At 40.8% G+C, this 72,089-nt stretch overlaps 3 protein-coding genes across 3 annotated transcripts; 2 read left to right on the forward strand and 1 right to left on the reverse strand.

The window, feature by feature from the left end:
• Positions 1 to 9,733: 9,733 nt before the first annotated feature.
• On the forward strand, positions 9,734 to 38,895 carry gad3 (glutamate decarboxylase 3; the record flags this gene model as incomplete). The annotated part of the gene is made up of 16 exons (XM_039602375.1): positions 9,734 to 9,781; positions 13,553 to 13,583; positions 14,237 to 14,343; positions 17,353 to 17,488; positions 20,772 to 20,862; positions 24,505 to 24,617; positions 25,299 to 25,414; positions 26,481 to 26,560; positions 26,916 to 26,970; positions 27,047 to 27,163; positions 30,412 to 30,476; positions 32,557 to 32,635; positions 35,711 to 35,860; positions 36,187 to 36,294; positions 38,216 to 38,305; positions 38,633 to 38,895. Coding segments are annotated over 16 exons (1,560 nt in total), but the record flags the coding sequence as incomplete, so codon positions are not given.
• Positions 38,896 to 45,812: 6,917 nt separating this feature from the next.
• LOC116322641 lies at positions 45,813 to 53,345 on the reverse strand. Its single transcript, XM_031742758.2, has 6 exons — positions 53,253 to 53,345; positions 52,240 to 52,518; positions 47,250 to 49,166; positions 47,080 to 47,169; positions 46,551 to 46,613; positions 45,813 to 45,945 (listed from the first exon to the last, which is right to left on the reverse strand). The coding sequence occupies exons 2-6, from the start codon at positions 52,505 to 52,507 to the stop codon at positions 45,917 to 45,919; spliced, it is 2,367 nt and encodes a 788-aa protein (XP_031598618.1). The 5' UTR covers positions 52,508 to 52,518; positions 53,253 to 53,345; the 3' UTR covers positions 45,813 to 45,916.
• Positions 53,346 to 69,632: 16,287 nt separating this feature from the next.
• LOC120434511 lies at positions 69,633 to 71,207 on the forward strand. Its single transcript, XM_039602698.1, has 3 exons — positions 69,633 to 70,588; positions 70,693 to 70,831; positions 70,963 to 71,207. Exons 1-3 carry the CDS (start codon positions 70,243 to 70,245, stop codon positions 71,189 to 71,191), a joined length of 714 nt encoding a protein of 237 aa, XP_039458632.1. The 5' UTR covers positions 69,633 to 70,242; the 3' UTR covers positions 71,192 to 71,207.
• Positions 71,208 to 72,089: the final 882 nt, after the last annotated feature.

Genomic DNA, 72,089 nt, shown 5'->3' on the forward strand with positions numbered 1-72,089 from the left:
GTCTCTTAGGACTGTTTGCATCATCTTTTGGAAGGCAGAAGGGGCTGAAGCAAGTCCAAATGGAACTCGGGTAAACTGGAAGAGTCCTTCATGGGTTATGAATGCTGTGAGGCTTCGGCTATCAGGGTGAAGAGGCAGTTGGTGATAAGCTGAAGTCAAATCAATCTGGCTAAAATGTGTAGCCCCAGCCAGCTGTGAGAACACATCCTCCATGTGAGGAAGAGGGTAACAGTCCATGATCACACTCTTGTTAGGTTCACACAGATCCACACAAAGTCTTAAGTCTCCCTTACTCTTTCTTCCAACCACTAGAGGACTCACCCATTCAGCTGCATCCACTGGTTCGATGATGCCTGCTTGGAGTAGACGTTTCAATTCAGCTGACACCTCCTCACGTATGCTGAGTGGTAGACGCCGCAGTTTTTGACGAACCGGCTGTACTGTCTTGTTCACTTGAACTTTGTGGACGAACCCTTTAACAGCTCCGAGATGATGAGAAGAAGAAGAATCAATGTTATTCACCATGCATGTTTGTTTACTGGCTGGTGATCCCCTTGCCAAATCCTCTCCTTTGTTGATGACTTTCCCAGCAATGATATCAATGTTCAGTGCTTTAATTAAGTCCAAGCCCAGCAAAGGTGATCCATCTTTAACTATGAAGAATGATCCTGGCACTTTTCTGTCATTGTTTGCAACCCTCACTGAAGCCTGTAGGCAGCCAATGACAGGCAAGTCACCTTTTGCATAAGTGACAAGCTTAACTTTCGGTTCAGTCAAAACACAGGGTGCAAAATGTTCTTTGTAGATGGCTTCTGGAAGGATAGATACTGAAGCTCCTGTATCCACGATTAACTCCAGCACCTGAGAGTGTCCCTGTGGTGTTTCAATGTTCATTTTGCATGTAATCTTATCACATGCTGCAGTCATAAGTTTGTGATCACCCACACATAAAACTGTAAACTCAGGGACGATTACTTCCCTGACCACTGCTACAGCTGATTTACAAACTCTGGCGAAGTGCCCTTTTTTGTTGCATTTATCACATTTCACTTTTACTGCTGGACAGTTTTTATCATTAGCCAGGTGTTTCTCAGATCCACATCTGAAGCAATGGCGCTGTTGCTCTTTATCACTTGCCTTTTTGTGCCATTCTTTAGATGTAGGTCCCCGAGCTTGAGCTGGTCGCGCTCCTCTTTTTCCCCGAAGACGTGCGTCCTTCACCTCCACAGCTTGTACTGCAGCAGTCTGGGCCGTGGGCGCAGCAGAGAGGAGTGTAGCATTCTTGACCGCAGCCTCCACCTGACACGCAATAGTAACTGCCTTGTCCAATGTAAGGTCCTCCTCCAGCAGCAATTTATCTCTAACAACGCTGAGATTAGCATTAGCAACAAGTTGATCCCGAATCATCTCACCCTCCATTATTCCAAAACCACATGGTGCAGCTAACGCTCTGAGGGTGGCAACATACTGGGTCACAGTTTCATCAGCCCGCTGAACTCGCTGTCTGAATGTGTGCCTGCATGCCACTACATTCACTTTAGGGACAAAGTGGTTTTCAAGCGCAGTCATGGCTTCAGCAAACGTTGTACCCTGATTCGGCAGTGTGTAGAACAGTCGTTGTCCCTCTGGTCCCAAGCAATGTAATAAGACGGCTCGTCGTCTCGCCTCCGGCCATGCATCTCCCGTAGCATTTATCACTAGCATGTAGTTTTCAAAGAATTTGCGCCACGTCATAAACGGTATCGGCAGCTCACCCGCATGTTGCAAAAAGGGCGGTGGGCTCGGTACTGAAGCGCTCATCTTCGTCGCCAATTTGTTGAATTTGTAATCAGGTAGCGGAGGCGACGTCTGGGTTCAACACTTTATTTTAGGCTTACGGTGTGTTCACACCGAACGCGATAAACGCGAGCGAAAACGCCCCAAACGCCCCATTTGACGCGTGCACATTCGCACCTCGAACGCGTGTCCAGAAAAATCCATCGCGCGTCAAAATTGCATATTTTGACGCCGTGAACCGGAAATGTGGGAGGGATGTGGGAGGAAGTTGTGCCAGACAGTATCTTTGCTGAGACGGCAGCTGTCGAGCTAGCGTTTCTATTTACTGTGGAGAGCAGAGCAGCGGCGTTAAGGGCGTCCTCGCCGTACCTGGGTCCATCAAGTCCTCCAGGCGGGTGAGCAGTTTGGTGAGTTTCACCACTTGCTCCAGGAGCTGCGCCTGGATGACAGCCGATTTCAGCGATATCGCCGTCTTTCCCTCGCCCAGTTTGAGGACCTGCTGTCCCGCGTTGGTCCAAGCATCGCCCGCCTAGACACCAACTACAGGCGCTCAATCCCACCTGCAGAGCGCCTGTCCATCTGCCTGCGGTTAGTAAAAGTGTTTAATCACGTAGTCCTTTATTGATACCTGTGCTAATATGCTAAACTATCGTTTATACACTGCTAACATGGATGTGCTATGCTATCAATGAATGCCGTCGGTGTTTACTGATAGCAAACTGTGGTATGGAGACGACTGTTTATAATATTTCTAGTGATGCTTGAAAGGTCTCATCAAGTCCCGATTTAATTCAATTTATGCTGTTATCAGTGTTTGCACTGATAGCATGGCTGTGGTGTCTATCAGTGTATGCTCTCTGTGTTTGCTGATATCAAACTGGTACAAGGGCCACTGTGGGTTAATCTTTGTAGTGATACTCACTCCTTATTTACACCTGGTTTAATTCTGGTATAGATGAATATTTGTATGTAATCCTCGCAGCTGTCAGACTCTATAACAGGGGTCACCAGCCTTTCTTTAAACTGAGAGGTAGATAAAATTGTGAACAGTTTGGTTCATCTTTAGTTATATGGTTCTATCTTGATAAGCTATGTCTTATCACAGATTAATTTTTCAAAAATATTAATGATTTAAGCAAGGAAAGGGCTACATGTCCAACATACAACTCTTTATTTCTATTAATGTCTTACTTCATTCCTGCCTGATTTACATGTTTAGGAATTATGAGTGATTGGCTCACTGTAGTGGTAAAAGTTGCTACCAATCAAATTATGATATGGTAAAGTTAAAACAAAACACAACTGACTGTTTTATATTATATCTAATATATATTATGTAATTATCCTTATAATTAGAAAATGTTTTATGTAAGATTTATGTTTTGTAATTTAAATCTGACATCACAAAAGTATTTTGGAATTTGAATAATGTATTTTGTAACTGCAGTACACATAATACTAATTTTGAACACTTTTGTCCAGGTTCCTTGCCACCGGGACTCCTTCAGGACCATCGCGTTCAGTTTCAGAGTCGGTGTGTCCACGGTGTGCCAGATCACCCCCAGGTAGCGACGGCCATCTGGGACTGTCTAGTGGGCGACTTCATGGCTGTGCCTTCACCTGGAGACTGGCGGTCCATCACAGAGGATTCCAGGCGCTGGAACTTCCCTCTCTGCTGTGGAGCTCTGGATGGGAAGCACGTCCAGACAAAGGCCCCCCATATATCACATAGGAGACACACACATTGATATACACTAAATATTTATTTCATTTCTTTTTGTGGTGCCCAAATTTATGCTCCTGCTTGATTTTGTTTAAACAATTATTGCACACTTTTTGTAAATCCAGTAAACTTCTTTTCACTTCTCAAATATCACTGTGTGTGTCTCCTGTATGATATATTTAACTGACATTTTTATTGTAACAACTAACCATTTATACAGGAAAATAATGGCTATTAACAAGGTTGCCCAAACCTTTGCATCCCACTGTATTAGTATATTCTGTCATTAGTGTAATATGAAATAAATTCTACATGTGTCAAGTCGTGTGCCAACATTTGCTGTGTAGTAGAACTGAGACATTAGTCATTATAAAATTTATTTGAAATAATATTAAAATTCTCACAGAGAAAAACATTAAACGTAAATATAAAATATAACTATTTACAGAGAGACAGGAATAAAAAAAAAAAGACCCAGCTGCTCTCCAGAGCAGGAACAAGGCTGAGGAGGAAATGCTCCATTGCAGACTGGCGTGGCCTCTTCAGGGACTCCAGGATGGCCAGCTCCACCGCCGATGGACCGTCCTGGGACCCGTCCCTCATCTGCCTCGGAGCTGTCCTCCTCTCTGGGCGTGTAAAACACAGCACAAAACACAAAGAAATGAGAAGGCTGCTACTAGATTTTAATTTCAACATTGAAAAAACAAAACAGGATATAATCAGATTAGTTGTAGATATTTAGTAAAGGTGATCACAAGGCAATCCCACACAGAGTAAAAGCTATCAGTGCTTGCTGTACATACCTGTGGGTGCAGCAGCAGGAGCTCAGGGACTGGGGAGCCAGGAGAAGCAACAGGGGATGCTCTGCAGCAGAATCAGTTGGTTCTATCAAGACAATATTAACTGTTAACAGGTTGAATACAATAATCATAGGAAAGTATATACAGTGGTCCCTGTTTTATTGCAGCAGGGGTTGTCAGAATAACTAGCCCCTCGCCACGCACTTTATACACTTTTTTCCCACACACATGAACATTAGTCACAGTTCTCACAAGTTGATTCTCAAAGTGCAAACCTTTGTAGATTGCAAAACGTAAAAAGTATTTTTTTATGCCGCGTTTTGTCTTCATCTGCCCGCCACTTTAGTGCGCCTTTTCCTTTTCCTCCCGGTGCAGGTGTCTATTTCCGAATGAGGGTCATAGTTATGAGTGTTTTTGTGCTGTTTTTTCTCTTGGACGTGATGGTTATCAAAACCAAACATGATCAATTTGGCAAGCGCAGGAGACACGACACGGAGGAGATTTGTCAATCAGGCTGCAGAATGCAATGCTGTGCGGTGCAATGAAAAATCAGCGAAAAAGCGAGGCAGTGACGGATGAGCGGGACCACTGTGTGCTGTTTATTAATAAACAATATATTCCTATATGACACATGCATAAAACCAGAACGGTATTTGTACATCAGTGGGAAAATAAGCGGGACAGTAGGCGGGCTTGCTAGCTTTAGCTTTAGCGCGCTTCATCGGGTCAGTCTGAAAATTAAAAAGAAGAACAAATGAACTTACCAGGTTGCCCGATCTCCTCACTTCTGTGCCTCAAGCTCGGTCCTTTTATTCCTGTCCCGGTAGAAGTAGCAGCTAGCATCGTATAGTTCTGGACGATTAGCCACTGCGTTGATGAGTTTTTCTCCATACTGAATGAAGAATGAAGGGCTTTGGTTTGATCTGCCCTTTGACCTGGTTACAGCCACGTCACCAGGCTCCTGATTGGTTGACGCGGCGCGACTTGACGCTGGAGTTCAAATTTTCCAACTCGGCGGTAGAGGCGAAAACGCGCGTATGCACAAAATGCAACACAAAAACTCACGCGCGTGGTTTTTCCGCGAGTCAAACGCGCCAGACGCGCTACACTGACGCGCGCGTTTCAGGCGTTTTGGCGTTTTCGCGACGCAAATCTGCTTCAGAATTTTTCGCCGGACGCGCAATCGCGTGTCATCAGCCTCTTTCCATTGACTTTACATGTAAACCTGACGCTCTGGCCGCCTCTATCGCGTTCGGTGTGAACGCACCGTTACAGCGGCACTCCATCTTCGTTACCTCTCTCTACCTTCTTCTTCTCTTCCCTCTCTTACCCAGCCTCATTAGCGGCACCCCTGGTCTGACAGGGTAACAGCATGTACCAATTTGCTTCTTTTATTATAGAACCTTTTAAACACAACACTCAACATGGCATTTAATCTATTACTACTCAACTGGCTCTCTTAAAATGTAAAAGAACCCACTTACTGCTTTAATCATACTCTGGATCTTATTCTCACATATGGCATAGAAAGTGAACATTTCACAGTATTTACTGAAACCCCATTTTGTTTGATGATTTCTTCGGTTTTCATCTACTAGTTGGAAGGTTGGTGGAGTCATCATGCCAAATATCCTTGGGCAAGATGGTAACCCAAGTTGCATCCACCAAAGTGTGAATGTGTGTTAATGTTAGATAGAAAGCACTTAAAAGCATAGAAAAAAAGTGTTTGTGTGAATAGGTGAATGAGGCCAGTTATGTAAAGCGAATTGTGTAAAGTAGGTAAAATACTCCATTTAATACAGTGCAGAGCAGCTACCTGAACACTGGTCGGACCGAGGCCAATTATCTTTTTTAACAGTATTACATCTTCACATCATACAACTCTGGATACTGTGGCTCCTCTGATAAAGAAAGCATCAAATCAGATGCTTTCTTCCCTGTTAAAACTCTCAAATGCACACGCAGTCTTTTAGTAAGATGGCACCAGTGGGGATGGCTGCCATCACTCGGTGTTCTCCTCAGTTTTGCATTTTTCTCGTGTAGCGCTATTTTCTACTTTTTTAGCAATATTTTTTTAGCATGCAATGCACTGGTCACCTATGACAGATAATCTTTTAGACGTCCTCAAATATTCACAATCTGGAACCACACCAATTGACTGTACGTGGGTATGGGAAAAACGCCGGAGGAACGGGTTGAAAAGACCTCGAGTCTTGGTCAAACTGAGGAACAGACAGCGCCGTTCCCCACTTCCCAGCATTCTTCTAGCTAACGCCAAGCTAGATGAACTACGTCCTGTTAAGGACTGTAATGTCTTTGATTTTACAGAGACATAGGTGGATCCCACAGTCCCTGACTTGGCTATCGTTCCCATGGACCTTTCTGTTCTTTCAATAACCGCTAGGACTGTACAAAGAAGTTGGGTAAGTGCAGGGGAGGTGATCTGTGCAGAAAACAGTGGTGTGTGGATGTACAAGTAGTTTCATAAGGGTTCTCTCCTGATCGTGAACACCTCGCCTCACCATTTTATCCACCCAGAGAGTTTACAGCGGTGTTCTGTACCACTGCTTGCATTGCCCCACATGGCGACACCATACAGCTGACGTACTGGCACATGTCTCCACAGACATGTTTAACCTCTCACTGCTGTTGTCTGTAGTCCCCTCATGCTTCAAGAATAACACTATCATCCCTGTTCTGAAGAAACCCAGTGTGAGCTCCCTCAATGATGACTGCCCAGTAGCACTCACCTCCATGGTTATAAGCATACAGTCAAAGCTCATATCACATCTTCACTGCCTGCTACACTTGACCCTTTTTAGGTTGCCTACAGGCCAGATAGATCCACAGATTATGCAACAGTGCTGGCTCTGCACACCACCATTTACTACCTGGACCATAAGAACACATATGTGTGGATGCCAGTGAAGCCATACACTCTTCATCCTCCTGTGGTCAGGCAGGCAGTACAGGAGCAGCAAGGCCCACAGCGGCAGATTCAGGAACAGTTTCTACCTGCAAGCCATCGGGCTACTGAACTGCTGATACTGGACAGTTTGGACATGATAGTTTTTTCATTGTACACACTGTTCATCTACACACCATTACCTCTATACTACAGCTGCTACAGTACTTTTTAGTACTTAAATAAAAATATTTTCTTTATTTACATTTACTTTATATTTTTTCTAGGTTTAGTTTATGTGCAATATTTTCTTTTTGCTTTTTACATGCAATATGGAGGGGTGCTGAGTCTAAGAATTTCATTGCCAGTGCCATTGATACCTGTATATGACAATCAGAAAACATAAACTTAAAGTTTTTTAGAAGACCTTAAATTTAGCCTGGAAAAATAGTTTGTGGCTCTATAAAAGCTAGAACTGTTGCTCTGTAAAGCTAGAACATCTTACTTTTCATCACTGATTGAAGAAAATAAGAACAACTCCTCAGTGCTAAAGCCAGGCTGACAAAAAGTCCAAACCTGTCTTTTAGACCCCATTCGTACAGCATTGCTGAAAGAAGTCCTACAATTAATTAATGCTTCAATCTTAAATATGATCAACCTATCTCTAATAATCAGCTATGTACCACAGGCCTTCAAGCTGGCTGTAGTTAAACCTTTACTTAAAAAGCATCTCTAGACCCAGCTGTCTTAGCTAATTATAGGCCAATCTCCAACCTTCCTTTCATATCAAACATCCTTGAAAGAGTAGTTGTCAAACAGCTAACAGATCATCTGCAGAGGAATGGCTTATTTGAAGAGTTTCAGTCAGGTTTCAGAGCTCATCACAGCACAGAAACAGCTTTAGTGAAGGTTATAAATGATCTTCTTATGGCCTCTGACAGTGGACTCATCTCTGTGCTTGTCCTGCTAGACCTCAGTGCTGCGCTCGATACTGTCGACCATAATATCCTATTAGAGCGATTAGAACATGCTGTAGGTATTACAGGTACTGCACTGCAGTGGTTTGTATCATATCTATCTAATAGACTCCAATTTGTACATGTAAATGGAGAGTCCTCTTCACACACTGAGGTCAATGGTTGGACCAGTTCTGTTTAAATTATACATGCTTGCCTTGCACTAGAGGTGTCAAACTAATTTTACATCACAGGCCACATACTGCCTTTTATCTGATTTAGTGCTCAGCTCAGATAAAATAATTATTGTGGGTGATTTTAACATCCATGTAGATGCTAAAAATGACAGCCTCAACATCGCATTTAATCTGTTATTAGACTCAATTGGCTTCTGTCAAAATGTAAAAGAACCCACCCACCACTTTAATCACACTCTAGATCTTGTTTTAACATATGGCAAAGAAACTGAACATTTAACAGTGTTTCCTGAAAACCCTCTGCTGTCTGATCATTTCCTGATAACATTTACATTTACAATAATTGATTACACAGCAGTGGAGAGTAGACTTTATCAAAGTAGATGTCTTTCTGAAAGCGCTGTAACTAAGTTTAAGAATATAATCCACCCACTGTTATCATCTTCAATGCCCTGTACCAACATAGAGCAGAGCAGCTATCTGAACGCTACTCCAACAGAGGTTGATTATCTTGTTAATAATTTTACCTCCTCACTACGTACGACTCTGGATACTGTAGCTCCTGTGAAAACTAAGGCCTCAAATCTGAAGTACCTGACTCCGTGGTATAATTCTCAAACACGTAGCCTAAAGCAGATAACTCGTAAGCTGGAGAGGAAATGGCGTGTCACAAACTTAGAGGATCATCATTTAGCCTGGAGAAATAGTTTGCTGCTTTATAAGAAAGCCCTCCGCAAAGCCAGAACATCTTACTATTCATCACTGATTGAAGAAAATAAGAACAACCCCAGGTTTCTCTTCAGCACTGTAGCCAGGCTGACAAACAGTCAGAGCTCTACTGAGCCAACAATCCCTTTAACGTTAACTAGTAATGACTTCATGAACTTCTTCACAAATAAAATTTTTATCATTAGAGAAAAATTACCAATAATCATCCCACAGATGTAATATTATCTACAGCTACTTTTAGTACCATCAATGTTAAGTTAGACTCTTTTTCTCCAATTGATCTTTCTGAGTTAACTTCAATAATTAATTCCTCCAAACCATCAACGTGTCTTTTAGACCCCATTCCTACAAAACTGCTCAAAGAAGTCCTGCCATTAATTAATTCTTCGATCTTAAATATGATCAACCTATCTCTAATAATCGGCTATGTACCACAGGCCTTCAAGCTGGCTGTAGTTAAACCTTTACTTAAAAAGCCATCTCTAGACCCAGCTGTCTTAGCTAATTATAGGCCAATCTCCAACCTTCCTTTCATATCAAACATCCTTGAAAGAGTAGTTGTCAAACAGCTAACAGATCATCTGCAGAGGAATGGCTTATTTGAAGAGTTTCAGTCAGGTTTCAGAGCTCATCACAGCACAGAAACAGCTTTAGTGAAGGTTACAAATGATCTTATGGCCTCTGACAGTGGACTCATCTCTGTGCTTGTCCTGCTAGACCTTAGTGCAGCGTTCGATACTGTTGACCATAATATCCTATTAGAGCGATTAGAACATGCTGTAGGTATTACAGGTACTGCACTGCAGTGGTTTGTATCATATCTATCTAATAGACTCCAATTTGTACATGTAAATGGAGAGTCCTCTTCACACACTAAGGTCAATTATGGAGTTCCACAGGGTTCAGTGCTAGGACCAATTCTATTTACATTATACATGCTTCCCTAGGCAGCATCATTAGAAGACATAGCATACATTTTCACTGCTATGCAGATGACACGCAGCTCTATCTATCCATGAAGCCAGGTAACACACACCAATTAGTTAAACTGCAGGAATGTCTTAAAGACATAAAGACCTGGATGGCCGCTAACTTTCTGCTTCTTAATTCAGATCAAACTGAGGTTATTGTACTCGGCCCTGAAAATCTTAGAAATATGGTATCTAAGCAGATTCTTACTCTGGATGGCATTACCTTGGCCTCCAGTAACACTGTGAGAAACCTTGGAGTCATTTTTGACCAGGACATGTCCTTCAACGCACATATTAAACAAATATGTAAGACTGCTTTCTTCCATTTGCGCAACATCTCTAAAATTAGAAATATCCTGTCTCAGAGTGATGCTGAAAAACTAGTTCATGCATTTATTACTTCCAGGCTGGACTACTGTAATTCACTATTATCAGGATGTCCTAAAAACTCGCTGAAAAGCCTTCAGCTGATCCAAAATGCTGCAGCAAGAGTCCTGACAGGGACTAGAAAGAGAGAGCATATTTCTCCTGTTTTGGCTTCCCTTCATTGGCTTCCTGTTAAATCCAGAATTGAATTCAAAATCCTGCTCCTCACATACAAGGTCTTAAATAATCAGGCCCCATCTTATCTTAATGACCTTGTAGTACCATATCACCCTATTAGAGCACTTCGCTCTCGCACTGCAGGCCTACTTGTTGTTCCTAGAGTATTTAAAAGTAGAATGGGAGGCAGAGCCTTCAGTTTTCAGGCCCCTCTTCTGTGGAACCAACTTCCAGTTTGGATTCGGGAGACAGACACTATCTCTACTTTCAAGATTAGGCTTCAAACTTTCCTTTTGCTAAAGCATATAGTTAGGGCTGGACCAGGTGACCCTGAATCCTCCCTTAGTTATGCTGCAATAGACGTAGGCTGCCGGGGATTCCCATGATGCATTGAGTTTTTCCCTTCCAGTCACCTTTCTCACTCACTATGTGTTAATAGACCTCTCTGCATCGAATCATATCTGTTATTAATCTCTGTCTCTCTTCCACAGCATGTCTTTCATCCTGTTTTCCTTCTTTCACCCCAACCAATCACAGCAGATGGCCCCGCCCCTCCCTGAGCCTGGTTCTGCCGGAGGTTTCTTCCTGTTAAAGGGAGTTTTTCCTTCCCACTGTCGCCAAAGTGCTTGCTCATAGGGGTCATATGATTGTTGGGTTTTTCTCTGTATTTATTATTGTGCTATCTACTGTACAATATAAAGCGCCTTGAGGCGACTTTTGTTGTGATTTGGCGCTATATAAATAAAATTGAATTGAATTGAATTGAATTTGATCTTTAGTGGTCCGAACCAGTGAAACACACCTTCTGTCAGTGTAAAGAAGTTACATTTGAACTGTTTTTCTGCATAATAAAAAAAGCTGCTGTGACAAAGAAAGAAATCTGTCAGCAAGACTTTGAACTTAAATAAATAAATCTGTAAAATTACAGAAAAGGTTCTGGTAGTTCATTGCCCAGATTGCCCTTTTTTAAACTGTAGTCATAAAAAAAGGAAATTTCTATAGTAGAAAGTGAAACATTTCTGCCATTTCATTGTTTATGGCTTAGTTAGTGTTTTATGATCGACCATAGGGGAGGTTTTTATCAGTAGGAAAAGCTGTAAAACTTGTGAAAATACAGTTAAAAGTTTCTGCTTGTGCTTATTTGCGGTGAGCAGCTGATCAAACAAGTTAACAATTATAAATGGCTTCAAACACACATTCAGGCCTGTGAGACTCATTTAGACACTCAGACACTGAGCCGTGGTTCTCTGGTACATGCAGACATTTCTGCATCTCTGTCATTATATATACTTTATTTTATGTAATATTCAATATGTACAATTTAGCGTTTTTCAAGAAAATAATTCTTTATTCAGTGTTTTCATAAAATCCTTATTTTTATGCATTTACTACTACTGGGGAGAATAAACACAGGGTTTATAGCCTGAACAAGTTTGAAACCTTTTGTCCTCCACGGTGGAAACACAGATATTTAGCCAGCTCCTAATTTTATAAATTCTGCACTTAGGTTTGCAGTCTCCAATGTCACTGAAATGCAGACAGATGCTGCTCATTTTACATTTTTGCTCGTTCCTTTACTTTTTCCCAACCCGCTTGCATTTAAATCTGGCTCCCCCGTCTCTCTGTGTAGCTGTCTTCTAAATGTCTGCCCCCCTTTCTTTCTCATAATGGTATGATCCCATCTATATTTGTATTGGCCACATGGTGTGCACATCAAACTAAAGTCCAGCTCCTGTCTGCATGAATATGGCTCCCAAATACCACAGGGCCATAATAACTGACGTTTGAAGTTATCATATAATAAAAATCATATTTTGCATGGTTGGATCTTAACAAGGTTACAAGTATAGAGCTTCAACATGCAACAACAAGAAATGGGAGTGAGACAAAACATTTTCTGAGCATGCAATTTATTTAAAAACAACATCTATATTTAAACTACAGCTTTTTGTTTATGATTTGTTGTACAGTTATTAATTAGAGTACTAACAGTCTACACTATCTTCTACTGCACCGACTGCAGGGCCTGGCTAGCTACAGATATTTCAAGGGCACGAAGCCGGGTCTCCAATCCAGTGATCCTGGCCTCCAGAGCTGCCAATAGGCTACATTTATTACAAGTATCATTACTGTCAAAGGAGGCCAAGGAGTAACTAAACATCTGATACAATGAGCAGGAAAGTGCAGGAGGGACAGGTGAAGAGGCCATGCTCCAAGTGAGTCGGCTACGAGCTAAGCTAAGGTAGCAAATCCCCAAAGACAGTGAGTGAATACTGTGACTATAATTAGCGAGTGACTAAACAGATGGTGCACGTGAAGATTACCCAATTAAATAAGTTATCTATAAGTTTGTAATTAAATTGGCTACGCAGATAAGCTACACAAAAACACCACTGTGTGTTGGAACAGGAAGTGGTACTCTGTCGCAGAGAGAGTGAACACCAAGTGACAGCAACATTATACATCAATGCTATGTGAAAGGTTCAGTACTGAAAAAATGTTGCAACTGTCTGTGAGAACTGCCAACACAGGAGTTGTTCCCAGGGAGCCCAAAGTATCTGTATGTGTGTGCACATGGATGCCTGCATGCATGCTTGGGTGTGTGCGTATGTCCATATGACAAAAGGGGATGTACCTGAACTTAGTTGTTTACACTAATGGTTGTCTCTCCAATTCATTTCTAACGATCGGTCATTTTTCATTGCATTCATTGCAGAATGAATAAGGCAACCCCCCCCCAAAAAACATTAAGCTTCTACAATGGCATTCCCGTAGCCCTGACCCCTTGTGCATCATATTTAAGAGCCAAGTCTGTACCAGAAAAACAACCAGTTTAGAATTAGAACATCTTGTCTCAGAGTGATGCTAAAAAAATATTTTGTGCATTTATTATGTCTAAGCTGGAAGATTGAAATTCATTATCAGCATGTCCTAGTAACTCCCTGAAATAAGCCTTTAATTTATTCAAACTGCTTCAGCAAGAGTACTGACAGGGACTAGAAGGAGAGAGCATATATTATTTCCATATTAACTTTACAAGGTAACTGAATAATCAAACCCCTTCTTATCTTAAAGGCCTCACAGTACCATATTACCCTAATAGAGCACTTACTTTTCAGACTGCAGGCTTACTTGTTGTTCTTAGGATATTTAAAAGTACAATGGGAGGCAGAGCCTTCAGCTTTCAAGCCCCACTTCTGTGGAATTAGTTCCTAATTTGGATTTGTGAGACAGACAGCCTCTCTACTTTAAGATTAGGATGAAAAACTTTCCTTTTTCAGGCGGCCCTGAGCCAGCCCTTAGTTATGCTGGGATAGGTGTAATTTCCTGGGGGCTTCCCACAACTTGTCCACAAAGATGGACTGTTGTTGTGATCGGGAGCTATATAAAAACGATTTAATTAAACTGAATTTAATTGATGTCTGACTATTTTCTATAGAATATTTAATCAATTTCTTTTTCTAATGACCCACATTCCATTAACCAATACTTTTCATACCTTTAGTGGTGCTCTTAATGCAAACACTGGCTTTGGTGCATGCTTCATCTTACAAGTAACAAATAGTATTTAGGCACCTGTCATTTATGAAAGGATTGTGTGTGTGTGTGTGTGTGTGTGTGTGTGTGTGTGTGCAGACCTGCTCCCAGCTTCATGCGGTGAGGAGATGACCAGAGGATTTCTGCAGGAACTGGTCGACATCTTGTTGGGTTTTATCTGCAAGTCTAATCAGAGGAGCTCTAAGGTACTGTTTCTATTATCACTTTAAACATTTGTACTTTAATCAAAGTAGCTTTCTCTGTACATGATTCAGAATACAGCGGTACCCTTATTCACAAGTGCTTGCCAGATCAGGCACATGGTTGATTTGCCAATTTTTTTTTTGTTTCTCTAGTCAAATACTCTTCCTGGTGCAACCCCAAAGGGATTGTGTCTTCTCCCGGGATACAACTAGTGATCTTTCACTTGATAGACTAATATGTAAACTAGGGCTGAATGGTTTTAGAAATGATCTAATTATGATTTCAATTCAATTCACGATATTCTTCAAATTAAACTTCAGCACTAAATTCACAATGTGCAGTAAGATTTACAAACATCACAGAAGATGACATCATACCATCAGAGCATTAAAAGCTATTGATCTGATGTAAGGATGAAAACTAAAGGCAAGAAGTGTTTTCAAATGTATTTATTAACAAGAAACATGCATGTCCATTCTTACTCTACATTTTTCAGCTCTGTTACCACTTTTTCTTTACACTCTGTGTACAGCTGTGGGATGGCAACCTAGTTGAAGTAGATGTGGGAGGGTATCACATATCTTCTGTCCAGTATGCGAAGGAGGTTTTTCAATCTGTGTTTAGTGACCGTGTTAACAAACACCATGTCCCTGGCAATGTAATATGTTATGGCATTTGTTATCGCCTGATATCTTTTGCTGCTCTTATCAAACAGAGTTCAGCTATCAAAAGATGCAGTAATTATAGACTGTTTGCTACAATGAACCTGAGCGCCACTTTCACTAGACTTTTCAGCAGACTTTTTTGTCGTGCAATCCTCGTGCAAATGCCTGTCGTGATTTTTCAAGTGCCAATATAAGTTGGTTATGTTTCTGCTACATGTTGCAACTTTAATGCGACAGGTTTTGCACAGTACCTGTTTCTGGTGCACGTCTGCAGCCTCAAACCCACAATACTCCCAAATGACCAACGTGCTGTTTTTCTTGAGGATGAAATCTACGGTGGCCCTGAGAGGCCAAACGAACTGCAACTTAAGAAAACACCAGCAATAAGAAAAACGCTGCAAAAGCACACAAAACACAACAGAAATAGGAAAAAACAGATTTCCAAAAGCACGAGGGAAGTGTTTCTGGGAGACAATAACCCGACGGACCAGTTCCAGGAACCCAAAACAGGGTAGGTGTGTTTTATCATAATTCATATAATACTGATTACCAAAATAATCAGTGCTGGGAGACACTTAAAAGAAATGGAGGATCTATCGGATTTGTGAGGAAAGAAAAGATGAGAGGTAAGTGTGTTAGCCTAACTATTAGCCTAAAAATCCATTATCAGTATTATATGAATCATGATAAAACACACATACCATGTTTTGGGTTCCTGCAACTGGTCCGTTGGGTTATTCTCTCCCCAGAAACACTTCCCTTGTGCTTTTGGAAATCTGTTTTTTCCTACTTCTATTTTTGTTTTTCCTGTTTCTGTTTTGTTTTTTCCTACTTCCGTTGTCGTTTTTCCTATTTCCATTGTGTTCTGTGTGCTTTTGCAGCGTTTTTCTTATTGCTGGTGTTTTCTTAAGTTGCAGTGCGTTTGGCCTCTCAGGGCCACCGTAGAAATTTCCTAATTGCGCTTCTGGTTCAGCTGAAGCCATCATAACATGTTCAGATTTCAAAGCACAAGGGGCTGGTTAGTTTTGATTGGTTAGCATGACCTGTCCAGTAGCATGCTGCCACTTCTGATTGGTGAGCCTGGCAGGATGGTAGAGATATGACATGTATGTGTTAAAAAAAAACCATCAAAAAACTAAAGATCCTGGGTCAGTTAGGAGTGCTACAAAAAAACGCAGCTTTGGCGATCACGTGATCACTTTGTCTGAAATTGCAATTTTGATCAGAAAACAATAAATCGTTCAGCCTCAGTGTAAACCATTAGTGTCCTAATATTCTTCTTAGTAGTGTAATACCAGTCTGGAGTCCACTGTGACATTTTTCCAGCAGTATGTTTGACTGTAAAACATGGACTTTCTGTTTTGCACACTCCTGTTGCCACCAAGTCTGTGAGGAGGTGGAGTCAGGAAGCCAGCAAGGCTCTGCATAACTCCTGACTGGGACACGCTCTGTGATCCAATTGGGGAAAACGTCAACAACATCACAGACTGCATAATTAACCTGTATGCATTTCTGTGGGGATCTTCCCAACTAGAACTGTACACTGTTTTCCCAGTAACAAGCACTGGATCAACATCACTTAATGCCTTTTTCTCACCATTTTTGTAGCAACACACTACTTTCTGCAGTACAATACTGTTCAACTGATGCTCACGAGGGTATGGTACCAGTGTGCTCCAACACTGCTTTTAGACAGACAGAGGGGGCTGTAAGTAATCCAGAAAAGTTGAAAAACCTGTATGAATTAGTAGAACCAGCTTTTAAGGCATAATCAACCTCCCTTACTGCAGAACAGCTTTAAATTATTAACTCATGTTGTGTCTCCTGAAAAAGACTTTTTTGTATAATTCTGAAATGTACATTCTTTTTCGGTTTTAGGTAACCTTACCTTTTTTTTTTTAAACCTCTGTTAGTTCATTACTTACCTTTGTACCATTTCAAGCTATTCATTGGACTTGAACAACTTGAATTGCAATAAATTACTGGAAAAAACTGGAAAAATTGAGGTGTTCTAAAAACTTTTGGCCAGTAGTGTATATACAGTAGTTTTACAGGTTATTCTGTGTTTATAGAATGACTTTAATATCTAAAAGACTAAAATAATTGTCATTAACGTCAAATCACTTTGTCTATTTGTAATTTACGTAAAGCACATGTATGATGTTAATCCAGTTTCTCACTTTTCACTTCTACCTACTGGCAAAAAATGTAATTCTTAATAAAATGATAGAAGAATGAGGCCCCATATTAAAGTGAAATTGACATGATTTGAAAATGTTTTTATGTATGTGTATGATTTAAAATGTGTATGATTTTAAAATGTAAAAAATAGTATCTACCATATAGGTGCTGGACTTCCATCATCCTCATCAGCTAAAGGAGGGACTGGAGGGCTTCAGTCTTGACCTGCCAGACCAACCAGAAACTCTGGAGCAGTTACTAGTGGACTGTAGAGACACCCTCAAATATGGTGTTAGTACAGGTATGGGGTACCTGTAGTACTAAAGGACTAAAGGTACTAAAGTACTAAAAACATGTTTATCGTGCCAGGTCTGAGTTCTCACCTACACACGTGTGTTTCTTTTGCAACTTGAAAAACAAAGAAGTTCTGTTCCACTTAACAATGGAGGATTTGTCTCTATGCAAATTACGTTACCTGGATCACTTGAGATTCGGATATGCTCAGCGTGCCATGCAATCTGCTGAAGAGAGTAATTTCCCCATGGGGATCAATAAGGTATACATTATTATATTTCACCACTGACGCTGCTTCTATGATAGTGACATTGAGTTTTTTAAGATCTCACCAGACCAGACTGAAAATGTTTTTCCTTGATTTAAACTCTCTTTATTAGCAAAGCGTTCCTGTCCAAGTTCTCCTGCATTTTTCGTATACAGCAGATAAAGTAATTATTAGGCACGTCACAAGTTTTCTAAGAAAATATATTGCTAAAGATGCTACTGACCTGAAATTCTGACCAGATGTGGGTAACAAGCCCGGGGGGCACAGCACTCCCGCCACTCTTTATGGACACGACTGAATGAGAGGGCCCTCCATCTCATAACCGAAACATTTCATGTTTTCAGATGTTACATATATGGTATAATCAAAGTCGTCAATCCTAAATTTGAAATCCAGATTCAATTTTTCTTCTAATGGAGACGATGTTTTAACTGAGGAGACTTGCAAGGAGACATGAGTGGAGAAGGCCCAGTAAAAGAGAATTGTGTCTTTAATCACTACACCACTCTAATCAACCTTATGCACTTTATCTATGCTGTCTAAAAAATTGCCACTGCATTATTCATCGGGAAACTGAATTTACTTTACCCAACACACTCACCAACAGCCAAACGGTTAAAAGTCAGAGGCAGCTTCGTGGCATGGTGGCAAGTCAGCCACTCCAAACCAAAGTCTTGCAGTCTTGTGCCACTGCCATGCTGGTAGCACTTATTCAAAGAAAATTTTAGTCCCCCAATGCACTCAAGCACACACACACACACACACACACACACACACACACACACACACACACACACACACACACACACACACACACACACACACACACACACACACAATCCTCTTTTAAATGGCAGCTGCGGAAATACTGTAAGATGATGCATGCACCAAAGTTAGTCTTTTTATGTCAGTGTTTCCAAACAAACAATCTGATGCCTTAAGAGCACCACTATAGGTATGAAAAGTATTGGTTAACGGAATGTGGGTTGTTAGAAAGAAATTGATTAAATATTCTTTAGACAATAGTCAGAGATGAGTTAAATTCAGTTTTATTTATATAGCCCCAAATCACAACAACACTTGCCTCAAGGTGCGTTATACTGTAAGGTAAAGAGCCTAAAAGAATACAGAAAAAACCCCAATAATCATGTGACCCCTCTGAGCAGGACCTTTGGTGACAGTGGGAAGGAAAAAACCCCTTTTAACAGGGACTGGTGGTAGAACCAGGCTTCCCTGTTACAGGGAATAATGAAGGACATTTCTGTTACTGTACATCTTTAATCATATTCTTTGTTGTCTTTATTTCATTGGAGATGCATAAATGCACAACAAAAAATTCTGGCACAACTTCAACTACTTCCAAGGTGCATGGAGAGGATGAAAGAATTCACAATGCAGGAAGTCCAGCAACACTTATGGGAAGATGAACAACTTTATTGACTGACCAACGCGTTTCGGCTTGTGGCCTTCATCAGGGTCATAGTAAAACATTGTAAAAGATTGCTTAAATACAAGACAGGAAACAGAAAAAAATCAAATTAACCAATCACATCTTCATAGATAGATCAGCTGACATATAACAGGTAGGTATTGGTTAATTGGTTAAGTCACGGTTAGTTAATGGTTGGTTAGTTTAATTGCTTTAATGCCTAAAAAAAAGATAATGGTGAATTTGGATGTTTATCATTGAAGTGTCTTGCAACATAGCTGGTTAGATCTATCAATATAAAGCGCCTTGAGGCGACTTTTGTTGTGATTTGGCACTATATAAATAAAATTGAATTGAATTGAATAGATCATTCCTCTTGGTTGAACTTCTGTGTTCATTAATTCGATCTTTTAAATAGAAATCCCTGCTTACTGAATTCACCTTCTCTTCTGCAGATCTTAACCAGTCCTCTTTGTACTTTCTTTCTTTAAATTTGTTCAACATCTCTTCTTTGCTCTCATTATATTCATCCAGAATTTCACAGATACGCTTGAGTCTAATCAGTTGGCTTACAGGGAGACTCTTTTTGAGGTGGTTCGGATGGGATTTCTATTTAGCAACTAAGAAATCTCCAAAACTTAAACTTAACCTTGTCTTCTGCACAACCTTTACACCAAAAACCAGAACAATTAAAGAAATAATTTTAAAACACTGGCATATCCTTCAAAATGACCCAAACTTATTAGGTACCTTTAAAGAACCACCAATGATAACCTACAGGAGAGGAAGGAATATTAAAGATAGGCCTGTTAGAGCTTGCCAGGACACTAATACTCCAGGTAAAACCCTGATAAGCCATAACCTGCAAGGTAATTTCATGTGTGGGTCATGCATTATTTGTCAATACACCAAAAATGTTAAATCATTCAAAGACCCTATAAGTGACAAAACCATTGACACTTTAGAGACATAAATAAGGACCTTTTAACAAATGTGTTCCCATGTGATGACATCCTCTTGTTTTTTAATTCAACTACTGCACCAACCTACTTTTTTAATTAAATGCTGTCCTTTGTAATCCTTTTAGCTTTTTCATTTTTGGTATATTCATAGTATTCTTCTTATGTATTTCACGCATGTGTTATTTTGAGACAGGTGGGGATTATGTCTTCCCCCCCCGTCCTCATCAGTAATGATCTAGTCCAGTATTTACATGGGTGTGACTTAACCAATTAACCAATACCTACCTGTTATATGTCAGCTGATCTATCTATGAAGATGTGATTGGTTAATTTGATTTTTTTCTGTTTCCTGTCTTGTATTTAAGCAATCTTTTACAATGTTTTACTATGACCCTGATGAAGGCCACAAGCTGAAACGCGTTGGTCAGTCAATAAAGTTGTTCATCTTCCCATAAGTGTTGCACACAAGATATGTCAAACCTTAGTAGTAAAGTATTATGCATTATTTTATAAAACACACACATACACATACGCAACATAAGCATAAACACATATATATAAACCCCAAACAGAAGCCCCCCCCACTATAAAACTATATATACACAAATTTTTCCTTTCCTACTTTTTTCAGGTCATCCACGTTTTTTCAATCAGCTCTCTTCAGGTTTGGATGTGATTGGTGTGGCCGGCGAGTGGTTGACCTCAACAGCCAACACGAACATGTAAGATCTCAAAAAAAGTCACGTTACACAAAAGTTATACATTGATTTGCATGTCATTGAGTAAAAATATTGAGTGAAATAAGTATGCGATCTCCATTCAAAACATGACTTAGTACTTGGTGGAGAAACCCAGAGAAGCACAGTAGAAATCATCTCAGGAGGGATTTTGGCCTCTTCACAGAAAATCCTTTAGGCTTCCTGGCTGCCTAATGGACAGATTTTCTATAGAACTAAGGTGTGTTATGCGCAGTGTTGGAAAGGTTACTTTTAAAATGTATTCCATTACAGAATACTAAATACATGCCCCAAAATGTATTCTGTAACGTATTCCGTTACGTTACTCAATGAGAGTAACGTATTCTGAATACTTTGGATTACTTAATATATTATCATGTTGTTTACAACTACGTGAATGTACTATTGCTGTGATTTATTACCAGTGTTGGGGAGTAACGGAATACATGTACCGCTGTTACGTATTTAGAATACAAAATATGAGTAACTGTATTCCGTTACAGTTACCGTTTTAAAAGGTGGTATTCAGAATACAGTTACTTTGTTGACATAAATGGATTACACGGCGGTACTTCCCTGTTTCATATTGTCGCGGGTCAGGACTGTTTGGGTTTGTTTGACAGCTACGTTCTGTTGTTCCAGGCGGCAGCGTTACGGTTGCCATGGTTACAGGGTGACGCTCTCTCTCTGCGTGTTTCCTGGGTGAGAGAGCGCTTTTTTGTTGTTGTGCTAAGCTAAAAGGCAGAATGCTACAGGCATGGCCCTAAAGAATGTAGCCTCATGGGCAGTGTACTCAGTGCTGCAGGGAGAATGGACTACCATTACACGTTATGTGTCTGTGAGCGAGGGAGGAGAGAAAGGAAAAGTCCGAGCTGTCACGGAGCAAAACGGGAGCTGGAAGCATGTAAATATAATAATAACCACTGCAGCCAAGAAGAGTGCCTGACAAGCCCAGCTGTAAGTAAGCTATTAAGACTCAACTGTACACTGTGTTCGTGTTTTCCTCCGGAAACAATAAGTTCCGTTGGAGCCTTTCAACGCCTCTCTCTGTTTCTGGCAAGCAAAGTTGATCCAGACAACAAAGTAAAGCTAGTTTTCGGCTACCAGCCCGACACGGAACCCACCGTATTAGCCAGAGGTCCCTTTACTACTGTTCGTAGCCGCGGACCTTCAGTATCAGTAATAAATCACAGCAATAGTACATTCACGTAGTTGTAAACAGCACGATAATATATTAAGTAATCCAAAGTATTCAGAATACGTTACTCTCATTGAGTAACGTAACGGAATACGTTACAGAATACATTTTGGGGCATGTATTCAGTATTCTGTAGTGGAATACATTTTAAAAGTAACCTTCCCAACACTGTTTATTACTGTTACTGAAGGTCCGCGGGTCCGAACAGTAGTAAAGGGACCTCTGGCTAATACGGTGGGTTCCGTGTCGGGCTGGTAGCCGAAAACTAGCTTTACTTTGTTGTCTGGATCAACTTTGCTTGCCAGAGACAGAGAGAGGCGTTGAAAGGCTGCTCCAACGGAACTTATTGTTTCCGGAGGAAAACACGAACACAGCGTACAGTCGAATCTTAATAGCTTACTTACAAATGGGCTCGTCAGGCACTCTTCTTGGCTGCAGTGGTTATTATTATATTTACATGCTTCCAGCTCCCGTTTTTGCTCCGTGACAGCTCGGACTTTTCCTTTCTCTCCCTCCCTCGCTCACAGACACATAACGGTACGGTAGTCCATTCTCGCTGCAGCACGGACTACACTGCCCATGATGCTACATGCTTTAGAGCTATGCCTGTAGCATTCTGCCTATTAGCTTAGCACAACAACAACAACAAAAAAGCGCTCTCTCACCCAGGAAACACGCAGAGAGAGAGCGTCACCCTGTAACCATGGCAACCGTAACGCTGCCGCCTGGTACAACAGAACGTAGCTGTCAAACAAACCCAAACAGTCCTGACCCACGACAATATGAAACAGGGAAGTACCGCCGTGTAATCAATTTATTTCAACAAAGTAACTGTATTCTGGATACCACCTTTTAAAACGGTAACTGTAACGGAATACAGTTACTCATATTTTGTATTCTAAATACGTAACGGCGGTACATGTATTCCGTTACTCCCCAACACTGGTTATGCGAGTGTTTTAGTGTGAGTGGGTTTATCTATTGCTTTGTTCTTGTACAGCGCTTTGGGCAAACTTTTTAAAGTTTTTAAATGTGCTATATAAATAAATTGGATTTGGATTTGGAAGTTGTTAAATGTAGAAAGCTGTCCACAAAATCTGTTTGTTCCATTCCAACTTGGCAATTCTAAAAAATTGTAAAGGAACATCAGTGACAAGCTTATAAACCTGCGGCAGGCTGGAATTTGTTATAAGACCTTCAGTGAAAAGCTTGGTGAGAAGGTGGAAATGGAAGAAATATAAAATGACCTTTGACCTCTGCTTGTTAATGATCTGAATGCAGCTGAGACCACACTCACCAAGGACACTATTGGTGACACACTAAGCTGTAATGGATTGAAATCTTGTTGCAACTGCAAGGTCCCCAAGCTCTTGAATAATCAAGACCCTTCTTATCTTAAAGACCTCATAGTACCATATCACCCTAATAGAGCCCAGAGCCCTGAGCTTTCAGGCCCCTCCTCTGTGATTTGAATTTATAATTCATTAAATAAATATGGACAATCATTTCAACCTGGAAAAAGAAGTGTTTGAAGAAACAATTGAAATTACCATTACACTGATGCCGATGAGTGTGTGTAAACTTACATACTAGTGTATGTATATACAAAAAAAATGGAGGAACACTTTGAAAACACACCAGGTGTTTTGAACAGAATGTTTTAAGAACAAAAGGATGCTGCGTCATGATGGATTTGATGGATCAAGCTACAGAGGGCTGAATTCAAAGGCACCCAAAAAAATCTAATCTATTTTTCCGGAAATAAATGAAAGCAACTCATAGTAGCAACAGGCCTGCTCCTAACGAGATGATGGACCTAGACCGGGGCATCACTGAGCCCTTGGACAGTCTAAGGTGCAATCTGGTGGCATCAGATGCATTGAAACATAATGTAATAAAGGGTTTTTTCTGGATTCATATCAGGTGAGTGTGTGGGCCAGTAAGTGATATTAATTCCTTCTTCCCCGGGAAAAGCATGCATACGCTTGCCACAGAAGGCATATGAGGCATTGTTGTGCACCATGAGGAACCCAGGACCCACTGCACCAGCGTAGGCTCTGACAATCCAAGGATTTCTTTCTAATACCTAATGGCAGTCAGGGTGCTGTTGTATTTGTGTATCCACCTTGAGGAATCACCAGTAAAACACTTCTTTCTTCAATTATTATTTATTAAAGCAGGCATTGAATGACTAAATATTATCATGTGCATGAATCTCTTTTGTTCAGAAAACCACAGGCTGTAAACCAGTTAGCGGCAATCAGTCTTCACAAGAGAGTAGCCCCCCTTGGAGTTCACAGAGTTTTATATGAGAATGTGCAGCTATCTAACTGGTTAAAACTGGCTGCGAGAAGCTGCTTATTTTACAGGCTTTATTTGTAATAGAATTACATTTCTATGTAATTCTAGAATGTACATTTCTTTACCAGGTTCACATATGAAGTTTCGCCTGTTTTCCTCCTCATTGAGGAGGTTCTGCTGAAAAAAATGCGAAGCATTGTGGGGTGGGCTGATGATGAGGGTGACGGACTCTTCTGTCCAGGTAAAAAAACAGATATGACAAAAATCTGCTTCAATAAGTTGAAAGTAAACACCTTTAGATATGGATAACTGACTAATTAAAGAAAAAACCTGAACCTTTGACCTCTATGAATGATAAAGCTAATTTTTTATATATTGTGGTTATTTTATGCACTAAGGGGAATTCTTCACACTCTTCACAAATCAATACAAAATTGATTTGATTGATTACTGTTATTGTATGATGAGATATTTCTGTTCTAATAAAGGGATGGAAATCCACAAAGAGCAAAGGAAATGGTTTGGGTTAAAATCTGGTTGAGATTATAGGACATATTCATTATGATTGTTAATTAGTACTAACCCTAAATTTGATTTAAACCTAAATAAAATGAAATTAGATTTTCTGTTATTAGAATAGTAATACGCATACATTGAAGGCTATAGAATGTTAATTCAAATTAACATTTTGATTAAAAGGAAGAAATAAATGACAAGCTGTCAAGGTCCAGTGGTTTTTTCTTGTTTTTTTGTTTTTTGTTTTTTTTTTACCACCCATCCATGTTTTTGAGTCTTCTTACTGTGCTGACTTTGTGACTCCAAAACTACATTGCCACAATGGTGGTACAATATATGCATTTTAGAGTGTCAGTAGTTAAAGAAAGGTATACAATAGACTAACTGTGCATTCTGTTTTCTATAGGAGGCACGATATCCAATCTGTATAGCATCCTCTTGGCCAGATATCACTTCTACCCAGAGGTGAAGACCAGAGGGATGGGAGCTCTGCCTCGGCTGGCCATGTTCACGTCAGAACATGTAATCATAACTCGCACACTCCTTCAATCTATGGGCGTAAGCCCTGCAGGGTCACATGAAAGTGGCATTATTTAGACTTCTTGCATTGTTTCTGGTCTAACATGACTGATGTTCATTTTTGCGTTTAATAAGACCTCCAAAAAAAGTTACAGTACTTCAGTCCAATTACAATCCAAGTTTCAAGCCACCCCCCATTTCTTTGTATTTTGCTAGGAAAGTTGGAAATAGGTTCAGTGAAGAATGTGCAAACATAAAGGGAAACATATAGGTAATATGATATAAGAAAAACCAGAGTTTCTACAATTCTAAAATAAAAAAATGAATATCACTATTTTGTAAGAGTACCTTAATTCTTCAGCACAGCCTGAACTCCCTCAGGAAGGCATTCTTCAGATTTCTTTAAGTAGTCTTCAGAAATCCATTCAAAGGTCTACTTTGAATGTTGTCTGTCTTTTGTTCTGTTCACTGTCAAGAGCTGCTTCAACAATAAGGTCACGGTTACTGGGAAGCCTGCTCATCACTGATAGTTTTCCCATTGTGTGTTTCCAGATATGCTGTTACTATTTAATATTATTGTTATGTTAAACATGCAGAGTGGCTGTCAAGAAGGTGGCTTCCTGGTTCATCTGCTGAACTAGGTGCCCTTTTTGGGCTTGAATGGTACATAGGCCAGCATCAAGTGGTGTGATGAACTAAACTTTAAAAGACTCTCAGAAAGCTGAGCTGCTCAAGATGAGCACTCATAAGAATTTCAGGAAAATTGGGTTCTTTGGAAGCAAAGTGAAAATACATAACTATGCCAATGAAAAAGAAACGAAGGGTGGCACTGGCTCAAAACCTTTGCATTGCACTGTTTATGGTTTAGTGTTTTTGTCAGTGCAATATCCTGCTTGTGTGCAGCACAAGTGAAACAGAATTACAGAATAATAAATATAAACAAGCACCTGCAAATGCCTTAATGGAATCACTATGAGCACTTCTTTCAGTTGAATCAAAGGGTTAAGTTTTTTTCTTGATATTGAAGTGAGACAAATAAAGATGAAAGGCTGTCTCTCCTTCTATTCAGAGTCATTATTCAGTAAAGAAATCTGCAGCTGTGCTGGGCATCGGCACCGAGAATGTGGTTGTGGTGAAATGTGATGAAAGGTGAGTAAGCTGCATGTTAACCACACCTGACATTAACCTGGCCTAATCAAACATGTTTGCTCACCTGTCCCAGTTTTTTCTGTATTCATTTATATGTTTTGCTAAAACATTTCCAATAGGAGAAGATATTTGATATTATGTTTCATAGATATTAAAAAACAAAAGACAATAATAATAATTTTATAGTGATGTGTGTCTTACATTATATTACATAATTTCCTCTGATTCTGATACACTATATTAAAATATATTGCATATATTTGGCATAAATAGATTTGATTTTCATGTGTTATAGATTAATGAAAGGGAATAGCACATTTCAATGTACTGAACATTTATCCACTTTTTGTTTAAGAGGGAAAATTATTCCTGCAGCACTTGAGACTTCCATTGCCACAGCTAAAGAAAAGGTATGAATGAAAGGTTTTTTAAAATATACATCAGTAAAAACAATCGTTGTCAGTACAAATCCCTGCCTCTCTCTAGGGTTTGGTTCCTTTCTATGTGAATGCCACAGCAGGAACTACTGTGTATGGAGCCTTTGATCCCCTTAATGCCATTGCAGACATCTGCCACTCACACACACTCTGGATGCACGTTGATGTAAGTGCTCTCTACACCTCTCCTTGCTTTCACACAGAGGACATTATTTACAGTGTAACCTTTGACCTACACCAAAATGTTTCCCTGAAATCAAATGCATTACATTGTGCATACTTGCTTTTTGTCTTCAGTATGATTTAGAGTCCATGGTTGGACTATGTAAATAGATTTATGCACCTACTTCAGGAGTAATACAATATACACTCAAACCAGTCTCTCTTTGTGCATAATTGTATATTATATATAAGTGTATTATGCATTTGAGTTGAGTCTTTCATGCACCAGTTTTATTTGCCCTTTTGTGTGTTTGAGAAAAGAGAATCTGAAATCTAAAATCAGGAAGTACAGATTTCCGAGTGTTGTGTGCAAACCACTAGCTTCATGCAAATAAATTTGATGTTGTGTAAGTTTTCAAATTACTGCTACTTATAACATTTAAAGTACTTTTTGAGACAGTGTAATTAAATTTTATTTACATAGCGCCAATTCACAAGAACATTTATCTGATAAAGCATTCAAATGTGACTTAGAGTCACATTTGACTCATATTCATCTTGCCATAACCAATTTTGTACTCTGTAAGGAAGACTGAATCAATATGTTGATCATTTACTAACAAGGACATCATATTATATATGATACTGTAGCTCCTGTGAAAACTAAGGCCTCAAATCAGAAGTACCTGACTCCGTGGTATAATTCTCAAACACGTAGCCTAAAGCAGATAACTCGTAAGCTGGAGAGGAAATGGCGTGTCACAAATTTAGAGGATCATCATTTAGCCTGGAGAAATAGTTTGCTGCTTTATAAGAAAGCCCTCCATAAAAGCCAGAACATCTTACTATTCGTCACTGATTGAAGAAAATAAGAACAACCCCAGGTTTCTCTTCAGCACTGTAGCCAGGCTGACAAACAGTCAGAGCTCTACTGAGCCAACAATCCCTTTAACGTTAACTAGTAATGACTTCATGAACTTCTTCACAAATAAAATTTTTATCATTAGAGAAAAATTACCAATAATCATCCCACAGATGTAATATTATCTACAGCTACTTTTAGTACCATCGATGTTAAGTTAGACTCTTTTTCTCCAATTGATCTTTCTGAGTTAACTTCAATAATTAATTCCTCCAAACCATCAACGTGTCTTTTAGACCCCATTCCTACAAAACTGCTCAAAGAAGTCCTGCCATTAATTAATGCTTCAATCTTAAATATGATCAACCTATCTCTAATAATCGGCTATGTACCACAGGCCTTCAAGCTGGCTGTAGTTAAACCTTTACTCAAAAGCATCTCTAGACCCAGCTGTCTTAGCTAATTATAGGCCAATCTCCAACCTTCCTTTCATATCAAACATCCTTGAAAGAGTAGTTGTCAAACAGCTAACAGATCATCTGCAGAGGAATGGCTTATTTGAAGAGTTTCAGTCAGGTTTCAGAGCTCATCACAGCACAGAAACAGCTTTAGTGAAGGTTACAAATGATCTTCTTATGGCCTCTGACAGTGGACTCATCTCTGTGCTTGTCCTGCTAGACCTCAGTGCTGCGTTCGATACTGTTGACCATAATATCCTATTAGAGCGATTAGAACATGCTGTAGGTATTACAGGTACTGCACTGCAGTGGTTTGTATCATATCTATCTAATAGACTCCAATTTGTACATGTAAATGGAGAGTCCTCTTCACCCACTAAGGTCAATTATGGTGTTCCACAGGGTTCAGTGCTAGGACCAATTCTATTTACATTATACATGCTTCCCTTAGGCAGCATCATTAGAAGACATGGCATAAATTTTCACTGCTATGCTGATGACACGCAGCTCTATCTATCCATGAAGCCAGGTAACACACACCAATTAGTTAAACTGCAGGAATGTCTTAAAGACATAAAGACCTGGATGGCCGCTAACTTTCTGCTTCTTAATTCAGATCAAACTGAGGTTATTGTACTCGGCCCTGAAAATCTTAGAAATATGGTATCTAAGCAGATTCTTACTCTGGATGGCATTACCTTGGCCTCCAGTAACACTGTGAGGAACCTTGAGTCATTTTTGACCAGGACATGTCCTTCAATGCACATATTAAACAAATATGTAAGACTGCTTTCTTCCATTTGTGCAACATCTCTAAAATTAGAAATATCCTGTCTCAGAGTGATGCTGAAAAACTAGTTCATGCATTCATTACTTCCAGGCTGGACTACTGTAATTCTTTATTATCAGGATGTCCTAAAAACTCCCTGAAAAGCCTTCAGCTGATCCAAAATGCTGCAGCAAGAGTCCTGACAGGGACTAGAAAGAGAGAGCATATTTCTCCTGTTTTGGCTTCCCTTCATTGGCTTCCTGTTAAATCCAGAATTGAATTCAAAATCCTGCTCCTCACATACAAGGTCTTAAATAATCAGGCCCCATCTTATCTTAATGACCTTGTAGTACCATATCACCCCATTAGAGCACTTCGCTCTCGCTCTGCAGGCCTACTTGTTGTTCCTAGAGTATTTAAAAGTAGAATGGGAGGCAGAGCCTTCAGTTTTCAGGCCCCTCTTCTGTGGAACCAGCTTCCAGTTTGGATTCAGGAGACAGACACTATCTCTACTTTCAAGATTAGGCTTCAAACTTTCCTTTTTGCTAAAGCATATAGTTAGGGCTGGACCAGGTGACCCTGAATCCTCCCTTAGTTATGCTGCAATAGACGTAGGGTGCCGGGGATTCCCATGATGCATACAGTGTTTCTTCTTTAGTCACCTTTCTCACTCACTATGTGTTAATAGACCTCTCTGCATCGAATCATATCTGTTATTAATCTCTGTCTCTCTTCCACAGCATGTCTTTATCCTGTCTTCCTTCTCTCACCCCAACCAATCACAGCAGATGGCCCCGCCCCTCCCTGAGCCTGGTTCTGCCGGAGGTTTCTTCCTGTTAAAGGGAGTTTTCCTTCCCACTGTCGCCAAAGTGCTTGCTCATAGGGGTCATATGATTGTTGGGTTTTTCTCTGTATGTATTATTGTGCGATCTACTGTACAATATAAAGCGCCTTGAGGCGACTTTTGTTGTGATTTGGCGCTATATAAATAAAATTGAATTGAATTGAATTGAATATTCGGTAGTACACAGTCCAATAATTTACACTTCCTGCTCCCAAATCTAAATAGTCAAGTTTTAAGGGGTGTGTAATAAATTCTAGAAACACATTTGTAGAAACATAGCTGGTCTGTCTATCTGTGTTCTTTGATTCTATCCCTCCAGGCAGCTTGGGGTGGAGGCCTGCTGATGTCAGACAGACACAGAATGAAACTGCAGGGCATTGAACGGTATCTATCCAAATATTCCCAGTCAGTTCACACAGCATATTTCCACTGGAACACCACTATTAAGAGCCAACAAGCAATTTGAGAGCCAGCTCAACAATAAAGCAAAGCAAGGTTTCAAATGACACTGAACATAATGATTAGTTGAACTGAAAAGAAAATAACATACTCACAATCCAGCTTAACCACAGGAAGCATTTATGTTTCTATATGATTGAATATTGCATCGTGTTAGTACAGAGTGGTTGAAGTGCGTCATTTTTTTTTATTATCTAGCACACAATGAAACCCTTCCTTTATTAACTGTCCTTCCATATGGAAAAGCCATCTGTGTTTATTACTGAGCCTCTCTTTGAGGCCTCCCAAAATTTCATAGAAGGTAAACTCAGTGTGTGCATTGCACAAACTGAGAAAAGACTTTACCGGTAAAGGTAATGTTGTGTATCTGATGTCAAACTTCAAAATGAAAAACAAAAATATTAGCAGATTCAACAAGATTGTGACAATTTACATCCTATTGCAAGATCTTCTTCATATGTTTTTCACATGTATCCACTGACACAACAGTGCAATCTCACCACAACATTAGAAGGTCAAATTTAAGCAAACACATCTTTTCCAATGCCTCCCTGTCCCGGGGGTGAAAGGGAGAACATCTGGTTTAATTGGCTGTACCGCCAAATCTGTTATTTAAATATAGACATGTGTGGTATCCATAGAAAGGTCAGAATCTCTGTGCAGGAAGTGTACTTCAATATCAGTTTACAAAAAATCTCTATTTTCTCTCTCTATTGTAAGGTACACCCACTATTCTGCCTTATTTGTTTGCTTATTACACACCAGTGTACCGCTGTGTATAGTGTTTTCGGCCACTGTTTTCTTTTTTTCCCCCAAAAATGACCTCTGCCAAGAAAGCCTAATTTTTGCTATTCAATACCAGATTGCTTCACCGCAGCAGCATTAATCTTTGCACAGGTAATGTCCATATGTTGATTCATTGTTTTCTTCAGTTTTTGATCTACTGTAGCATATTTTCAAGGGAGCTATATGCTATAAAAAGACCAGGCCAAGAAAAATTCCTATATATTTTTGTGTTTTATCCAGTGGCATCTGCTCTGATGCTTGCACATCTGGTTAAGTCTCACAAGTGTAAGCTTTATTTGGGTACAAGATGGTTTACACAGAGTTTGTAATTGCAGAGAAATAGTCAATTGTTTTTGGGCAGTTGCAGCTGTGGGGAAAAGATCTCAGAAGAAAAAACAACAACAAACAAACAAAAACAACATCAAATTACAGTAACAATAAACCTTGAGTAGAGGCCTATCCAAGAGACATTTGCAACACAAACACAAACTATAAGTTGATTAACTCCAAGGTCGGCAACTCTGAGTTTTCTGTTCCAGAAGACCTGATCAGAATTCAGTCAACCCATTGAATTAGTTCAATGAGTTTGTCCATGCAGAGTTAAGCACATGTGTGAGTACAGAAAGAAAGCCATCATCAGTGGCGCTCACATACCATGGGTTTGGGACAAATAAGCCATTCTAAATGGATCCAGAACAGATCTGGATTGGATGATGGAATGAAATGACAGAGTTGAATTAGAGTCAGCTTCGCCTCATCCACAATTGGTTTAAGATCTGTCCTGTTTTGCAAGTGGACTCCAACACAGACCCAGTTTGCTGATCCATTATGGAGTCTGATACCTTTGGGTAGATCTGGTTCTGAGTCACTGGTACCTGGGTAGATTCACTGAAACTGCTTTACGTTACCTCATTTACTGGTTAAGTTAACCCTTTTTCTGGAACAGAAAACCAGTTGTTAGTTTAACCTGCTTCTTGGAATACACCTCAGGTTGGTTGGGCCACTAAGTCCTGATCAACAATGCACACCTCCACCTGCTGCATAGTACAAGGGAACAGACTTGACGGAGAGGAAAAATAAAAACTACTAATATGAAACATACACATTGCAGTATAAATACTAAAAATTACTACCCTTGTGAGGTTTTTTTTTTTTTATGTCTACCACAACTATGTGCCACATATTTTTGTTTTCTGTTTATTTTTTGTTTCATTTTCAGAGCATGTTCAGTGACTTGGAATCCACACAAGATGATGGGTGTCCCTCTGCAGTGCTCTGCCATACTGGTCAAGAAAAGAGTAAGAGATTTGCTTTAATCTGGAGTCAAGACTGCTATTGTCAGTCTGTATTTTCCTCTGTTGACCACTTTAATGAAGCAGATGTGTGGGCTTCAGTTTTTCCAAGACTGTTTGGTTAATTGCTATAAAATGTTTTTAGAACATTAAGAAATAAGTATGTTTGTGATGTTTTATGTTATCAGGGTGTTTTGTTCAGCTCCAGCCTTGAGACCACAGCTGGCGCCGAAGTGGTAGCCGCATGAAATGATGTTGGTTTTTACTTTAGTGGGAACAACTCATGTGAGTTTCAAAGTTGTTCTAGCAGTCCGACACTGGTCGGACTGCTAGAACAACCGGACTGATAAGCTCCTGTTGGAGAGCCGTGAGCTTCTCCATGATGTTATCAGTCTTGCGCTCAAAGAGCAGATTCTGAGAACTCACTACTGCCGTGAGCTTCTCCAAGATATTATCCAATTTTCGCTCAGAGGTCTTATTCTGAGTGTTCACGGCAGCCTCAAGCTTCTCCAAGATCTTATCCGTGCTGCGTTCAATGAGCCTATTTTGAGAACTCGTGACTCGTCCCATCGTTTCAATCACAGCGGGCAGCCTTGTGGGGGTTTGAACAGCCGATTCCGCTTTCTTTAATCTTCGATAAGCCAGGGCCAGGCCAGCTCCGATCAGCAAGAACCCTGTTATCATGGTTCCGAATAGGTAGATGTCTTCAATGTCCTCAATCGACAGTCCCGCCAGGCACACGACCCTCCAGTTATGTCACCCGTCCATCGTGTATCCGGCAGCGAAAGTTCCTCCAGGACACTCAGGCTCACCCGAGCCCAGACTTCTCGTTGGGTGTCAATTGCATTCAGGGACCATTTGATCAAATCCATAATTCCTATTTTAGGTTTTAGAGAGCAGACTGTGAGAGAGTGTTCCAGGGAAAGAGTAAGAAAATACACAAGACAAGACAAGGACACAAGAAGCTAAGCAGGTAAGATAAGGGAAGGGAGAGGAGAAAAGTGCGACCGCCTGCGCCAAGAGCCAGAAGAGAAACATATGTCTTGAATTTCAGATTACTTGAAAGTAGCCACCCTTTGCTTTGTTGACAGTGGCTTGGCCTTTTCACAGTGAGCTTCATAATTTAGTCACCTAAAATGGTTTCACTTCACAGGTGTGCCTTTTCAGGGTTCATTGGTGGAATTTCCTTCTTTCTTAATGGGGTTGTGCAGCAGTCAGGTTGGTGCACAGCTGACAGTCCTATTTGACAACTGTTAGAATTCATATTATGGCAAGAACCAATCAGCTAAGTAAAGAGAAACCACAGTCCATCATTACTTTAAGAGCTGAAGATCAGTAAGTTTGTAAAGCGCTCTAACGAAACAGGCTGACATGAGGACCGCCCCACGAAAGGAAGACCAAGAGTCCCCTCTGCTGCTGAGGATAAATTCATCCAAGTCACCAGCCTCAGAAATCATAAGTTAACAAAACCTCAGATTAGAGCCCAGATAAATGCAACATAGAGTTCCAGTAGCAGAAACATCTCTACATCAACTGTTCAGAGGAGACTGTGTGAATCAGCGCAAGAAACCACGACTAAGGAAAAGCAACAAGCAGAAGAGATTTGTTTGGGCCAAGAAACACAAGGAGTGGACATGAGACCATCTGTGCTTTGGTGTGATGAGTCCAAATATGACTTCTTTGGTTCCACTCGCCGTGTCTTTGTGAACAGATGCATGGTTCCCGCTGTTAAGCATGGATGAGGTGGTGTGATGGTGTGTGATGGAGATTTATTGAAAATTGAGGGCACACTGAACCAGCATGGCTACCACAGCATCCTGCAGCCACATGCTATCCCATCCAGTTTGTAGTTAGTTGGACCATCATTTATTTTCCAACAGCACAATGACTCCAAACACACCTCCAGGCTGTGTCAGGGCTGTTTGACCAAGAAGGAGAGTGATGGAGTGCTGACCTGATGGCCTGGCCTCCACAGTCACCTGACCTAAACCCAGTGGAGATGGTTTGGGATGAGATGGAGTGCAGAGTGAAGGCAAAATGGCCAACAAGTGCTCAGCATCTCTGGGAACTCCTTCAAGACTGTTGGAAAACCATTTCAGGTGACGACCTCATGAAGCTCATGGAGAGAATGCCAAGAGTGTGCAAAGCAGTAATCAAAGCAAAGAGTGGCTATTTTGATGAATCTAAAATATAAAAGTTATCATTCATAGTTTTGATATCTTCAGTGAGAATCTACAATGTAAATAGTAATGAAAATATTGAAAAAACCATTAAATGAGTAGAATGTGAATGTGTGCCCAAACCTTTGACTGGTAGTGTAGCTTCAACAACTCTTTCTGTATCTTTGTGGAATGGGTCATCAACTTTACCCCACAGTCTGTAACTCACCCTTCTTATTGAAAATGTTTCCATTCTTCAAGCATCCTCTCACTCTCCAGGATTCTGTTAAACAATCTGTTTAGAAAGTCCACTTTCCATCTCCATATCTCCATATATGTTATTTTAGCCAGCTAGCTAATAATGGTCAGCTCCCAAAATTACAGTTTATTTATTAATTAAACTGTGTTTACAAACATACCCTTAAACTCTAAATAGAAAATGCAAACAAAAGCTATCACAAACTGTACATTTTTTTTATTTACACAAATACAATAACCTTAAATATTTAACAGTAATAACAATAATTTTATATCACACCTCAAATTGGTAGTCAGGATTCTCAATCACTGAGCAAAGGCCAGGAAATGTACCAATATATTTTGATTTCAAGGCCATCTAAAGAAATTAATAAGTAAATTCAAGCAAGCAATAACACCTCTGCAAAATAATTAGCCAGTGATAATTAGTGTTACTAGCCTCCTGGACAAATGACTAGTGCAGGCAAATGCCAGTTGCCTATGCAAACAAAAAATGTGATGAATGCAGTCTAACTGTATGTTAATGCAATTTATAGGAAACATAGCTCAGAGCTGAGACCTTAGCAAGCTTCTGGTAGGCAGGCAGGTAGTCACAATGTAGTGGCCCATCTGTGTAGTTTCCGCTTTACTTTGTATGAATGATTTCTGCCTCTTTCATCTTCAGGGTCTCCTACAGGAGTGTAATAAGTTGGGGGCCCAGTACCTTTTTCAGACGGACAAACCATACGATGTGAGCTATGACACTGGAGATAAAAGCATCCAGTGTGGCCGACACGTTGATGTGTTTAAGCTCTGGCTGATGTGGAAGGCAAAGGTATTTTTTAAAGTACAACTAAAACCCCAATGTTGGTGTGGGTGAGTGAGCGGTAGTGTTAGTAACATATTAAACCGCTCTGTATAAATGACGTTCTAACCTTTACCTAAGCCTAACCTTTCAGTATAAGCATATCAAACATTTAGCAAACAAAAGTAAAATTATTTAAATATAATGGAATATCATGAATTCTTTTTTATAGTAATTTGTTTTTTGCAAATGGTTTCAATTTCCTCCCTAAACAAAACCAGGTTATAAGATGTCTTTATGTCTTTTTAACAATAAGTATTTGTCTCTCTCACTATGTCCACTATTCAATATGTGAGGGCTCAGATGGCTTTGGATCTCAAGTCAACAAATGTCTGGAGAATGCTGAGTATCTCTATGATCAGCTGCAGAAAAGGACAGAATTTGAACTAGTCTTCAAAAACAAAGTGAGTGTGCTCTTTACAGATATTTTTCCAGAAATACTGATTCTTTGATAGTACTATATGCCAAACCAATTTTTTGTTCAGTTTGCACTGCAACATGACCTTATGTTGGAGACTGGGTGTACATGGTACATAGCCACTTAAAATGGTGATTTTTTCACCATCTTTCTATGTAAGTTGGGTTCAGATATTATATTAGAGGTAACACAGAAAGTTGGACTAAACCTCCATTTTATAACAGTATCTACTGTTACTTTAGCAAAATACCAATACTTTTTCTGTCCAGAACACATCATTCCAAAAGGCTGGAATGATCACGTATTCAACATCCAATTTAGAATAATCCTAATGCTGTGTTTGCACAGTGTCATGGTCGCCAAACCACTCCATGTCTACAGGTGTAAAGATTAATTTCACATCACTCAGAGATCAGAGATACCACACACCAGGTACCAGATGGTTCTGGAAAAGTTTTTGGAGGGGCTACCCGGGGGGAGCAAGGTGGATTCGCCGCCACCAGCCAGCGAGCTTGGAGGCAGCCATCACACTGATGGAGGACAACCTGGTCGGGCGGCCAGAGAAGGTGGAGGGTCACGGCCAACCGGTCCAGCTCTGAGGACAAGGTCACACCTCCTTGTGTCGTGGTTCTTGTGTCGTGGTTCCTCACCCCAAGGACAAAAGGAGGGAAGCGAGAAAACCCAGAGATGCGCGTCTTACACCTGCCCTGTCATTTCATTAAGGGAAATTTAGTACACCCGGAGGCCTTATTCCACACCCTTCCTTGAGTGGTCGGTATCATGACAACAACAGAGGTTTTTTATTAATTCACTGTGACACAATCAACAGTGGCAAGAGTTACACACAGATCTTAAAATAAAATGAATAATGTCATTTGGGAGACATCTTTGCCTCAAAAGGTCTTCTCCTGGGAAAGTCCTGGGTGGACTGGTTCTCAGAAGTGTACAGAATGTGATAGGTCAGCTGACATATCATAAGTAGGTATTGGTTAATTGGTTAGGTCACGCCCAAGTAGATGTTGGACTAGAACATTAATGATGAGGAAGAGAGGGGGGTGACATAACCTCCATATGTCTGAAAATAATACATGCATGAATAGCATAAGAAGGATACTATAAATATACACACAGGTCAAAAAAAACAAACAAAAAAACCCAACCAGGGGCAGTCTTTAATGGTAAAAGCACGTTTGAATTGGAAAACAAGATTACGTCAACACATGGGAACATATTTGTTAAAAAATCCTAATTTATGTCTCTAAAGTTTAGACTGAAGTGTAGACTAAAGATGAGATGTCTAGAACGCTACGCCTTCTTTGGCTGAAATAACAAGATTAATTGAATAAACATTACTCATGTGAGAGTAATTTAACTGATAAAATTAGGATAAAAAAATAAAAAATAAATAATAAATAAAATTTATTTATTTATTTATTTATTTTTTTTAAATAAATTTTATTTATTATTTATTTTTTATTTTTTATCCTAATTTTTTGTCCTCCTTTTTATCCTCCACTGTTGAAATATTAGTGACAAATTGTTGGCTGGTTAGCTGCATGGTGATAACAACAAAACATAAAAATTTAGCACACCTAGCACGCAGCAGCACAGATTGTTCGATCAAATGTGTGATATGGACAGAATTCCACAGTGCTCTGTGATGTGGCAGTAACAAGCAAAGTGACAACCCATATGGACCTGAACCAAGTCTAACTTACATGCAACCAGGAACTGTTGTGGGACATACATGTTTTGGTTTGTTTGTTTTAACTTTAACTAGTTTAACTAGTATCTAACTAGTTAGATTTTTTTTTTCTTCTCCTTTTCTCTTTACCTTATTTAGCTCTTTGGTTTCTCATGTATTGAAATGAACAAACATGGTTTGTCCCTTTTCCTCCCTCAAACAGCCAGAGCACAGTAATGTGTGTTTCTGGTACATCCCTCCCAGTCTGAGAAGCTTGCCACCTGGATCTGACAGAGATAGAAGACTCCATCAGGTCAGTGCACATCATCACAGTGGTTAAGTTCTGTGTTATTGTTGTAGCAGATATTTCTTGGTTTATTTCCTTGATTATTTTCTTATTTTTATCCTTGGGTTTCTTAGTTAGCTTTGGTACCTTTTAGAAGTAAAGCTATTATTATTAGTGACTGTTATGATTAGGCGGTTGTATCATCGTCTTTGTGTTAGCTATTTGTGTCATGTTACTTCCTGTGTCATTTTGATAACGATTTGATAACGATAGTCTGCATCTGGGACCTCTTCTGTCTCAGTTTCTTGACGAGTTTATAGTACTGATGATGATCTTTAACATATTTCTCTGCAGGTTGCTCCTCGGATCAAAGGCAGGATGATGGAAAAGGGCTCTGTTCTGATTGGCTATCAGCCGTTGGGAACCAAAGTCAATTTCTTTAGGTGTGTGTTTTCCAATCCTGCCACTCAACAAGAGGACATCGACTTTCTGCTGGATGAGATGTGCAAGCTGGGTGCTGACCTTTAAAATGTTTAAGTTAACAGGTTTTTGATGTTTATACAAGCAGAAAGTAATTTTAGTTTAATTTTAGCCTGCATAATATGCATTGAAGTAAAGCCTGACAATAGCGTACAATAGTGTAGAAGCTTTCTTGATTTACATTCCAACTTTCCACAGATTTAATAATTCAGCATTGACTGTTATTGTCATTTTCTACTCTGGATTTTTTTGTCTAATCAACAGGTCCTTTAACTTTCAGAAACCATCTGAAATAACCAAATGATTAGAACAATGACGCTGTATGTCTTCATTGTTCTCATCATTTTTTATGTATTGTTATGATGTGTAAGAAATAATTGTGGAAGATGTGTTCTGTTGAGAGAGGAAGTCCCCTGGCTTACCTCTCATTACATCTGAGACAGCGTAAAAGGACTTAACATTCAGGACTTGACATTTATATTAAAAATTATACAGAGTGCATAAGAATAGTCTATCTACATGTGGTTTTGTTAATAGTAAGTCATCTTTATTCTTAATCAAAGACATGAATTAAATATAGGTCTGATTAATGTTAAATGAGAAATGAGTTAAGTAATGAAAATGTTTCTAATTTGGGGATTTTGTATGCATACATGTGATCCGGTTTTGACATACAGATTAGTCTCTGTGTGTGTGTCTGTGTCGCCAACCCATCATTATACATAATTCTGAAAAAGAGAAAGGGTATCAAGTGTTGTAACCGTGTGTGTGTGTAGACAAGAGGGATGGGAGGAGGGAGTGAGTGAGAAGCACTGAGCAGCAAAAGAATGTCTGGCTATGAACGGCACGATTTAATAAAAGAAATTGCATTGAGTATATTGTGATTGACAAACACAGCATTTGAGGAGAAAAAGTTTTCCTGTATATGTGAATTAAAAAGCAGTTATGTTTAAATGAATGTTCATGTGAGAACGAGCTAACGATAAATTAAGTAAGACTGCATAATCAATGTAACATGAAGTGTATTCATATATGACTGAATGTTCATATGCAGTGCAGCTTTCTATGTTAAGAATAACACAGAAAAGAAGAAAATGTAATGAATTGATTTTAAAGTTTAAGATTTCAAACTTTAACTGTGTTAAATCAAGTATGTGTAAACGTTAGAGAGAGGATGACAAGGTGTGGCGGAGGAGAAAGGATGGCCGGGTATAAAAGTGTTGTGCAGAAGACATAAGTTGTTCTTCCCTTTGTCTTCTGTGAGACAAGCAGTACAGAAGATTGGATCTCAGAAATTCACAGTTGGAAAACCCAACAGAGATACCAGAGGGATAAACCACTGCCCAAACTTTTAAATTGGTTTTGTATTGTTAGGCTTTTTCTATGCTTATTTTTGTTGTGGTAGATTATAAAATCAAGAGGATTTGAATTCCCACTAAGCATGAAACACTAGATAAGCACATCCTCAGGCTTGGTGTTCTCTCTCCAACCTTTCTCCTCACAAAGATCAGAACAAAGCCAGCATTAGCTCAGAGTAGGTTAATTGAATAAACATAAGTTATTTGATTCTCTTTTTTATCATTATTTGACTCTGCTTTCCTTTTCTCCTGCTAAATTCATTTAATAAAACATCCTGCAATTAAAAAGTCTCAATTGTGGACATTCCCCTTTTTCACCCTTTGTGAAAAAGGAAAGGTAGAAATCTGAGTATTAATCTACATTAGTACAAATAGCTCTTACACATTACCCCAGCATTTAAAAGTAACAGACCCTTGGGGCTAAGCCCAGTTATATTTCAAGAGCACTGACCTACTAGTTGGGGACGAGTGTGGCTGGTAGGACCAGGCCTGCAAGTCTAATGAAAGTTCCTGTGTGTGTGTGTGTGTGTGTGTGTGTGTGTGTGTGTGTGTGTGTGTGTGTGTGTGTGTGTGTGTGTGTGTGTGTGTGTGTGTGTGTGTGTGTGTGTGTGTGTGTGTGTGTGTGTGTGTGTGTGTGTGTGTGTGTGTGTTTTTTTATCCAGGGAAGTCAGGGTGGACACCTGGGGGCTTTGAGGCAGTTAGTACTGGGTGAATCCCTCACCCATCAGCTCCATCTAAGCCCTGTATTGGCTATTGGTAAGACCCACATGATCAGACATTCAGATTAGTTAGACAGAGAGCTGATCAACACTTCCTGTGCAGGGGTACTGGGGTCCCCCAGATCGATACTTCACTGGTTTAAATAGCATGGCTGCTGATGCATGAAATACATGTCCTAGGTAACACACCTCCCGCTGGAAGAAGGCACACTTGGCCTGCTTTACCTTCAGACCCTCTTTATGCAGCCTCCCCAGCACTACCCCCAACCTTTCCGGGTGCTGCTTATCATGGAAGTTTTAAAATAACCGGCAAACACCGTTAAAAACCGTGAGCAATATTTGAAGTGAGTTTAATAAACACATTGACATGTGGAGAGAAACACTCTAGCCAAACTCCAGGGTGATCTCTGATGATTGCTGCCTCCCTCACATCTTATATACACACACAGACACTTTCAAACAAAGACAATTCCACAACACATCACGTGAGTCTATACCTTCAGCTCAGCTCATCCTGGAAACCTTCTCTTCAGAGACAGAGAATTACGACCTTGTTTTCTGCTTAGCTGTCACCTAGAGATTTACATCCCTGATAAGCAGAAGGAGCCCCACTACCTGCTTAACGTCTCCCATGAACTTACAATGGCCCCACTGTGTATGTGTATGTGTGTGATGGAGCATAAGACCCATTTGTGATGCTATCCTACATGCATACAACTGGTGAGATTTTGATTCTACAAATACTAAAGTGATATGGTTAAAATATGTGATCAATATATCAGAAAAGAAAACTTCCACCACATGCTCAACAGTAGAAGAGAAGACCACAATGTCATCCAGATATAGGAGCAGTGACTGACACTATTGATCACCAAAGGTCTGCTGCATCAGGAGCATCACTAAGGCCAAAAGGCATGCGTTTCCATTCAAAGAGACAAAACAGTTTACAAAAACAGTTTTTGGATGATCTACCTCACCAACTGGAACCTGGTTGTAACCAGTAGCCAAATCCAATGTGGAAAACCAGCATGCGCCTGTAAGAGTATCTAAAGACCTGGTCTTACTATTATGTGGCCTATAGTCAACACACATCCTGGGACTACCATTTTTCTTTCTTACCAACATGGGGGATGCAAACGGACTGCTACTCTCCCTGATTACCTGTGTCTCAAGAAGTTGATTAATATGCTCTTTCACCAGCTGAATCACCATCATGAGCTGAAAAAAACAGGGCTGTACCATGTGAGAAGAAACAGCACCGTCTTCTGGTCATCTACTGTCAGCACTGACAGATCCACAGCCTTTAGCGGGTCTGACACGGACTCAGAAACTGACTGGGACGCCACTGTAGCAGCACAAGGGAACACCACCAGCAGGCAAACTTACCACTATGACTTTAACCAGTGTACCAACCCTGGTCCAGAGTAGAGAAGCACATCAATACAACTCACATTGATAACCAAAACGTTTGCTATGGCATTCTCCATCCGCACCAGAGCAGGAGAAGCAAGCAATCCAGCAGGGAGCCAGACACCAAGTGCTCAAACAGCGCGTCTGTGCATTCAGGTGTTTAGCAATATAGAGGTAAGCTAGGTTTCTTGTGGTCATCCAGACAATAGATGGATGCTCAGTTCTTTCCATCTGTCTCTGTCCTCTGTCTCTTGGGAGGGTTATTGTGGCTTCCCACCCTCACTATCAAGTACATTTTGTGACAAAGACACACAGACTGTCTCTCTGTCTCTGTTTCTCTCACACATACACACACATCACAAGAAAAAGGGATTGAATGTTTAAATGTGATCCATCCATCTTCTTGCACTTATCTGGGGCAGGGTTGCGGGGGCAGCAGCCTAAGCAGAGAAGCCTTAAATGTGATGTGAACGTGAATACTTTATGTTAAGAACAACAAAGAAAATGGAATGAAGTGACTTTAAAGTTTAAAGTCTGATAGATAGAGATAGATAAAAATTTTGGTGGACATCAGATGATTGGCCAAAATGTGAAGATTTGGTGTCCAGTGGGAGAGGAGGGAGAAAGAGTGAGCAGGTATAAAAATGAGGTGAAGAAGAGATTCGAGGTTTTTCCTTTTTGTCTCCTGTGAGATGAGCAGTTCAGAAGATTTTGGATCTAAGAGGTTCACAGTTGAAAATTCCAGCAGAGACTCTAGAGGGGGAACCAAAGTCCAACCTGCTAACCTGTGAATTGATGTTGGAATCTTTGACTTTTCATCTGCTTTTCTTGTCAGGTTAGATGCTTAATTCAGAAGGATTTTGATTTCCATAATACTTCCAGTGAATGCTCAGCTGCTTTCCTGTTGGGTGATTAGCATCAAATCAGAACTCGGGGATAAGTGCATCTTTGAATCCATTTCTGTTCATCCTCTCTCCAACCTCTCTCCACCAAAGATGAGAACAAAAGTAGCATAAGCTCAGAGTAGATTAGTTAGATAAATATCCTTTGTGATTTGATTATTGTTTTGTGATTTTTATTGTTTGAGTTTGCTTTTGTTTTGCTCCTGCTAAATTGCTTTAATAAATTTTCCTGCAATTGTGTAAATTTTGGACATTCACTTTTTAACCTTTTGTGAAACAGGAAAGGCAGAATAGTAAAAATAATCTTTCCTTGAAGCTTGCTGTCTAGGCTACTAAAATCATCCCAGAAATAACAAGTGTCACGATCAATAAGGGAGCTACCGTTACAGGTGGCTCTGATAGGATTCGACCTGCAAGATTACTCAGGTTACTTCTTATTAGGGTTAGCAGGGAAGATGCTTGGATGAATTTAAGGTAGATATTTAGCTCGTGCTGAACTCGGCATTATCTACTGGGTAAGACTCATAGGATCAGGGCTAAGTTTTTTAGTCAGGGAGCTGAAATGAACTGTCTTCCTGTCTTGTGGGCCTACTTGTCGACACCTTTTATTATATTTTCCCCTATTTTCTCCCCTCCCCCCCTTCTTTTTTCTTTCTCTTGCCTGTCCTGCCTTAGAGATGTTTCCAAAACCAAGGAAAATTTGAGGTTATTTTTTGTTGGATGGAGTGGATCAGGTTTTAACTGTCCTTTTCCCAATGAAGCTGAGAAAAGAAACTGACTCCACATGAAACTCACATATCACATTCTCAAGAAAGTGTAGGAGTTGCCTGACATGGGACTCATTTTCATGGATAGACTTGGAGAAAATCAGGATGTCTTCTAAATAAACAAAGACAAAGTGATTAAGAAAGGCCCAGAGGAAGATCTAAAGACATGGAGGGAGAGTCCAAGTTAACAGAAGGGGAGGCTGATTTCAATGGTGATGACATCAGATAATCCAGCCAAGGATACTGTTTGTGCTCAACTCTGTGTTTGGGTTATGGAGGCTTAACCAGGGGTGACCAAGAACCAGAGTGCAAGGTGTCTTTAAAAAGTATTAAAAAAATCTACTTAAAAGTCTGGTACACTCCTGTTACCTTGTTTCTACGTAAAATGTCTATGAACAGCCAGATCAGGGTTCATGCCCTTATCAAACACACTTTTGAATTTGGTGATCAAATTATCAAAAGAAAGATTTGGGTCAGTCTTTAACCCTGACACCATATCAGCCCCAGAGCAACTCCACAGAGAAAGTAATTTTTGGACTGTCTAATTCATAGATTTTACTTTACTGGCAGAACACTTGGAAACTGTAAGATAAACACCACATTTCTTTCTCAAATCCCCTGTGAAGATGTTGTCAGAGGCTTCTCTAGAGGCGTGTTACCTTTTGGTTCTGATCCAGATGACTTTATCATACCTTTTAATTCCACAAGCTAATGAATGATTGTGCCTTGTTTTCTGGAGATATGGTGCAAAATCTTGTCAGCCAAGCTGAGCAGCCTGGATACACAGTATGCAACGAACTGGGTTTGAGTTCGCTCAGTCTATAGTTTTGTCTGCATCATTCTGTCATGGTCATTTGTCATTGATGCAGGAGGGCTGGTCCCACTGCTAAGTTTTGTAGAGTAAAAAGTCAGGTTGCAAAGACTGGTGCTGGGTCTACGACTGAAGTTGAAGTACACACCCATATGGCTGGCTCTGATTTTCTTTGAAATTCCAGTGGTTTACTTGGGGACTGAGGTTTGTACACAGCTAACTGAGCTGTATGTGGTTGATCCACCACATACAGTTGGTTGATCGTCCTCATTGAGGATTTTGATGACCCCAATATGTTGATAATGACCCAAGTGGCGGCTGTGCAGGGGCACCCTCCCCTTGATTTTTCTGCTTTGTCATTGGCTGACCTGTCAGATGAACAATCACAGCTGAGACTAGCACTTTTGGAGAAGCATAGCACAATTTTACAATTAGGATATACCAGTTTAGCGGAACATGAGAATCCTTTAGTGGATAATGCTCCAGTATGACAGCAGCATTGTGGGCTCCCAGTATCTTAATACATGTAGTAAATCTTCAGTTAAACAAATATAGATATTATGGATCTTGAATAAAACACTGTATAAAGGAGATCTTTATACAAAGGTATCTAGTTTTGTTTTCTGCATTGACCGTTGAAATACTTTTGATCTTTTCATCTTACTGTTGCTAGTGCCTCCATGAACAAAGCAAAGAGGACATTATACTTGGCCCCACTGAGAAGTGGGAAAATTTGTGAAATCAAATGAGGGTAACTAGGTCTTGGTAAGTTCAAAGTGCCAAATAAATTAGTGTTAAAAGTAATTCCCAATTAACCCTGTTGAATTTCTGTCTGCAATAAAGCTAGTTAAGACTTGCATTCGATGACTGCATCAAGTGTGAATTCCAATTCTGGAAAAAGTTCTCACCTTTCTAAGCACCCAATTTCACCGCTGAGAAATTATCACTGACTTAGGGTGAATGTTGTTAAGTAACCATTTTTCTTTTTTTAACCTGAAGAACTGGTTAAGTTTGCTATACCAGTCAGAAACCTGTGCATACAAAGTAATGTCTGACAAGCAAGATAGGGTAAAACAAAACACTTAAATTATGTTTAATACAATGCTTTTATTGAAAAGTAAGAAACTTTTTAATAACTCAATTTAAATTAAAAAAAACCAAGTGTTGACTTGTGTTGAAGTGTGGTCACTGTCAGTACCTTGGGTTCCTTCCACTCCCACCTGAAGGAGGAATAACCAATGCAAACTTCAGTAAGATGTGAGAAATTGTGGTGAACTGACACAACACACTTCTCTACTTTGCACTCAGGGCAGTTTCTTATGCAAAGATGCTTTGTTTTCATTCAAGCACCGCTTTTTTCTAAACACTTAACCTTCACAATTTCATACAGTACTTTTATCTATGCCTAAATGCTTTCCAAGATTTACAAACACTTCAACGGATGTGACACGGCAAACTCGGGGTTCAGTATCTTGTCCAAGGATGCTTGGACATGCAGACCAGAGGATCAAACCATCGACTTCCTGACCTGGTCTACTAACCAGGTCCAACCTTTGTTAGCTTCCAAGATCAGATGCCATCAGCCTACCATTAAGGATATCAAGTTAATGATGTTGTGCTACAGAACTGTAGTGAAACGTTGTTTTATACACAATATTTACCTCAGTTTGAGTTGTGAAGTTACTGCATAATTGTTGGTAATGTTAGCATGATCAGCTACACATAAACCAAATTGACCAATTGGTACTCAATTTTAAAATCAGATCTGCCCCATGTGAGCAGAATTTTTCATCCAAAGACAAGCCAGGATCATTTAGTGACTCACCTTTCAACTTCCCAGGTCTGCTTCCGGATCCATTGCAGTCTTCCTGCTGGCCATTATGCTTTTCTGTCGACAAAGAAGTAGTGTTACCTCAATTAACTTAATACGAATGACTGGTCCTACATGGCCACTCTTTCATTAGATGGCCTAGATGCATTCCGCTGCAATTTTTCATCAGGTTTTTAAAGTACAGTACGTTAGTTCTATGTATAGTATACAACAGTGCATTCCCAAATTGAGTATGTCATCTAGCACTCCAAGATTCCTTTGGTCAGACTGTCAAATATATAAATCAAAGACTTGAAACTAAGGCCATCTGAGAATAAAGTTTTTGTGGAAACCGCTCCCCCCTTTGCCTTGCACGTGTCTTTGTAATAGCAAACTTGCTTACCATGGGCATGAAGCTACTTCAGTCACACTGTGGGACTGAACAAGTTTGCACTAGAAAAATGTGACAGCAAAGATACCTCGAGTCTTTTTTTGGGCAGGCCTTCAGATGACTCATTTTAATGCAACGCTTGTATCTCATTACCTGGACCTCTGTTTCGCCACTGACCATTCCTCTTTGAATTTTTCTGCATGCAGAATGCTTCAGCTTTTCCATCATTTGCCTTTTTCAAGTCTATGGAGATAAATTGCAGTTAGAGCACTATACCCCCATGAGAGGAAAAAAACAATTTAAAACTAAATAAATCAGACCACCTGGATATTTTTGAGGTTTTCTGTTTGATCCCACGCCTCCCTTCAACTCCTTACATAAACACTTTAGACCCTGTAGTTCAGTACACTGGATTGCACAGTCTACTAAATTCCCCTTTGATGGTGTCACTTGAGCCATCTTCTGGTCAGTTGTTGGCACACCCAGTTCCACATTTCTCATTTGACCATCTACTTTTTGTGCTGCAGTCGCCACCTCCATTTGTGTGTCATTTTGGAGAGTCATTTGGGAAGTGGATGAGACTTTGTCCTCTGCTGCAGAGTTAATGAGGCAGGTTTCCTTTCTCTCAACTGAGCTTTTCTCCTCTTGCTCATATATAAGAGTTCCCTGGTTTGGGCTTCGGTTAGCCTCAGGCTCCGAAGACCCATGGTCATTCATATCTTCATCAGTGGAGGCAGTTAAAATTATACCCTGCAGGGTAGTAAGTGAAAGTAAAGGATACTTTTCTGAAGGAACTGTGCTGTGGCTTTCTTCAGTTCCTTTTGTTTCAGAGACTTCAGTTTCACACACCATGTCTGGGTTCTTTGGAGGACTTTGCTTCTTAGCTGGGGTACTAAAAGTAAGAACACTTTCTGACACCAGAACAGAGTCAGGAGAAGAAAATCTTGAAGATTGCCTTCTTTCTTTAGAAAATTTACCAATTGGGTCATCTTTTTTGGTTGACCATTTACTATTTTCAGCCCTCTCCATCTCTACAATGACTTCAGGTTCAAATACGCTATTCTGCTGTAGCCACTCCTTAGTAGGAATGAAAGGAGCTAGAGACTCCACAGACCAGACTGACTCATTAATATTTTTATTCATCTGACATCTACTTAAAGATGTGTGCTTTGGAGTGATCTCTGTAGGCTCTTCATGTGTCTCACTGCCATTTTCTGTCCCATTGCGGAGTGCATTTAGTGCCTGCAGAATTTCATCTCCGTTAGATAGACAAGGTTTAACAAGCATTTCCACAGAATCTGCATCTCTTGTTGACAGCGAAAAGGGTTCTAAAAGAGAGGGAAGTCTGAGGATCTTAAAGACCATTTCACTGTCCTTAGAACTTGAAATAACTTCAAAATCTACATCATCAGCACTGCTAACCACCACTGGATAATTCTTTGGCTTACTTGGACTCTGATAAACAGACTTTTCACTCTCCACTTCATTTTCATAACATTGAATCTCATGATTATTTTGGAGGAGTGCCTCAGCTGCTGTTGTCATCGCTTTCTGTGATGTACCACCTCCCCAGCTTAGAATGTCAGGAACAGAGATGCGCCTCTCTTTGACTTCATCCTCTGTTTGAGAAGAGCTACATACTGGCCCCATGCTATCCTGAGAACTCACTGACCACATGTTGCAATGTGCATTTCCGCAAGGAGGGATAAGAGAGGGCTCCTGAATAGCACCATCCTTACATCCCTGTATTTCTTGAGTTTCCCTTCTAGATGACTGGACAGTAATCCCTGTAGGATGCGCCATGTGACAGCCATGTTTGACTCTGTTTGTGCCAGCCCCTTTGACCTGTTCTTTTGCCTCAGTACTGGCCAACATATAGGTCTCAACCTCAGCTGAGCCTTGTTTTTGGGAACTAGAGCTTAAGGATGAAGGAGAATTGGAGGCAGTTGCACGTCCAGAGTCTGAGCTGAGAATTGGGCATCCCTCATCATAGCCACCTCTGTGTATGGGTTCTGTTTGGACCTCAGAATTCACCGTTTCTCTAACAGGGGTAGTATGAGGCAGGCGAATTCTGCGAGTCTGGTTTAAATTTTGAAACGATCCACCAGGAGCATGACTGTGGGCTTGGGGATGAAGCAGGCGTCTATAGTCGACTGGTTGTACCTGAGGGTGTGGTACAATGTAAGCTGGAGACTCCAGGTAAGGGGGAGGAGGAAGTGGGGGCATGACCATACCATATCCTTAAAGAGAAGGAAAAAACAAACAAACAAACAAACAAACAAACAAACAAACAAACACATACACACACACACACACACACACACACACACACACACACACACGTGTGAAGGTGATCACTTTGGAATAATATACAGACAGTGCCACCTTACAGTTCAATTACTTTACAAGACATAAACATGTCACTGCTCTGTATGGGATGATAAGAGTTGCAGAGCCATTTTACACATCTTATACATTTTAGAAATACTGAATCTTGCATGCATACATGTAGAGAGAGCAAGGGCTACAGTATGGGCTCAAATTGTGGTCATAATTTGTACTTTTAAATCAAATGCGTATTTGTCAACCGAGTTCCGTAACCTTGTAAACCAAAATATCTGAAAATTTTATGTTTGTGCATCTGTAGACGAGAATATTTGTGTGTAAAAAAAATATTTATTACACATTTTTTTCGTTAAGGTCTGGTTGCACACACACGCAAAGCAAAGCAAAAAAAACATACGTGTAAAACTCTGCGCTCAGATTCCTTGGCTGTGTGTGACTCAACTATGGGCTCAAAATGTGGTCATAAATATTTTGTACTTGTAAATCAGGATTTGTATGTGTAAAAAAGAATTTGTGCGTGCGTAAAAAGATTTGTATGTGTAAAAAAGATTTGTGTGTGTGTAAAAAGATTTGTATGTAAAAAGAATTTGTGCGTGTGTAAAAAGATTTGTATGTGTAAAAAGAATTTGTGCGTGCGTAAAAAAGATTTGTATGTGTAAAAAAGATTTGTGTGTGGACTTAGCCAAAAACCCCCCTGCAAGTTACAAGTACGAATTTTGACCCTATTTTTCTTCCTGTCATCTGATTGGTCAATGTCATGTCAATCACAAATGTAACAATCCAATCAGAGAACAGATGGGTTTGGCTGTCGAGGGGCACTTTTTTACTGAACTGCAGGTCCTTGAAGGAATAAATGCCCTTTTACATGCCAACCCAGCGTTTTCCTTTATCACCACGAAGAAAACAGTCTGTGGTCGTCCGAGTTTGGTGATTTTTGTGTCACAGGTCTACGTGCTTTTATACAGGGACTTCCACAGACTTTTCAACAGCGCTATGGCCAGCAGGGGGGCAGTGTTTTGAAATGACAGTCTTCATTACAAAGCTTTCTTCGTTATGAATTAGCATACATGTTTTATTGAACATTTGAAGAACTAGCAAAAACCCAGAAACTGTTGTAGAGGACATAAAGTCAGAGATAGAAACGACAAGGAGCAGGTGCATCTAGTACAGGTAGAGCTGCTGCAAAAACCCACAGAGCTCAGCAGCCAGCGCAACAAATTCTGGATCCTTTGCTTTTAGTTAGCAGTTAGCATTAGCAGCACATCCTGCGTCCGATGTGAAAGGACCTTTATGCTGCGCACTGTGACTCACAGCATGGTCCCGGGTCAGCCCTGACTTTGTGTTAAACTAATCCTAAAGTAATAATGGTATTTCTAACCATTGACATACCACAACTTTATCCTTTCAACAGCTGCTGAAAGTAAGGGGACCTAGCTGCTATCGGATATTTATATAGAGATCCTCCAGCTTCAAACTGTATTACCCTTCAAGGACCTGCAGTTCAAAAAAGTGCCCCTCCGACAGCCAAACCCATCTGTTCTCTGATTGATTGTTACATTTGTGATTGACATGACATTGACCAATCAGATGACAGGAAGAAAAATAGGGTCAAAATTCGTACTTGTAACTTGCAGGGTTTTTTTTGGCTAAGTCCACACACAAATCTTTTTTACACATACAAATCTTTTTTACGCACGCACAAATTCTTTTTACACATACAAATCTTTTTACACACACACAAATCTTTTTACACATACAAATCTTTTTACGACGCACAAATTCTTTTTACATATACAAATCCTGATTTACAAGTACAAACTGATTTACAAGTACAAAATATTTATGACCACATTTTGAGCCCATACTCAACTTACACATACAAATTTTGACCCGATTTTTGTTCCTTTCAGCTGATTGGTCAATGTCATGTCAATCACAAGTTTAACAATCCAATCAGAGAACAGATGGGTTTGGCTGTTGAAGAGGCGCTTTACTGAGCTTCAGGTCCTGGAAGAATAAATGTCATTTTACATGCCAGCCCAGTGTTTCCGTTCATCACCATGAAGGAAACCGGCCTGTGCGTGTCCAAGTTCGGTGATTTGTGTCACAGGCTTACGTGTTTGTACAGAGACGTCCAGAGCCTTTTCAACAGCGCAGGTGCATCTAGTACAGGTAGAGAAAAACCCACAGAGCTCAGCAGCCAGCGAAACAAATTCTGGATACTTGGGGCTTAGTTAGCATTAGCAGCACATGCTGGATCCGCTGTGAAAGGACCTTTATGCTGCGCACTGTGACTCACAGCAATGGTCCCGGGTCAGCCCTGACTTTGTGTTAAACTAGTCCTAAAGTAATAATGATATTTCTAACCACTGACATACCACAACTTTATCCTTTCAACAGCTACCGAAACGCTTGTATGACCCCTATGGGATATTTATGTAGAGATCCTCCAGGTTCAAACTGTATTACCCTTCCAGGACCTGAAGCTCAGTAAAGCGCCTCTCCAATAGCCAAACCCATCTGTTCTCTGATTGGATTGTTAAATTTATGATTGACATGACATTGAAAATTAGCTGAAAGGAAGAAAAATCGGGTCAAGATTTGTACTTGTAACTTTAAGCTTGCACGCAAGCTTAGGGGCTTGAGCGCAGAGTTTTTCACGTAGTGTTTTTTGCTTTGCATGTGCAACCAGAACCTAATGAAAAAAAAAAAATTGTAACTTCTGTAAAAAAAAAAAATTTTTTTTCTTCTTTTTTTCTTCTTCCAAACAATTCCCCCCCCCACAGCCAAATTCTCATCTACAGATACACAAACAGAAAATTTTCAGATATTTTGGTTTACAAGGTTACAAAACCCAGTTCACAAATACGCATTTGATTTACAAGTACAAATTATTTATGACCACAATTTGAGCCCATAGGCACAGCACCAATTTAATTTATAAACTAATGAAAATTCTCAACTTACCCATGCCTAGGAAGCCTGGAAAGGGATTATAAGGCAAGGGCCACTGGTATTGGAGGAACGGGGGTAGAGGTGGAGCATGAACATAAAACAGAGGTCTGGCAAAGACAGGGTGTTGAGGATGAGATGAAGGTCCAGGATCTTGGCTGGTGCTGTGTAGTCCTGGATCCTGCTGTGTAGAGTTTGCCACGTCAGCGTTAACTCGAACGTGTGGGTTTGCTCCACTTGGCCCTTCAGGAGCCAGAGGAGGCCTGTTAACCGCCGCTGCCATGTTCAGTCAGCCTACATGGAAGGGGTGTTAGTTACGAATCTATATTGTATTAATAGGAACAGTTAAAAGAAAAAAAGACGACATTTCTACCTGCAGGACAAATCTTAGAGACATTACACACTGGGAATGAAGGTCATTATTCTTCATTTAGCATATGCCATACAGAAACATGACCACATACAAGGAGAGAGTAAATGGCCTGGTTTGGAAAGAGAGAAACCTGTGCTATGGTCTTTAGCCATCATCTCTCAACCCAGTGGGATCTATGGCAGATTTGATATGGCCCAAATCCTTACTATGGCACCAAATTTTCATTTAGTTTGAAGCTGTGTGTTTGTAACTCAAAAAAACCTTTACACGATTGGCAATTTAACATTTCTGCGAGGAGCAGCATCAGGTTTAAATGTTCAGAAGGTTAACAGTTCAAGAAATACATTAAGTTGGCTTGACAGTAGTGTTCATACATCAGCTGATTTCTTGAAAAGAAAAAGTGGGCCATGGTGTAAGATTTAGGACCCACAATGGGACGATCAAAGAAAATGGAATACATTTGCAAAGATAAACAGCATTTTCTATCTAAGCCTAATTAAGAGAATGAATGAGTCAGAAACAGAAAACCAATAGGACTGAACCTTGAAACTAGCAGATGGAAAAAGTTCATCAGTCATTGTCATACTAGCACAATTCAAAAATCCTGCTTTGATACATTAAAAAACAAACAAACTATATATATATATAAATTTACCTTGTCAAGGACCTGAATGGTTAACTGACAGAGCAAACACAAATGAAATAAAAGTGGCGATCAACACCTGATCTTAAGTAGCTCCTGATTAGACACATGTGTCTACTGTGTGCTGATTTGGAGTTTGCAAGAGGTCTGTAACACTAAGATGTCTTGTCGGACTGACATCTAAACACTAGATGGAGCCAAACTTCAGACAAATGATGGATCTAATGAGGCTGTTCTGGCAGATATATAGATTCCAGTCTTCTATTAAACATTTGCTACAATTACATCTGGATACTTTTTTTGCACTGAAGTATCAGAAAACTAACCTGTGCTCATATAAGCCATTTCATCATACACTAACTTGGTGGCAAAAGCCCAAAGTATGATACTGGGATGTGGGTTGCACAGAGTCAAAAAAGAGCCACCAAAGTGATATTCTACCCTGTAAAACGATAAAGAAATTATAAAGAAATGATAAAGAAATATTGACATGACAGTAAATCTATTTAAACACTCTTCTGCCATGTTAAGGATCCTATATGTGTTGCATTATGTAATTTTAGATTTTAACCCTCCTTTGTCCTTAACACAGGATTACCACTGCCCCAGAAAATATCCTCTAATGCCGTCCACAGAAGATAAAGTCTGAAAAGGAATGGTCCATATCTGATCTCACCAGACATTTACAGAACAATCAAGCTATCTTGTGAGGTTCCTTTTGCTGTATTATCAGTGTCAATATTGGTACTTCAAACACAAGGAGAAGGAAAAAGCTTGTACTGTCAATTTGACCTTGAGAAGGTGCATAAGCCAAGACCCCAAGCACATGGAATAGGGCAGAAAAGATTTGTTTAATACTAAATATCTATGATATCTAATTATACAGATCTTCACTTTCAAAATAGATTCCTATAAGTGATGCATGGATCATTGGAGGTTTAATGTAACATTTCAAACAGAATGTACGTCACGTCAGAAAACTGCAAACACAATGACCATCTTTTATATATATACAACACATCATAACCTCTTTGCTTTTCTTCAGCGTTATCCCAAGAAACACAAATGACCAGCACAAGAATAATATTATTTAGTAATATTATTTATTATTTGAATACGGAGCAGGATTACTGGCTGTGTAGATATAAACACAAAAAATCAAATGTGCCTGAGTTCATAAGAATTTCTTGCAGGGTGCCACTGTTCTCACTTTATAAATCTGCCTAGAGTAGTATGTTGATAAAACTCTCATCTTAGAACACCCAGCAGAGAAGCAGATTATGGATCAGCCTAACTTGCCTCCTCACACCTGATATCAATGTCTTTCATAATAGCAAATGGAACTACAAATGCACTTAAAGACTGTTTTTACAAAAAGCTGAAGAGCTGCGGGGAGGAGGATACAGCTTGCATTAGTACAGATTCCAGTAACACTTTATAACATGACCTGCAAATAAGGCACAAGTTCTTACGCACATTTTGCAGGCAGCGAGTCAGGTTTTTGCAGGAAACAATGAAACAATCACACTGTCGATTCATTTAAAAAAACTGTATTTATGAAGTCACGGTTCTATCTTACTGTCTTTTAAAATATTATGCGCAAATGACATGTCTACACTTTTTCATTTTTAATGGGGACACAGTTACCATAGATCATTAAAGCTATGGCATTAAGGAAACAAACCCATAAAAGACTTACAGTGTTAGATTTAAGTCTAGTTTTTACATTAATTTTGGAATACAGCTTCTGAAATTATTGCAGTTTCATGTCACTTGCATGTGTATCCCTTGTAAGAAAGGACATTTAAATGACTCTGATCAGGGCATGGTTGTGCTGATATACTTGGATTTTACCACAGTCTCCTTTAGGGTTACTGAGAATGGTCCAAAAAAGAGAAGCTATCCAGTGAGCAGCAGTTCTCTGTGTGAAAATACCTTGTTAGTGTGGATGTTTCTAGCAGGAAAGGCATGGCCAAATCTAGAATCTTAAATAATCTCAAACTGGTTCTTAAAACATGAAAATAAGTTCATTGTATTCAAATGGCATCCAAGGCTTGATCCAATAGAGCACCCTTTGAATGTGGTGGAATTAGATATTTGAATCATGGATGTGAAGATGACAAGTCTGCAGCAACTGTGTTATACTATTATGTCAATATGGTGAAATTCTCTGAGGAATGTCTCCTTGTTAAATGGTAAATGGCCTGTATTTATATAGCGCTTTACTAGTCCCTAAGGACCCCAAAGCGCTTTACACATTCAGTCATCCACCCATTTACCCACTGGTGATGGCAAGCTACACTGTAGCCACAGCCGCCCTGGGGCGCACTGACAGAGGCGAGGCTGCCGGACACTGGCGCCACCGGGCCCTCTGACCACCACCAGCAGGCAACGGGTGAAGTGTCTTGCCCAAGGACACAACGACCAAGACTGTCCGAGCCGGGGCTCGAACCGGCAACCTTCCGATTACAAGGCAAACTCCCAACTCTTGAGCCACGATCGCCCTCTGTAAAACTATACTACAAAGAATTAAGGCACTTGAAGGAAAAAGGGGGTCCAAATGAAGCGGCCAGTAAGTGTAGTATTAACGGCTTGTTTGTAAAAGCCATTACATTTGTATTTTGTTGACAGCAAATGGCCCACTGCAGGGAGAGGCGTGGTGCAGCAGGGTCGAGGGGCAAGACCAGGGAGGCTGATGGGGCAGCTGCAGCTTATTTGTGGTAATCAGGTCTCTCCCTTTTCAGTGATGCCAGGAGCTGGTGACACCAGAGTGGAGTCAGGTGGAAAACTGAACAGTCCAAAGGAACATTGGTGCCAAACCGAAAACATTGTGCAAGCACAATAAAAGAAAAAGAAACCCATAACAAGAACACTGTGTGGTCTCAGTTGTGTGTAGGGTCACAATTTCTGGTTGTGCAAACAGCACCCATCTTTGTAGGTATGACTGCGTCTCTACAGAAGTTCATGTACTCAGTAAAACAATCTGACAAGTCAGCCTGTCTGTCAGTTTCTATACTGTTCTCCCCTGTTTCCAGCAGCACATTCCAGTCTGTGCATTCAGATCAGGTCCGTAGAGCTTCAGTAGCATCAGGTGTTCCTGACTGTAACTTTAATGTCGGAATGTCTCTGCAGACAGGATTTGTAACATTTCTGCAGAAATAAGAAGTGAGGTGGGAGAAGAGGGAAACATGATTGAAGTCTGCTGATATTGTGAATATGAATGTTTAGTCTTTATCCAGTTTCATGGAGAACTTCACACTGAACTTCAGCTGTTGCCTTGGGTGGAACAGAGTTTTGTTATGATATGATTTGAAACACAGTTTATAATCAGTCATTTACAGATATTCCTGATCTCAACTTGTTTAAAGCACAGACAGAGAACCAATTTCTTCCATTCTAACCTTTTCACCACAGTGGGCAAGGCCAAAAAGCTGTCAAAAGCTGTCAGGGACAAGACTGTAGATCAGTACAAGGCTGGAATGGGCTACAAGAACAATGGTTATAGTGATTATTCAGAAATGGAAGAAATGTAAAATAATCACCATTATTTTTATACATAAGTCATTTGTGAGAAAAAACATAATCTGAGCAAAGCATTTCCTTTCACGGGTTTGAATTAAATTCAATAACTGGAGCAGACAGAACTCAGCAGCCACAAGTGCAAACAAGCCATCACCCATGAGACAATGTCTGCTTTGCACACACTGCTACAGTTTCAGTTTCGTGGGTAGCTCTTTGCACTCAGAGAGGAATCCTGCTTGGATGAATCAACTGACTTTTCACAGTTTGGAGGTCAGGCACAGCATGAAGAAAGGAAACCGTCCTGTGTGTCCAGCACCTGCAGAAGGTGCTGTAAGAGTTGGGTGCATTGTGTGTCAAGTGACAGCCAAGGGTAGAGACCCAGGCAGACTGATCCCCGGCTACCAAGGCTGGTGATGGAGACATCGAATGTCACCTCTCTGGTGGGGAAGGAGACTGAGCTAGTGCATGGGGTTGACAGGTACCAGCTAGATATGGATATACCTTTATGCAAGGTTTGGGCTCTGGAACCAGTCTGACTGTCCCAGTCTGAAATTACCCTTGGTGAGAGGTTGCGGCTGGGGTGGATATCTGGTATCCCCTCAGCTTTCTGCCTGTATGTAAGGTTTTTCCTGGTGTACAAGAGGGTTTGTTCTCTGTGCCTTTGGGTCAAGGAAGGGGCCCTGACTGTTGCCTGTGCTTATGCACCAAATGAAAGTTTGTCCATAACAAACACCAAGTATGACAATGGGTGTCCAAGAGTGCACGTGGCACTAGGACCCTCTAGACAGCAGGTGGATGATTAATTTCATGATCATATTACCAGATCTGCAACCATATGTTCTGGAAACTCAGGTGAAGAGACACCTGGTGATCAGTGGCCAAGGGTCACACACTGCACTGGACGCATACTGGATTACCACTATCATCAATAACACCATCATCCTTACAATCACTAACTGTTTTTTCAAAGCTGTTCACTTTGTAGCCCTGCCTAAAGTAAAGCATTGAAACTGCAGAATTACTTACGCAGCATGTCTTCCAGCTAAGGCATCCTATCTGACATCGTCTCTAACCAAGGACCTCATTTCACCTTCCTTAAATTTAAAAATTGGGAATCGTGCACTGCTACCACAGAGGATTGTTGATCAGTAGAATCTAGAGCTGTAACGACAAAACATTAACCTCAAGTCATACTTCACAGATCAGGAAATAGATGTACACTACAAGTGAAAGGTTTGGACACACCTTCTCATTTAATGTTTTTTCTTTATTTTTATTGCTTTCTACATTGTAGAAACATACTGAAGACAACAAATATATGAAGCAAGATATATGGAAATATATACCAAAGAGAAAAACAAAAGAAATTTCTTCACAGGCCACCTACATTCAGGTGACCACAGGTCTGCCTTGTCAGGATTCATTTGTGGAATTTCTTGCCTTGTAATTGGGGTTGGGACCATCAGTAAGTACTGTACCTGAGATCTTTTTTATGCCTCACAGTGGAGGTATAATGGTCTGGGGTGCTTTTTCCTTCAGTGGAACAGTGGAGGTGCAGGGGCGTCAAACGGCCGCTGGCTATGTCTAGATGTTGCAGAGAGCATCCCTCATGACTGACGGCCCTCGACTGTGTGGTAACGACTGGGTTTTTCAACAGTAGATGCCCTTCGTGCAGCCATCTTCACCACTTGGAGAAATGTTCCCACTCACCTCATGGAAACGCTTGCAAGGGATCAACAATAACAGTGGAGCTACTCATTACTGAGTTCATGTTTGGAACTTTGATCTCTGTTTTGGGGGGTTTATGGGTTTTTTTGAAGGTGTGGAACTGAAGAAGCTTCTCGGATGAGAGGTGAAACGTCTTCAAGCAACTTAAAGAAGTCCAGACGCTTTTCTTTGCAAACTCCTTTGACTACGATGACCTGGATGACTGAGAACCTTCACAGACATCTTGAAGGTGTGGTCCTAAACTTTTGATCAACTGTAAAACAGGCTGTTTCAGTTTAAGCATTGTTTTCAATCAATTGCATGCTCAAAAAAATGTTTTGTCTCACTCCCATTTCTTCTGGTTGCATGTTGAAGCTCTACTTGGAACCTCAAGTGGTCTTAAACTTTTAATCAAGACTCTACATGGATGACATCAAGCTGTATGCCAAGAGTGAACAAGACATTGATTCACTGATCTACACCACCAGGCTATACAGCAATGTCAGAACTGAGGGGATCGAACTACCAGAAGGCAACATTGCAGACATTGAGGACAGCTACAAGTACCTGGGGATCCCGCAGGCAAATGGGAACCCCGAAGAGGCCGCTAGGAAAGCTGCAACCACCAAGTACCTGCAGAGGGTCAGGCAGGTCCTGAGGAGTCAGCTGAACGGTAAGAACAAGATCCGGGCCATCAACACCTACGCCCTGCCTGTGATCAGGTACCCTGGGATAATAAGCTGAAGCCACTGACATCAAGACTCCTGACCATGCATGGAGGGTTTCACCCCAAGTCCAGCACCCTGAGGCTGTATGCTAAGCAGAAGGAAGGGGGCCGGGGACTGGTGAGTGTCAGCACCACAGTCCAGGATGAGACAACAAACATCCACGAATGCATCAGGAAAATGGCCCCAACCGACCGCGGGCTCAGTGAATACCTCAGGCAGCAGAAACCCAAGAATGAGGAGGAACCATCATGGAAGGACAGGCCCCTGCACGGCATTTACCACCGGCAGATAGAGGAGGTGGTTGATATCCAGAAATCCTACCAGTGGCTGGACAAAGCTGGACTGAAAGACAGCACAGAGGCACTAATCATGGCAGCACAGGAACAAGCTGTGAGCACAAGATCCATAGAGACTGGGGTCTATCACACCAGGCAAGACCTCAGGTGCAGGCTGTGTAAAGATGCCCCAGAGACAATCCAGCACATAACAGCAGGGTGCAAGATGCTAGCAGGCAGGGCATACATGGAACGCCATAACCAAGTGGCCGGCATAGTATATAGGAACATCTGTGCTGAATACGGCCTTGAAGTCCCGAGGTCAAAATGGGAGACGCCCCCAAGGGTGGTGGGGAATGACCGAGCTAAGATCCTGTGGGACTTCCAGATACAGACGGACAAAATGGTGGTGGCTAACCAACCGGACATAGTGGTGGTAGACAAACAGAAGAAGACGGCCGTAGTGATCGATGTAGCGGTTCCCAATGACAGCAATATCAGGAAGAAGGAACACGAGAAGCTGGAGAAATACCAAGGGCTCAGAGAAGAGCTCGAGAGGATGTGGAGGGTGAAGGTAACAGTGGTCCGAATGGTGATCCGAGCACTGGGTGCGATGACTCCCAAGCTAGGCGATTGGCTCCAGCAGATCCCGGGAACAACATCGGAGATCTCTGTCCAGAAGAGCGCAGTCCTGGGAACAGCTAAGATACTGCGCAGGACCCTCAAGCTCCCAGGCCTCTGGTAGAGGACCCGAGCTTGAAGGATAAACCGCCTGCAGGGGCGAGTGGGGAATCTATCTATCTATCTATCTATCTGTATATATATATATATATATAAATATATATACATAGAGAGAGCGAGAGAGAGGGAGAGAGATACATATATCTGTGTGTGTGTGTGTGTGTACAGACAGAGAGAGAATGAGCGAGTGAGAGAGAAAGAATTAAACAGGGATAAGTAGAAAATAATGTGGTTAATTATGTTATGTGTGTATTTATATAAGTGTATACAGGGTGGGCCATTTATACGGATACACCGTAATAACATGGGAATGGTTGGTGATATTAAAGTCCTGTTTGTGGCACATTAGTATATGTGAGGGGGCAAACTCCTCAAGATGGGTGGTGACCATGGTGGCCATTTAGAAGTCGGCCATCTTGGATACAACTTTTATTTTTTCAATAGGAAGAGGGCCATGTGACACATCAAACTTATTGGTAATGTCACAAGAAAAACAATGGTGTGCTTGGTTTCAACGTAACTTTATTCTTTCATGAGTTATTTACAAGTTTCTGACCACTTATAAAATGTGTTCAATGTGCTGCCCATTGTGTTGGATTGTCAATGCAACCCTCTTCTCCCACTCTTCACACACTGATAGCAACACCGCAGGAGAAATGCCAGCACAGGCATCCAGTATCCGTAGTTTCAGGTGCTGCACATCTCGTATCTTCACACCATAGACAATTGCCTTCAGATGACCCCAAAGAAAAAGGTCTAAGGGGGTCAGATCGGGAGACCTTGGGGGCCATTCAACTGGCCCACGATGACCAATCCACTTTCCAGGAAACTGTTCATCTAGGAATGCTCGGACCTGGCACCCATAATGTGCTGGTGTAACATCTTGCTGGAAAAACTCAGGGAACGTGCCAGCTTCAGTGCATAAAGAGGGAAACACATCATCATGTAGCAACTTCAAATATCCAGTGGCCTTGAGGTTTCCATTGATGAAGAATGGACCCACTATTGTTGTACCCCATATACCACACCAAACCATCACTTTTGTTGTTCCAACAGTCTTGGAGGGATCCATCCAGTGTGGGTTAGTGTCAGACCAATAGCGGTGGTTTTGTTTGTTAACTTCACCATTCACATAAAAGTTTGCCTCATCACTGAACAAAATCTTCTGCGTGAACTGAGGATCCTGTTCCAATTTTTGTTTTGCCTATTCTGCAAATTCTGTGCGCCGATCTGGGTCATCCTCATTGAGATGCTGCAGTAGCTGGAGTTTGTAAGGGTGCCATTTGTGAGTAGCTAATATCCGCCGAAGGGATGTTCGACTAATGCCACTCTCCAGTGACATGCAGCGAGTGCTACGCTGTGGGCTCTTGCTGAATGAAGCTAGGACAGCCACTGATGTTTCTCCATTAGTGACAGTTTTCTTGCGTCCACATTTTGGCAAATCCAACACTGAACCAGTTTCACAAAACTTAGCAAGCAGTTTGCTAACTGTAGCATGGGAGATGGGTGGTCTCGTAGGGTGTCTTGCATTGAAATCTGCTGCAATGACCCGGTTACTGCGTTCACCAGATATCAACACAATTTCGATCCGCTCCTCACGTGTTAACCTCTTCAACATGTCAATGACTGTGAACAAAGAGAAACTTGTAAATAACTCATGAAAGAATAAAGTTACGTTGAAACCAAGCACACCATTGTTTTTCTTGTGACATTACCAATAAGTTTGATGTGTCACATGGCCCTCTTCCTATTGAAAAACAAAAGTTGTATCCAAGATGGCCGACTTCTAAATGGCCACCATGGTCACCACCCATCTTGAGGAGTTTGCCCCCTCACATATACTAATGTGCCACAAACAGGACTTTAATATCACCAACCATTCCCATTTTATTACGGTGTATCCATATAAATGGCCCACCCTGTATATATGTATGTATTCATTCATTCAGTGAAAGAACTAGATGTTATAGTCCCTGATATTGCACTGCTTTAAATGGAGAGAATCTTGAGGGATGGCTGTTATGAGGAAAGGCAACCCAGAGCCAGCAGCACACATCGTTGTGTGCCTCAACTTTCGGTCTTTTACCAGGCTAATCTGCCATTTTTTGGGATTAGAGATCTGATCTAGATTATCATATTAAAATTTGGGACGCATTGTCAGCAGTGGACCTTGGATTCATCGGGTGTTTTGGCCATTATCACTAGACGCCCTCATCCAAGGAGGCCCTGCCAGGGTTGATCAGGCCCTGGAGTGTGTCACTGGTTTATGTTAAATTGTTGTTTCTCTTCTTCTTTCTTCTGTTTAGTTTTCTACAGTTTATTTTCTTCTATCTATTCACTGCAACTGAGAAATAATACTCACCTCTTTCGCTTTTATAGAGCCTCACTTCTTCAAAGGGATAGAAAAGGTGACAGAGAGAAGTAAGACAAAAGGGACAAGATAGGAGAGAGCAGAGAGGAGAGCCGGAAGGGGGGCGCCCGATCTGGCTTCCCACACCTCCCCGCCAGATCGGGCTGTAAGCTCTACTACCTCCCCACTGCCTCCCAGAAAAGGGAAGAAGAGCGGAATATTTTCTTTTCTCTCGCGGTTAGCTGACTGCCTTAGCTGCCCAAGTGATGTCAGCCCTTTTTAGCCATAGCCAGTGACTGGTCCTCTCAGCAGTGTTAGCTAGTTCTCTCATAGCCTGCCGTTGTGCCTGTCCTCTGATCCCAATCTCTCTAAGCAGTTTTACTGTTGTACTGGCAACAAAGCCCCTGTACCCCACTTCCACTGGGCACACCTTGATCTTCCTCTGTCCTCTGCCTCAGCTGCCAAGTTGGCATAGCGCAGCTTCTTACGCTCAAACGCTTCCTCACTTGCTTCCTTCCATGGTACCGTCAGCTCAATGACGTACGCAAGTTTTTGGGAGTTAGACCAAAGGATGAGGTCTGTTCGAAGAGTAGTTGTTTCGATCTCTGTGGGAAAAATTAGCCTCTGATCCAAGTCCACTTGCATCTGCCAAATCCCTGGCAATGTTTAGCAGGCCCACGTCCGGGGTTGAGGGGCTCGTCCTCGACTTGTCTCCCTCCTGGACAAATACTGATGAAAACTGATGCTCCTCTTGGTTCGTGAAAGGTTGAGTGTTGATGGATTTTCTTTTATATACAGTAAATTGCTTTGTTTGTTTTTTGTGATTCAAATAAAAGATTATCATCATCATCATCATTCATGCAATTCTTGTGATATAGATATGGTGCTTTTTTAAAAATTTCTTTAGTTTTGGGGTTTTAAATCCTTTGTGAACATATCTGACTTAGGAAAACCTGACTAGAAGCACAAGAGTCTGAAGCTTTGATTTTTATTTGGTAGGTCGAGTTTTGAAATACTGTTTTAGTTTTCAAAGAGTTGTAAGTGCCTGTTTATGATTTAATATTCTATTAATAGTTGTGAGTTCTTGGACTTTGTTTTATGTTTATTATTCATCCTGTGTTTACTTAATTTTCATTGTCATGTTAATGTGAGCCTCTGTATTTAGAATTAGTCATTTATTTCCTGTTTTACTTTAAAGGCTGTTCTTCTTTTGTGTGCTATTTCAGTTTTGCTTTCTCTGTCTTAACTGTCATGATTGTCTTCACCTGTGTCTGTGACTGCTTGTTCCTGTCTTGTTACCCTCCTGTCCCTCCTGAATCCACTTTTCTAATAAGTCTATGGTTTTAGATAGTCTGAATGTTTGTCTGTACTCTCTATTATGCTATGTTCTTTGCAGTTTAATTTATGACTCATATCAGTTTTTTTGTATGTGTCATTTTGTTTTTTGTTTGTTTGTTTTTTGGTTGGACTTCTATGTGCTTGAGCTGGACCCTGTTTTTACTGGACTTTGTCCTTTGTGGGAATTTAACCAAAAAACGGTAGTACTCCAGTATATAAGGCATGGCTTCAGAAGTTATTAAACAATCAGTGCGTGACCTGTTAGCATAATTAAATTGTTAGGCTTAGTGAAGCCGCCCTGACCCCTAAGTGGTATATAAATATCTAGTGAATGAGTTTGAGGGATTTTAGGGTTTGAGTCTGATAACTACGTTGTGAGAAATGTTGCTCATTCTGTACCTAGAACCTGGAGTTACAAGATAAAAATGGAGCCTCACCCACCCAGCCAACCCTAAACAAGATTATACACATGCTGCATGTGGACAGAAAACCAAGACATGATGACACTATGGATTAGCAGACTGAAAGTAGGAGACCTAAGATCTTGCAATAAATATTTGAAAGATGAAAAAAAAGAACACAAAAATAGTCTTCCCTTTAGATTAGGTCACAAAAAATACTGAAGTTCTAAAGTGTCTATTAACACACACAGTTAATTAGTACTTATCTTAATCAATAGGCATATGAATGTGATTCTTAATACTTTGGTAATTATTTACTTAGACTTTTTAAATCATACTGTTAACCGTTACTTGCTCCGAAATAACTGGTTTTCTACTTGACATAATAATTTAGAAATAGTTAATCCAACATTTATAAAGTATGAAAGTGTTACTATTAACCATGTTATATATGAGCTCTTTAATGCCAACATACCCTTAAAAAGTATGTTTCTTAATATTTAATGGCAAAACTTGAATCGATAAAAGTGATCACTCATTGGCTTTCTGGACCAAAATGGCTGTTTAATAATAAACTCAATTAATCAAAATTTGTTTTGAAAACACAACGAATCTGCTCTAATCTAAAGTATTTCTGGAGTGGCTGATTTGCATAATGTGGCCTAAAAAAATAAGACAATTTTATTCTTTAAGAAGAAAACAAAAAATACAGACATCCAGCAAATATTCATGGTGTTTCAGTTTTTCCACATTTTTTTTTATGTTACAGCCTGATTCCAAAATGACTTCAATCTATTTTTCATGTCACAATTCTACATAAAATACCCCATAATGATATGTGGAAAAAATTTAAGAAAAAGAAACTTCTGGCAGAACCAGAAGGAGATAATGGGATCTGCCACAAGTGATTGGGAGGTGAAGGGGAAAAAAGAGAAAAAGGAGAGCACAGAAAGACCAGACAAACACGACAAACACACATTATAGGCGAGATAAGACAATCAGCTCTTTTGTAAGTGGGTGGTGCAACTGCCCCTCCAGTGTTCCTCCTTGGGCTCTCATGCTCTGGGGGGCCTCTGGGTGTCTGGGGCCTGGATCTCCTCCATGCCTGCTTCATGTCCTGGGGGGCAGGGCTGTGGCCTAGACACTTACATGGAGAAACTTTATGAATACAAGTGCATCACATGAACAGGTGTATGCACAAGTGTTCACACAGGTGAATAAAACAAGTACTCAAACACACACGATCTTGATTGGCTAAGGCCTTTAAACATATCATGTATTATTAGTACTGCATGGTGCTCAGTAACATTCTTGGCCATCAGAGAATAATTATGATTGCTACAGTGCTGGACAAATAAATAAATAAATAAATTAGGTTTAACGGACAGCTAAAGATTAGTGAGCAGTGTATGGCTTCATGCTGCTTCATGCTGAGAAAGAGCTCTACAGATGTGATGTTTGCTTTGAGAGTGTTGATGGAGAAGTATAGAGAAGGTAAGAAGGAGCCTCACTGTGATGCTGTGGATCTAGATGATAGGGTACCAAGACAGGAACTGGTACTGCATGAGGAAGTCATGGGTGGCAGTGAAATATACGAGGATGGTGCAGGACATGCACGGGGACAGAAGTGCTCATGTAATGCACTCCCCATTTCTCACTCCCCATGTGTTTATACACCACTACAGCACAATGTACGTTTCTGCCGTGTTGGATTATAACTTACAAGGATTTGGCTGGTTTCCTGCTGGATTATATCGACACAGAACAGAGATAAGTGCATCGGTGGCCAGTATGTACCTGCTTTCCTCACTCTCAGTCCTCTCAAGATCAGTATTAGAAATCAGCATTAGCTACAAGTAGATTAATTGGATAAGAATGATTGCAGTGATTATTATGTGATTATTATTATTATTATTATTTGATTTAGATTTTGCTTTGCTCCTGCTAAAATACCCTGCATTCAAAAAGTCTAAATTGTAGACATTCTGTTTTCATGCTTTGTGAAACAATACTATTGTTATAATATAACTCCAGGGGTTCTTACAGGTTACTCTAGCCTTGAAAATGAACAGATCCTTGGGGGCTATTTTCCAGGCCATTAAATTTTTTCTGTGGCTGCAAGGACAGCCAGGCAACAATGCTGTGGCATGGGTGTGGTCTCTGGCCAGCTGCAGAGGAGGGGTGACGCAGTGAGCTCCCGGGGCGGCGCAGGGGCGGGGGTGAACACGTGTGCTGGGATCTGAAGGTGATTGTGACTCTTTATATGTTGACAGTGACAGTCGGAGAGGGAGGAGAGCGGACGTGGCAGCAGAGAGTGGGAGTGTCTGTGTCCCAGTGCAAAACAAAAACCACAGTTGTAAATAAAAGTTCTGCTGTCATCACACTTGTGTCCAGCATAACGGGTCAAACGTTACAAATGCCTTTAGAGGGAGCAGGATGGACATTTGGAGAACTTTAAAAAAGCAGTTGACACTGAGCGAGTCTCCTCTCTGGCTGCATCTAAGCTCTGCATAGCCTTGTGGGTGATAAGACAGGATAAACTTGGACTTTTTAAACCGAGAGCCTATTCCAAACTTTCCTGTATTGGGGGTATCTCAAGTCAAGTCAAGTAGCTTTTATTGTTATTTCAACCATGTACAGTGGTACAGTACAGAGTGAAACGAGACAGCGTTCCTCCGAGACCCTGGTGCTACATATGACATATAACAGACAAACACGGGACTAAGTTAAGTATAATGTTCCAACATTGCAAAAAAAAACAAGACAAGACAGGGCAGCAATAGACAGAACAGGACGGTACAGATACAAGACAGTGCAATGGAAATGTGCAAAATACTGTGCAAAAAGGACCTTGGTGTCTGAAGGCGTGCGTGTGTGTGTGTGTCATCCCAGTCACTGAGTGTTCAGGAGTCTGACAGCTTGGGGAAAGAAACTGTTCTGAAGTCTGGCAGTGAGGGCCCGGATGCTCTGGTACCTCTTTCCAGAAGGTAGCAGGGTGAAGAGTGTGTGTGAGGGGTGTGTGGAGTCCTCCACAATGCTGGTGGCTTTGCAGATGGAGCGGGTGCTATAAGTGTCCGTGATGGAGGGAAGAGAGACTCCAATGATCTTCTCAACTGCTCTCACTATCCGTTGTAGGGTATTGCGATCCGATACGGTGCAGTTACCATACCAGACAGTGATTCAGCTGCTCAGGACGCTCTCAAGAATGGATGGAGGGAGATGGGCTTTTCTCAGCTTTCGCAGGAAGTAGAGACGCTGCTGGAACTTCTTAGTTATGGAGCTGGTGTTGAGGGACCAGGAGAGGTTCTCCACCAGGTGGACACCAAGGAATCTGGTGCTCTTGACAACTTCCACAGAAGATCCATTGATGTTAAGTGGACAATGATTTCTCTGTGCTCTCCTGAAGTCAAAAATCATCTCTTTTGTTTTGTCCACATTCAGAGACAGGTTGGTGACTCTGTTGCAACCTCCTCTCTCAATGTATCTGATCGAATCTAGATGAGCAAAACTTCAAAGAAAGCTAATCTCCTTTGAAGGATACAAGGAATCCTCATTCTTTTATGTAACTACCCAGAGCTCATGACTATAGGGTATGTAAGTAATATAGGAATGTAGACTGACTGGTAATGGTCAATGGTAACTTTATTTTCCCCAATGGAAAATTGATTTGCAGACACACACCAAACAACACATATACAAAAAAGCAACAAAAAATGTAGAATAGCCCAAGTTTTATTAGTAGCATCAATAAAGTGCAACATGCAGTAGTGATGGCAACAACGCCTATGGTTTAGTGTTATTAAGCATGATAATAGCAGCAGGTATAAAAGACATTCTGTGTCTCTTGGTCCTCACTGCAAGCACTTTATACCAGCGACCTGAGGGAAGCAGCTGAAAATTATTAAAGAGAGGATTGTCTGAACATAACATGAAAGAGGTTGCCTTCCTCAGCACCTGCCTGTTGTATAAGTCCACAAGCTGAACCTGAGACCTCCCTGAAATCTGACCAACCACTTTAACCAGGTTACAAAGTCTGGTCGTATTGGTCAAAGACAAATTACCATACTCTCTTTTAGCAAAACCAGTGTGTTACTAAAATTATGATTATCATTAATTCTCAAGTAAAATCTCTTCAGCTCATTAGGCAACTGATAGTCTGAGCTAAAACCAGGGAGGCTTATCTTATTACATGACAGTGACCAGTCATGTGTTTCATGCCTGCCCAGGCAACCCTTAAGTTATTGCTACCCATCTCAACTTCTACCTTATGCTTGCATTTTATTTTGGCCTTTTTATTTTGGATCTGATCTCCTTCCTAATTTTTTTCACCTCAGATTCACTTTGGAGATATTCCCTTCAATAAAAGGCCTCCTTCGGGTGGCGCTGTCACTTGGTGTTGGTGTTGCTGTTGGTGTTCGCTCTCTCTGCGGTAGAGTATCACTTCCTGTTCCAACACACAGTGGTGTTTTTGAGTAGCTTATTTGCATAGCAATTTAATTACCAACTTTTTGATAACTTCTGTTTTCATAGTATAATCTTCACGTGCTTCATATGAAGGACACTCTCTGTGTACTCACTCCCTAATTTATAGCCAAAGTATTTACTCACTGTGTCTGTACTGGTTCGCTAGCTTAGCGTAGCTCGTAGCTGACTCGCTAGCAGCATGGCCTCTTCACCTGTCCCTCCTGTACTTTCCTGCTCATTGTGTCAGATGTTTAGCTACTCCTCGGCCTCCTTTAGCAGTAATGATACTTGTAACAAATGTAGCATATTTGCAGCTCTGGAGGCCAGGATTACTGAATTGGAGACTCGGCTTGATACACCCGTAGCTAGCCAGGCCCCTGTAGCTGGTGGAGCCGAAAATAGTGTAGGCCCCGCTAGCTGTCTCCCAGCAGACCCCAAGCAGCTGGGGAAAGAGGGCGGCTGGGTGACGGTGAGGAGGAAGCATAGTCTTAGACAGAAGCCACAGGTACACCCCTAACGTGTTGATGTGTCTAACCGATTTTCCCCACTCGGTGACACACCTGCTGGGGGTCAAACTCTGGTAATTGGCGATTCTGTTTTGAGACATGTGAAGCTAGAGGCAACCGTAGTCAATTGTCTTCCAGGGGCCAGAGCAGGCGACATTGAAGGAAATTTAAAACTGCTGACTAAGGGTAAACGTAAATACATTAAAATTATAATTCACGTCGGCAGTAATGACACCTGGTTCTGCCAATCGGAGGTCACTAAAATCAATATTGAATCGGTGTGTAACTTTGCCAAAACAATGTGGGACTCTGTAGTTTTCTCTGGTCCCCTCCCCAATCAGACCAGGGCCCGTATCCCAAAAGGTTCTGAGAATCTTCTCAGCGAGCTCCTAACTTAACCTAAAAATTCCTTGCCAGGAGTTTTAGCTTAGAAGTGATTCCAGAACATTTTCAGTGAACTCTGAGCAAGGAATGGATGGAAAATCCTATCTTAGTGAGGAGGTGTGGTTGACCCCGTTGCTAGGTATGAGTCATCATTTCAAAAGCCGTGATTGGTTGATCCTACAAGTTTGATGGAAATGAGCTTTTGGTGAGAATGAGCAAAGGATGTACCCTCAAATCAATAAACATAATTATACACTCTAATCTTATGCTGACTGTAATTGTAAATAATATTTCACATTCAAGAAAATATCTGGAAAATGAATAGTAAGCTGTAGGGGTTATAGCCTAACATTAGAATCTAAAATATGTGAAAACTTAAACTCATTACACCCTGTTCAAATAATGATTCGTGTCTTATTTGCTCATATTAATATCCTAGCTGGCATATTTTGTACTTTCACTCCCATATGGACCCCATTGAAAACAAGATGGCCTATCTCAAGGGGCTGTCCATAATGAAGTAGAAATCACAACGTTACAAGTCCAGTGTGGTCTTAACGAGGGTAACACGGCTCAGCTTTTATCAATGTCTGTGATTGCTGGCTGGTCTATTTATAAAGGCTTGTTAACAAATATCTTACAAACACAGAAAATGGAGAAAAAAAGGACTCGCAAGCCAAACTGGACTGAGGAGCAAGGTTTGTTGCTGGCCCAGTTGGTGAACGAACATAAAGGTATGTTACGAGGAAAATTTAGCCCAACTGTCACTAGCCAAGGCAAGAGGCGCGCCTGGGACACAATATCCCAAACAATCAATGCCTCTTTTCCACTGGTGGTGCGGACAGGCGACGATTGTAAGAAAAGGTGGTATGTGCTGCAGTCCAAGGCAAAAGATGAGATTGCAGCACACAAGTGGGAATCCTCACTCACAGGTGAGCAAAATATTATAGCCTACCACATAATCTGGCAACTTGCTCCTGCTGGCAAAGTTAATTTACATGCCTAAGTACTGTGTTCATTGACTGTTTCTTTCTAGGGGGTGGACCACCCGCAAAGCAGCTGTCCCAGGTGGCCGACACTGTCTTTCAAGTCCTGGGACACTCTGAGGTCAGTGTCACCGGGCTGCCAACAGGCATTGACACATCAATGATGCAGGCCCTCGAAGTGCAGCAAAGGTAGGACACAGGGTTATTCATATCTACAGTGTTTATTCATTGCAGAAGCCATTTCATGTGTTATCTATGCTCATTGTATCAAATTAATTTAATCAAAACGATAATTAAACTAGGCCTATGTATTTCTGTAGCATGGAGCCATCACAAGAACCGGGCCCATCAAGTTGGCCGATGAGATTGCCGCCTGAACCATCTGCAGCTGCTACTCAGGATAGCGCGGCGGATCAAACACCATTCCCATCCGCAGCACCTGCTCCGTCAGCATCCCTGCAGGAGAGCAGATTGCAACTCACAATTGATGTGTTTGAACAACAACAAAAAAAAAGTCCTTTCCCTTCAGGAGGAGTACTACCACCTTAAAATTGAATACCTAAAAAATAAACCATTTACAGATTGTGTTCTGTGTCTTGCATTTAACAATTGCAGGTGATGTGCAGTAAAACTGTGGTAGTTCTTAATACCATCACAAGTTCTCAAAAGACATGGGGCTACAGCTTGCCTGAAATGTAAATTTGTGAAGTTTGCCCTGTAAGGCAGTCCACTCTGGGCTAGGTTCCCCTGGGGAATGTAAATATCTTCTTCACAACCATCCTCATCGTTGTCTTCATCCTCATCCTCATCGCCATCCTCCAGAGGTTCTGCAATCTGTCTAACCTTGCAAATATTGTGTAATATTGCACAGGCTATGATGACTTTGCTGACTTTTTCAGGCCTCAGCCGCACCTCTCCATGGAGAACATGAAAGCGCCTCTTAAGCTGGCCTATGATTTCCATGATTTTTGTATTGTTTGGCTTACCTGTTATAGTTTAGTTGGGGCCCTTGGCGTGGCTGGAGGTAAGGTGTAAGGAGCCATGGTTTGCATGGGTAGCCACTGTCCCCTAACAAGTGGCAATTAGCTGGCACATAGCGTCTCTCAAAAAGCTGTCTGATGCCACTCTCGGAGAGCATTCTCGCATCATGTGTGGAGCCTGGCCATTTCGCCACAATGTCCAAAATCTTACAGGCCGCATTGAACACTATTTGCACATTGATGCTGTGGAAATTCCTCCTGTTAACAAAGACAGCCTCGTCCTCTGATGGCGCAATTATTCTCCCATGTGTTCCATCAATTACACCCACAACGCCATGGAATCCTGCAATATCCATAAATGCCCTTTTATGTGTGTGTAAAGTGCGGGCATCCAGCGGGAATGAAACAAATTGTGTCACAATATTAGGTTGTGACAAAGCTGTCAGTGTTTGGGTGATGACTCTGCT

The sequence above is a fragment of the Oreochromis aureus genome, linkage group 18 (assembly GCF_013358895.1).
Source record: "Oreochromis aureus strain Israel breed Guangdong linkage group 18, ZZ_aureus, whole genome shotgun sequence".
NCBI classification, from domain to species: domain Eukaryota; kingdom Metazoa; phylum Chordata; class Actinopteri; order Cichliformes; family Cichlidae; genus Oreochromis; species Oreochromis aureus.

Excerpts from the sequence above, each read along its gene's own strand:
- LOC116322641 (XM_031742758.2), bottom strand. The coding sequence starts at position 52,507 with ATGGCAGCGGCGGTTAACAGGCCTCCTCTGGCTCCTGAAGGGCCAAGT. Across the intron at positions 49,167-52,239 it reads TCCAGGCTTCCTAGGCATGG|GATATGGTATGGTCATGCCC; the intron begins GTAAGTTGAGAA and ends CTTCTCTTTAAG. Across the intron at positions 45,946-46,550 it reads CAGACCTGGGAAGTTGAAAG|GTGGGAGTGGAAGGAACCCA; the intron begins GTGAGTCACTAA and ends TTCCTCCTTCAG.
- LOC120434511 (XM_039602698.1), top strand. The coding sequence starts at position 70,243 with ATGTCTGTGATTGCTGGCTGGTCTATTTATAAAGGCTTGTTAACAAAT. Across the intron at positions 70,589-70,692 it reads GTGGGAATCCTCACTCACAG|GGGGTGGACCACCCGCAAAG; the intron begins GTGAGCAAAATA and ends GTTTCTTTCTAG. Across the intron at positions 70,832-70,962 it reads GCCCTCGAAGTGCAGCAAAG|CATGGAGCCATCACAAGAAC; the intron begins GTAGGACACAGG and ends GTATTTCTGTAG.